Source organism: Zea mays, chromosome 10 (assembly GCF_902167145.1).
Source record: "Zea mays cultivar B73 chromosome 10, Zm-B73-REFERENCE-NAM-5.0, whole genome shotgun sequence".
NCBI classification, from domain to species: domain Eukaryota; kingdom Viridiplantae; phylum Streptophyta; class Magnoliopsida; order Poales; family Poaceae; genus Zea; species Zea mays.
Genome location: NC_050105.1, coordinates 112,937,289 through 113,009,377, shown reverse-complemented (window position 1 = coordinate 113,009,377; position 72,089 = coordinate 112,937,289). Strand labels below are relative to the sequence as shown.

At 45.7% G+C, this 72,089-nt stretch overlaps 2 protein-coding genes across 3 annotated transcripts; both read left to right on the top strand.

Moving 5' to 3' along the window:
* The first annotated feature begins 25,862 nt into the window (after window positions 1–25,862).
* Window positions 25,863–29,511, top strand: LOC109942894 (UDP-glycosyltransferase TURAN). The gene is made up of 10 exons (XM_020545462.1): window positions 25,863–26,012; window positions 26,489–26,637; window positions 26,766–26,855; window positions 26,949–27,015; window positions 27,064–27,127; window positions 27,217–27,319; window positions 27,439–27,605; window positions 27,687–27,797; window positions 29,305–29,368; window positions 29,487–29,511. Exons 1-10 carry the CDS (start codon window positions 25,863–25,865, stop codon window positions 29,509–29,511), a joined length of 990 nt encoding a protein of 329 aa, XP_020401051.1.
* Window positions 29,512–31,325: 1,814 nt separating this feature from the next.
* Window positions 31,326–39,347, top strand: LOC103641589 (cysteine-rich receptor-like protein kinase 25). Of its 2 annotated transcripts, none has more exons than XM_008664930.3 (7): window positions 31,326–32,780; window positions 32,862–32,996; window positions 33,101–33,306; window positions 33,377–33,587; window positions 33,821–34,049; window positions 38,595–38,748; window positions 38,868–39,347. In XM_008664930.3, the coding sequence occupies exons 1-7, from the start codon at window positions 31,391–31,393 to the stop codon at window positions 38,892–38,894; spliced, it is 2,352 nt and encodes a 783-aa protein (XP_008663152.1). In that variant the 5' UTR covers window positions 31,326–31,390; the 3' UTR covers window positions 38,895–39,347. The 2 variants fall into 2 exon arrangements, with proteins under 2 accessions (XP_008663152.1, XP_008663149.1); XM_008664927.3 differs by having other exon boundaries at window positions 31,327–32,780; window positions 32,853–32,996.
* The last annotated feature ends 32,742 nt before the right edge of the window (window positions 39,348–72,089 follow it).

Here is a 72,089-nt window from a genome sequence, read left to right as displayed (position 1 = left end):
TGAGTTGGGGGTGATGGCGTGTGGCGTTGATTTTCTAATGAACGGTGAAGATTAGAAGCGCGATAACGATTCACCAGCGGTTGTTAGATCTTGATCGGGCGGATGAAAATCGATCGCGTGACTTTAAAATCTAGACCGTCGATCCTCAATCCGGTGGCCCAGAAAACCAACTGGTTCAGTGTTTGGCCGATCTAATCCTAGCCCTCGGTTTCTAATCATGTGGCTCGGATCCTAGTTACCCCTTCGCCGTGCACTTCTTTCAAAAGAGCCCCTGCACTTTTGTTAAACCAACCCGCCATCCTCCCAAGTCAAAACAAATTTCAGCCAAGCCCTGGATCTTTATAAACTAGCCCCTGCGCTCTGTAGAATTTGTACCAGCAGTCCTTAGCCCTTGTTTTAAGTAAATAGAATTTTAGAAAGTGATTTATAATATAGAATAATCTTAGAAAATTCATAACTTTCTCATTTTAACTCCAAATTGATTCATTCCAGTGGCATTAATTTTGTTTAAATATTTTTTATTACCTAGTACCTTTGTCTAACCATGAAACTTGATTTAAAATTATTCACATGAATAACCCTATTCTAAGCGTTAAATAACTTCAGAAATTCATAACTTAATAATCGTAACTCTGAATTTAGTGGTTCTTGTTTCTACGATCTCTTTACGCAGCGAAGAATATTATTATGCAGTTTGTTCTTATGTTTGGTGTGATGTTAATTTTGTCCATACCATGTTTGTTTGTATTGCTACGACTAGCAGCGAGGTTACGTGTCACCTGAAGAGCAAGTTGGTACCTGGAATCTCAAGTCCCAGGCAAGTTGTGCCCTTGATCACTTCTTTTTACCCAGTCATGTTCTGATTAATCATAATGATCTGCATAGGTTAATTTTGATAGGACCCAACAGGTTACCCTAGTTTGATTATCTTTATACCTTGACTCCACTAAACTTTTTGGGTAGTACCTGCTATTGCTTTATGTGGTTTTGGGTATGAAGATTACACTATTCATGATTATACTTTTGTTATCAGTTGTTATTTATTGTTCATGTTAAGATCGTTATGTTAATTGGAACATGGAGAACCACCCGGGAAAACAGTGCTATCACAAGGGTTTATGGACGCCCTTGGCTGATTAACTAGGAAAGCTAGTGGATGATTACCTTACCCGAAAGGGGCAAGGGCAGTAGGGGAGTGGTCAGTGTAGGGAGGTCCTAGGTTGATTTTGCTGCGATGGCGGTCAGCCGAGGGATTCCTGCACTAGAGCTTCCTATAAACTGTAGCAGGTTTTCTAAAGCTAGTGGAACTTTGTAAAGGCCTCGTAGTGTTACCCTGCCTCGCCTCCTCGGTAGAGGTGTATGGGATTGGCCTTCTCTTGGCAGATGGGTAACATGACTTGTGGGTAAAGATACGCAACCTCTGCAGAGTGTAAAACTGGTATACTAGCCGTGCTCACGGTCATGAGCAGCTCAGACACTCACATGATTAAATTATGGAACTTAAACTCAATTTGTCATATGCATTGCATCGCAGGTGAGGTTGTTACTTTTGTTCTACTACTTAATTGGGTTGGTATTTACTTATACTTAGTAATTGCTAATAAAATTTTGACCAACTTTAAAAGCAATGCTCAGCTCTAACCATTCTCTTTGGTAAGCCTTACACTTCACATGAGCTCCCACCTTTGGCGAGTTCATGCACATTATTCCCCACAACTTGTTGAGCGATGAACATATGTGAGCTCACCCTTGCTGTCTCACACCCCCCCACAGGTCAAGAACAGGTACCGCAGGATGAGGCGCTTGGAGGATGCTGTGACTAGTTCGTGAGAGGTCTAGGCCGTCGTCTCCCAGTCAACTTTGGGTTGCTGGACCGTTGTCTCCATATAATGTATTTATTTATTTATTTTGTATAAAACTCCGATTATATAGTAAAGATGTGACATTCGATCTTGTGCCATGATTCATCATATGTGTGAGACTTGGACCCAGCGCACCTGGTGATTATGTTCGCGCCCGGGTCTTGGTGCCTCGAAACCCGGGTGTGACAGCGTTAGCCTCGTACCTGAGATAACGGTGCAGTCCGTCCCCGACGCGACCTCGTCACCGTCCATCGATCGAAAGGTATCGTCCGTTTTCCACCCTGTGCCTTTTAGATTCAGCTTAGATCCACCAAGCGACCCCGCTTCGGTGAGCGCTTTCATAAAGGCATATCCTAACCTTCCGGGGTACCATATGTGGTCAACCTGGGACCGACTGATGGTCGTCTTGACCTACGGGCCCCCGGGTTCCGAGGAAGAGGACGAGCCTGACTCTAGTTGGGATTTCTCCGGGCTCGGTAATCCCTGTGCCATGCGAGACTTCATGACCGCATGTGACTACTGCCTCTCCGATTGCTCCGATGATGGCCACAGCCTTGACGACGAGGGTTGTGGCCCAAGTCACAAATGTTTCCACGTCGATCTAAGGGGTCACGACGAAGGCAGCCACCTCGGTATGCCGGAGGATGACGATCCCCCTGGGCCTGCGCCTCGCGTTGACATCCTGCGGGAGCTAGCTGTGGTCCCAGTCCCTGCGGGGGGTCAGGACACACAGCTCGAGCAAATCCGCGAGATGCAGGCCAAGCTCGACGAGGAAGCAGGACAACTTGTGCAGCTCCGGCAAAACATCGAGCAGGAGTGGGCAGGCCGAGCACTCGCCGGAGAAGCACGTCATCAGGCCCGGGACGTCTAGCGTCGTATCGCTGACGATGCCAGGGCAAGGCTGCCCCCGGCCTCCAGTGGGGTCGGCCAGAATCTAGCTGCAGCGGCAATACTGTTCCGAGCGATGCCGGAGCCATCCACCACCGAGGGGCGGCATATCCAGGGAGAACTCAAGAATCTCCTGGAGGACGTCGCGGTCCGACAGGTCGAGAGCTCTGCCTCCCGAAGGCAAGGGTACCCCCCGGAGCATCGCACATCAACTTCCTGATTCATGCGGGAGGCCTCGGTCCACATCGGGCGCACGCAGGACGCAACGCCTGCAGCCCCGGGTCGCCTCGGCAACGAGCACCACCGCCGCGACCGTCGATCCCGCCTCGAAGAGAAGGTGCGCCCCAGGCGTGGGGGACGCTACGATAGCGAGGTGGATCGGAGTCCCTCGCCCGAACCACCAGGTCTGCAAGCCTTCAGCCGGGCCATACGACGGACGCCGTTCCCGACCCGGTTCTGAGCCCCGACTACCATCACCAAGTACTCGGGGGAAACAAGGCCGGAACTGTGGCTTGCGGACTACCGGCTGGCCTACCAGCTGGGTGGAACGGACGATGACAACCTCATCATCCGCAACCTCCCCCTGTTCCTCTTTGACGCCGCCCGAGCCTGGCTGGAGCATCTGCCTCCTGCGCAGATCTCCAACTGGGACGATCTGGTCAAAGCCTTCACCGGAAACTTCCAGGGCACGTACGTGCGCCCTGGGAACTCTTGGGATCTCCGAAGCTGCCGCCAGCAGCCAGGGGAATCCCTGCGAGAGTACATCCGGCGGTTTTCGAAGCAGCGCACCGAGCTGCCCAACATCACCGACTCGGATGTCATCGGGGCGTTCCTCGCTGGCACCACTTGCCGTGACCTAGTGAGCAAACTGGGCCACAAGACTCCCACCAAGGCAAGCGAGTTGATGGACATCGCCACCAAGTTCGCCTCTGGGCAGGAGGCGGTTGAAGCTATCTTCCGGAAGGACAAGCAGCCTCAGGGGCACTGTCACACCCGGTTTTAGAAGGTAAACCGAATGCGAACCATGTACGTGCCAGGATCAGTTATTCACGTACACAGCGATTACATAAATGACTCATCATAGCACAATGCTTCGAATTACAATAAAGAGTAAGTAATAATATTACAGACTAGAGCCATTTACATAATATAAATCAAAGTACACAGAATCGAAACGTAGCCAACGTAAACAACCCACCACAGGCAGCTGACTGGGGGAGGTCGCTAGCCTAATCCTCGAACTCGTTGAAGTCCTGGAACTCCTAGAGATTCGCCTCGACGTCTTCTTCTTTACCTGAGCATAGATTGCACCAAAGGCAACCTGGTGTTTTGTGAAAGCAAGGGTGAGTACACATCAACGTACTCAGCAAATGTCCCGTTTGGCTGTAGTGGACTAGCTTTATTTGGGGTTAAGGTCAAGCAGTTGCTTTTAGTTGGTCAGGTTATTATTACTAATTGAGAGCCAGGTTTTAACATTAGCCCAAGTTATTAACCCAAAGTACCTTTTCCAAACGGAAAGAATACCACTTACCATTACCATAGTCAAACCATCATCCTTGTCACCACCTGTGAACCAACCATCTCTGATCAAGTATCTCTAATCAAAGAGGATCCCAAGGCCGCTCATAACCGTGAGCACGACTGATATATCAGTTTCTAACCCTCTGCAGAGGTCGCACACTTTACCCATGAGCCGTGATTCCCGTTTTGCCCGGGGATCATGACTCCCCATTGATCACTTCCTAGGTGGTCCGGCAGGGTATCACTACGTAGCTTTTACAAAGATTCCCTAGAGGTCATAGCCGCCCGTTAGGTTTCTCCAGTTTGATAAACACAGTACCTCTCCCCGCAGGAGGGTGACTAACAAAAGCAAAACAAAAGAACCTCGGCACTCAGCCTCGGCAGAGCAAGCACTGTGCCTGGACCCCATTGACGGCACGACGGCGAAGCAACTACACCTCTAGTTCCTCTAATTAATTAGCTAAGGGCATCCCATTTCACCCTCATGGTTGCACTGTTATCCCGGGTGGTCTCTCAACGAACAGGTCCTTACGGAGAGGCACTCGAGAAACCGCTCGAGTCCCCTAAATGCCACAAGTATATCATCATATCCAGAGTAAAATCATAGTATCATCATTGTATCTCATCATGTTCATTGATTAAAGTAAAGCGCTAGCATGAAGCTAACCATAGTAACCCAAAAGGTAAATCAAGGACAAGGTAAATAGAAAGCTAGTAAATCCTTAGGTTGTTCATAGTATGCGGGACAGTGTATTATAAAGTAAATGGGACATAATGGGTCAGAGGACACTTGCCTTCACCAAACAGATGCTCAGAGTCTTCAACTTCGTGGAACCCAAAGAGCTAGATCACTTGGTCGCCGAAGTTTGACCGTCGATTCCTCGAAGTTCGGAAACGAATCGTGATCCAATCGCAACGCGAAGCGAAGACAAACAGACACAAGCAAACAAACATATATATGCATAAGAACATTACACCATACAAGATAAAATGTTATAAAAGCGAGCAATATAAAATAGAGAGCGCCTCTACGGTCACGCGAGGAAAAGAACCACGATAGTCGAAGCTACGGTCGAGGGGTTAGCGCGTTTACGTTAAACAAGTACTAATTAGAACATCCAATTCAACATAATTATATTAATTTATATTAATCAAATGTAAATTAATACTGCTACTTAGTTTTGACTAACTTACTATTTTAATAGTTGACAGTTAAGCAAGTAACTTAATGAATATGAGCGATTCTAAGCGAGACGAATTAACGACGCACGACGTGCAAACACGATGTGCGCAACGCGCGGACACAAACGACTTAGCACGCGGACAACGCGCGATACGCGCGAACGGCACGCGGCAATGCGCGCGACACACGCGAACGGCACGCGACAACGCGTACGAACAACACGCGCGACACTCGCGAACGACACGCGACGACGTGCGCGAAACAGCACCGCGGCACGCGCGGACCGACATGCGAAGCTAATAGATAAACAATGTGATTAAACTAAATAATTATTAATAAATAACATTTCAGTTAAGGTTAATCATATTGGTAACTACTTATAAATGCGCAAATCGAATTCATAAATTAGGTTTTTAAATTGAAACGTCGTTCTAGTAGCCACTGGTTAAACAAACGTTTAACTAAATTAAATAAAATGTGAAAAAATTGGGATAAATATTTCTAAATTAAGATAATTTTAATACGAATCTAACGCAACTTGAATGGATCGAATCGGGTTTAAAACGCAAAAGTTATGAATGTTTTAAACCATACTGTAATTCGCGCGGACTAAATTTACAGAATTGCCATCTTCTTCCTCTCTTCATCTTCTTCCTCCCATCCATGGAAGAGAAAGGAAAGGAAGGGGAGGGGGCTGCGCAGGGGAGGTCGGGGTTGGGCCGGCCGGGGTGGGCGCGAGGGGCGCGGCCATCGCAGCCGGGGAGGGGTGCGCGCGGGCGCGGGAGCACGAGACGCGGGCGCCACCGCCGGCCACCGCCGCCGCCGCCGGGGAGGGAGAAAGGGGCGCCGTCGAGGAGGGGAAACGGAGGGGGGAGGGGCGCCGCCGCCGGGGAAGGTGAGGGGAGAGTGGGAGAGGCTCTGCACGGACGGGAAAACGAAGAAACGAAGAAACCCTAGGTGCAACAATGGAGGTTTCTCACCGGGGAAGAAGACCCTCGCCGGAGCCGAGGAGAAATCCGTCGATTGCCGGAGATTCGGGGATCCAATCGACGAACCGAACGCGCTGCGACGAAGCCCTCGACGAGACAAACGCAGCGGTACCCTCGGATTCGGCAAACGATGCACGGATTGGGAGTAATTGCTCGCCGGAGTTGTCGCCGGAGTTGGAACCGCCCCGAACTTCGGCGAGCAATACCGGGAGCTAGGGATTGGATTTGGGGAAACGTTTGGTGTTCTGGAACGGGCTCGACGAGATGAAGCCGGACATGTATATATACCTAGGGTTTGGACGAGATAAAAATTCAGTTAAAATTCGGATTTTACTATTTTTAAAATTCGAAAAAGCCTAGAAATCCATATTTTGTGCTCAAAATATTATAGATACTTTCAAAAATTCCAGAAAAATTCCTATAAATGTTTTGGCACCTAATGAACTCAAAAAACATAATTAGAGTTTCTAAAAACATTTTTAGGTTCCACAAATAAATGGATTTTGGTTTCCGAAAAATAGAAAAATATTCCGAAAAATATGAAAATTTACCGAGCGCTTCTATAAGATATGTTAACATATTTCAAACACATTTTGCACTTAGAAACACTATGCAACAGCATGAATGCAACAACCAAAGTGCCTCTAGGGCTCATTCCACTAGGTTTACGCTAATATAAAACGAAATGATTCTCCATTTTTAGGGAAAAGAGAAAGGAAAGCGAAGAACTGAGAGAGTAACACCTGAATTTGGTGGATATTAGAAAAGAAATTTTATACCCCCAAATCCAGGGTGTTACAAATCTAACCCCCTTAACAGAATCTCGTCCTCGAGATTCAAGAAGAGGCTAGCAGGAAAATGAGATTGGTTCATTAGTCTTTCATAGCTTTTTCTAACTCAACTTTGACTCCGCCGGCTTGACTTGTGGATTGGTTGCTTTGACCATCAGATGCTTGAGACCGATTGATGCAATTCTTGAGGATCTCCTGGACCTGTGGGTTAGGACCCACACACGCTTTCGCTGCGCCAATCTGATCTTGTTGGTTGATGTTGATTGCATTGTCTTCATTGGGGTTAGCGGCTAACCCCCTTAACAAGAGCATTGATACATACTTGATGAAGATGTTGCCGACTCTGATCTTGACTGATTTGGAGGCGTTGGAGGTTGCCAAAAGGACAGGTGCAAGAGGAAAGAATAACGAGAAAAGGTAAGTATAGACAGATTAGAGAGAGCAGGGGAAGAACCCAACTACTTAACTCTATGGCACTCACCTAGTAAACAGATTCCATTGCGGACCCAAGGGTCACAACACACCAACACTCATCACAAAGAAGCAAATCAGTCATAACACAAAGACAAACAACACAAGCATACAACAATAAACATCTCGTTGCTATACGTAATTTTTAATTAAATGGTGGTCTTTCTTTACCAAGGGGAAACTATTCTAAGGTCATTGAAAGGCAAGGGGAATAATAAGACATACATAATAAGGGCATGAGCATTATAAAGGATGGAGCTAAAGCAAGGTTTGTAATCTACAAGGGAGAGAATGCAACCAAGGTCAGGATAGGTAAAACAACAGTCTCAAATCGAGATGGGAAAGATGATATTTCAAAAGGTAGGTATAGGATAAGCATCATGGCAAGATCTAGATATTAGGAAGGTAAGGGTGATATCGAGCAAAAACTAAGACTTGCAACGCGATAGAGGAAAAGGGAACGAGCAAGAGCGGGATGGGTAAGACTTCACTCTTGAAATGAAATGGGCTTTAAAATGCAGGTACATGATAAGCATCAAAGTAAAGATCGAGGGATGACAAGGGTTAAGGTGATAATGGACAAACACAAAATAAAGGATGTATTTTAGACAAGACTTGCAAGGCGTCAAAGAAGGGGGAGCAGTCAATGGCGAAATAGGTAAGACATTATCCTCGAACAAGGATGGAAAAGAGAAGGCTTTTAAAGGGAGGTTCAAAGTAAGCATGAAGGTAAGAGTATGAATATTACAAGGGCTAAAGGTGATACCGAACAAGAATGTAAGAGAGGAAGTAAATGTGCATAAGAACCAAGGATATAAGTACCACAAAGGATGAAGTTCAGACAAGATCTGCAAGTGGAAAAGAAGAGGATACGTCCAAGGGCCCGATAGGTAAACTATCACTCTGAAATTGAGGTGGAAGAGAGGGGGTTTTTAAGAAGTAGGAATAAAGATGAGTATCCAGGCAAGATCGATGGACGACAAGGTGAGGGTGATAGCAAATAAAAACATAGCAAGAGATGGAATTAACACAAAACTTGTAAGGCGACAAGAAGTGAAAAGAAATCAAGGGAGAGATAGGTAACTCACAGCTCCCAAACTGGGATAGGAGATTGAAGATCTTAGAGAACGGACATAGTTTGATCTCCAAGGTAAGATTAAAAGATGAGAAAGGTAAAGGTAATACTCAACTGGAGCACGACCAAGGATGGAGTTAAAACTTGCAAGCGACAAGGAATAGCATACGACCAAGGGAAAATAGGTAAAATACAACTATAAAATTGAGATGGAAGAGAGAAGGTTTTAAAGGCCGGGTATAATATAAACATCAAGGTAAGATGTAGAGGCGATAAGGGTAAATGTGATAATGATGAAAAGCATAATCCATGGACAGAGTCAAGGCAAGACTCACCAAATGGCAAGGTGGAGAAAACAATCAAGGATAAGATAAGTGAGGTTCCGACAGAAGGGTTGAAGTAAAAATTCATTACCCAAGGAAGTTATAAGGAAACAACGAGATCACCAAGGATGTGCAAAATAAAATGACCGCTCATGGATCATTAGGAAACAAGGGTGGTCAAGGGCATCTTAACTGAAATACTTCAAACAGATATTGGGACATAAAGGTAAGCATATATAAAAATAAGAGTATGCAAGATTCCAATGGTACGAGCATACCAAAACCAAGAAAGTACAAATTGCCAAAAAGATAGCGACTTATCAATAGAATAGGAAAGGGTCTCAAAAGACAGTAAGATCATGGACATATAAACTGAAATGTTTAAATAGGTAGTAGAGGTACAAGGGTAAGTGCTTTAGATTAAGGGATAAGGGTATTAAAAATGCAAGGATACGAGCATGTCAATAACAAAATGGAATAGAGATGGTCAAATTGTAGCAATTTAATAATGGATGAGGAAAGAGTCCCAAAAGATTAAAGGCTATGGTCAGGGGGCATCTACAAAGATGTCGCAAGCACAAGATGAGATCAGATCTAATAGATTGAGAGAAGTATAGACCATACTAGAATAAAATAATTTTTGTCAAGGGGGCATATAGGAGAACAACATAGAATTAGTCAAGCTGACTAATATTTTGAAGCAGAATCAAGGATGGGGTGGAGTAATAATCAATAAGTCCTTAAAACGGCCAATGCTACTCTAGGTCAGCGGTCCTACAGTCAGCACGGCTTTGATACCACTTATGTCACACCCGGTTTTAGAAGGTAAACCGAATGCGAACCATGTACGTGCCAGGATCAGTTATTCACGTACACAGCGATTACATAAATGACTCATCATAGCACAATGCTTCGAATTACAATAAAGAGTAAGTAATAATATTACAGACTAGAGCCATTTACATAATATAAATCAAAGTACACAGAATCGAAACGTAGCCAACGTAAACAACCCACCACAGGCAGCTGACTGGGGGAGGTCGCTAGCCTAATCCTCGAACTCGTCGAAGTCCTGGAACTCCTGGAGATTCGCCTCGACGTCTTCTTCTTTACCTGAGCATAGATTGCACCAAAGGCAACCTGGTGTTTTGTGAAAGCAAGGGTGAGTACACATCAACGTACTCAGCAAATGTCCCGTTTGGCTGTAGTGGACTAGCTTTATTTGTGGTTAAGGTCAAGCAGTTGCTTTTAGTTGGTCAGGTTATTATTACTAATTGAGAGCCAGGTTTTAACATTAGCCCAAGTTATTAACCCAAAGTACCCTTTCCAAACGGAAAGAATACCACTTACCATTACCATAGTCAAACCATCATCCTTGTCACCACCTGTGAACCAACCATCTCTGATCAAGTATCTCTAATCAAAGAGGATCCCAAGGCCGCTCATAACCGTGAGCACGGCTGATATATCAGTTTCTAACCCTCTGCAGAGGTCGCACACTTTACCCATGAGCCGTGATTCCCGTTTTGCCCGGGGATCATGACTCCCCATTGATCACTTCCTAGGTGGTCCGGCAGGGTATCACTACGTAGCTTTTACAAAGATTCCCTAGAGGTCATAGCCGCCCGTTAGGTTTCTCCAGTTTGATAAACACAGTACCTCTCCCCGCAGGAGGGTGACTAACAAAAGCAAAACAAAAGAACCTCGGCACTCAGCCTCGGCAGAGCAAGCACTGTGCCTGGACCCCATTGACGGCACGACGGCGAAGCAACTACACCTCTAGTTCCTCTAATTAATTAGCTAAGGGCATCCCATTTCACCCTCATGGTTGCACTGTTATCCCGGGTGGTCTCTCAACGAACAGGTCCTTACGGAGAGGCACTCGAGAAACCGCTCGAGTCCCCTAAATGCCACAAGTATATCATCATATCCAGAGTAAAATCATAGTATCATCATTGTATCTCATCATGTTCATTGATTAAAGTAAAGCGCTAGCATGAAGCTAACCATAGTAACCCAAAAGGTAAATCAAGGACAAGGTAAATAGAAAGCTAGTAAATCCTTAGGTTGTTCATAGTATGCGGGACAGTGTATTATAAAGTAAATGGGACATAATGGGTCAGAGGACACTTGCCTTCACCAAACAGATGCTCAGAGTCTTCAACTTCGTGGAACCCAAAGAGCTAGATCACTTGGTCGCCGAAGTTTGACCGTCGATTCCTCGAAGTTCGGAAACGAATCGTGATCCAATCGCAACGCGAAGCGAAGACAAACAGACACAAGCAAACAAACATATATATGCATAAGAACATTACACCATACAAGATAAAATGTTATAAAAGCGAGCAATATAAAATAGAGAGCGCCTCTACGGTCACGCGAGGAAAAGAACCACGATAGTCGAAGCTACGGTCGAGGGGTTAGCGCGTTTACGTTAAACAAGTACTAATTAGAACATCCAATTCAACATAATTATATTAATTTATATTAATCAAATGTAAATTAATACTGCTACTTAGTTTTGACTAACTTACTATTTTAATAGTTGACAGTTAAGCAAGTAACTTAATGAATATGAGCGATTCTAAGCGAGACGAATTAACGACGCACGACGTGCAAACACGATGTGCGCAACGCGCGGACACAAACGACTTAGCACGCGGACAACGCGCGATACGCGCGAACGGCACGCGGCAATGCGCGCGACACACGCGAACGGCACGCGACAACGCGTACGAACAACACGCGCGACACTCGCGAACGACACGCGACGACGTGCGCGAAACAGCACCGCGGCACGCGCGGACCGACATGCGAAGCTAATAGATAAACAATGTGATTAAACTAAATAATTATTAATAAATAACATTTCAGTTAAGGTTAATCATATTGGTAACTACTTATAAATGCGCAAATCGAATTCATAAATTAGGTTTTTAAATTGAAACGTCGTTCTAGTAGCCACTGGTTAAACAAACGTTTAACTAAATTAAATAAAATGTGAAAAAATTGGGATAAATATTTCTAAATTAAGATAATTTTAATACGAATCTAACGCAACTTGAATGGATCGAATCGGGTTTAAAACGCAAAAGTTATGAATGTTTTAAACCATACTATAATTCGCGCGGACTAAATTTACAGAATTGCCATCTTCTTCCTCTCTTCATCTTCTTCCTCCCATCCATGGAAGAGAGAGGAGAGGAAGGGGAGGGGGCTGCGCAGGGGAGGTCGGGGTTGGGCCGGCCGGGGTGGGCGCGAGGGGCGCGGCCATCGCTGCCGGGGAGGGGTGCGCGCGGGCGCGGGAGCACGAGACGCGGGCGCCACCGCCGGCCACCGCCGCCGCCGCCGGGGAGGGAGAAAGGGGCGCCGTCGAGGAGGGGAAACGGAGGGGGAGGGGCGCCGCCGCCAAGGAAGGTGAGGGGAGAGTGGGAGAGGCTCTGCACGGACGGGAAAACGAAGAAACGAAGAAACCCTAGGTGCAACAATGGAGGTTTCTCACCGGGGAAGAAGACCCTCGCCGGAGCCGAGGAGAAATCCGTCGATTGCCGGAGATTCGGGGATCAAATCGACGAACCGAACGCGCTGCGACGAAGCCCTCGACGAGACGAACGCAGCGGTACCCTCGGATTCGGCAAACGATGCACGGATTGGGAGTAATTGCTCGCCGGAGTTGTCGCCGGAGTTGGAACCGCCCCGAACTTCGGCGAGCAATACCGGGAGCTAGGGATTGGATTTGGGGAAACGTTTGGTGTTCTGGAACGAGCTCGACGAGATGAAGCCGGACATGTATATATACCTAGGGTTTGGACGAGATAAAAATTCAGTTAAAATTCGGATTTTACTATTTTTAAAATTCGAAAAAGCCTAGAAATCCATATTTTGTGCTCAAAATATTATAGATACTTTCAAAAATTCCAGAAAAATTCCTATAAATGTTTTGGCACCTAATGAACTCAAAAAACATAATTAGAGTTTCTAAAAACATTTTTAGGTTCCACAAATAAATGGATTTTGGTTTCCGGAAAATAGAAAAATATTCCGAAAAATATGAAAATTTACCGAGCGCTTCTATAAGATATGTTAACATATTTCAAACACATTTTGCACTTAGAAACACTATGCAACAGCATGAATGCAACAACCAAAGTGCCTCTAGGGCTCATTCCACTAGGTTTACGCTAATATAAAACGAAATGATTCTCCATTTTTAGGGAAAAGAGAAAGGAAAGCGAAGAACTGAGAGAGTAACACCTGAATTTGGTGGATATTAGAAAAGAAATTTTATACCCCCAAATTCAGGGTGTTACAGGCACCAGCAGGAAGACGTTCCTGAGGCGTCCGCCCAGCGTGGCACGAAGAAGAAGGCGAAAAAGAAGTCGCAAGCAAAACGCGACGCTGCCGACGCAGATCTTGTCGCTGCCGCCGAGCACAGGAACCCTCGGAAGCCTCCCGGAGGGGCCAACCTGTTCGACAAGATGCTCAAGGAGTCATGCCCCTACCACCAGGGTCCCGTCAAGCACACCCTTGAGGAATGCGTCATGCTTCGGCGCTACTTCCATAAGGCCGGGCCCTCGGCGGAAGGTGGCAAAGGCCAAGACAACGACAAGAAGGAGGGCGACAAGGCAGAGGAGTTCCCCGAGGTCCACAGCTGTTTCATGATCTACGGTGGGCGAGTGGCGAACGCCTCGGCTCAGCACCGCAAGCAGGAGCGCCGGGAGGTCTGCTCGGTAAAGGTGGCGGCGCCAGTCTACCTAGACTGGTCCGACAAGCCCATCACCTTCGACCAAGGCGACCACACCGACTGCGTGCCGAGCCCAGGAAAGTACCCGCTCGTCATCAACCCCGTCATCGGCAACATCAGGCTCACCAAGGTTCTCATGGACGGAGGCAGCAGTCTCAACATCATCTATGCCGAGACCCTCGGGCTCTTGGAGATCGATCTGTCCACGATCCGGGCCGGTGCGACGCCCTTTCACGGGATCATCCCCGGGAAGCGCGTCCTGCCCCTTGGACAACTCGATCTGCCTGTCTGCTTCGGAACTCCCTCCAATTTCTGAAAGGAAACCCTCACGTTTGAGGTGGTCGGGTTCCGAGGAACCTACCACGCGGTGCTGGGGAGACCGTGCTACGCCAAGTTCATGGTCGTCCCCAACTACACCTGCCTCAAGCTCAAGATGTCGGGCCTCAACGGGGTCATCACCATCGGATCCACGTACCGACACGCGTACGAATGCGACATGGAGTGCGTGGAGTACGCTGAGGCCCTCGCCGAGTCCGAGGCCCTCATCGCCGACCTGGAGTGCCTCTCCAAGGAGGTGCCTGATGCGAAGCGCCATGCCGACAACTTTGAGCCAGCAGAGGCGGTTAAGTCCGTCCCTCTTGACCCCAGCAACGACGTCTGCAAGCAAGTTCGGATCGGCTCCGAGCTCGGCCCCAAATAGGAAGCAGTGCTCGTTGACTTTCTCCGCGCAAACGCCGAAGTTTTTGCGTGGAGTACCTCGGACATGTCAGGCATACCGAGGGATGTCGCCGAGCACTCGCTGGATATCCGAGCCGGTGCCTGACCCGTGAAGCAGCCTCTGCGCCGTTTCGACGAAGAAAAGCGCAGAGCCATAGGCGAGGAGATCCACAAGCTGATGGCCGCAGGGTTCATCAAAGAGGTATTCCATCCTGAATGGTTAGCCAACCCTGTGCTTGTGAAAAAGAAAGGTGGGAAATGGAGGATGTGCGTAGACTACACTGGTCTAAACAAAGCATGTCCGAAGGTTCCCTCTCCTCTGCCTCGCATCGTTTTCTATACATTAACAAACAAAGTCTAACCGTCAAGGAAGGGTCAGCCTTGCCTCGGCAAAGCCCGACCCTCCCTCGGGGGCTAGAAGGGGGGAACCCCCTCTGCATCAAAATTTTCCTCGGAAAAAGTCTTTTGCCAGAACGTCTTTCGCGCTTTTCGACTGCTTCGATAGCGGGGTCCTGAAAACGACGGGAGTACACGTAAGCGACAAGGCCGACCGAGCCGAGGGACTCCTACGCCTCCGGGATACGGATACCTCACTCATCACCTTCCGCGATAAGTAACTCACGCTCGGATGAGTGATTCTGCTGCCGAACAAGTCCTAACGCTCGAAAAACTTTTCTGCCAGAACGATTTTCATGCCTTCTCGACTATATCGATAACAGAATCCTGCGGACGAGTAAGAGTACACGTAAGCGGCAAGGCCGACCGAGCCGAGGGACTCCTACGCCTCCAGGATACGGATACCTCACTCATCACCTTCCGCGAAAAGTAACTCTCGCTCGGATAAGTGATTCTGCTATCGATGAACAAGTCCTGATACTCGAAACAAGAGGAAAGGAAACGCAGCTTTATAACACGACAATAAGATGTTTGGGCCTCGGCGACCGCAACAAGCATACGCATACTACAGACAAACTGTTCCTGCAGGTTCAGACATCGACAGAGGGAGCAGCAACATCCTCGGCGTCGTTTCCGCCTTCGGCGGGATCTGGCCCAGCCTCAGACGGTGACACGGGCGGAAGGATCTCCACCTCGAAGGAGGACGTCAGCACCGCGCTTGGGCCATCGCAGCCAGGGTCTCCTCCAGGGTCCTGGCCCGAGCGAACACCTCGGCTGGCCGCTCCGTAGCCTCGACCAATTGTCCCCCAAGGACATCAGCCCGGCTCACGGCCTCGGCAGCGTGACTCCGAGGTTGGTCCCGCTCGCGGATGACCTGGCCAAGCTCCAGCCGCCGCTGCTGCACCTCCTCCGCCTCTGTCCACGCCGACACCGCTGCCTCTGGCTCCAGCTCATCGCAGAGCGGCCGAAGGTTCTAGAACTGAGCAAGAGAAGCCTTGAGTGGCAAGGCCGACCGAGCCGAGGGACTCCTACGCCTCAGAGATACGGATACCTCACTCGTCACCTTCCGCGCAAGGCAACTCACACTCGGTTAAGCGGTTCAGCCAGCCGACAGGCGAGTCCTAGTGCTCGAAATGAGGAAGAAACACGGCTTCACGCCAAAATACCCAGATGTTCAGGCCCCGACAGCCACAATGAACAAACACCGGTACTCAAGGTGCCATTACAAACGGAACTCCGGTTCCACTCCCGCGGGTATGAACAACCTCCACATCGGAGGGCCTGCGGGACGACAAACTCCGGGTGGCTCACCGGCGACCGCTGCACCAACAGCGCGGCAACAACCTCCATCTCGGACGACAAGACAGCAGCAGCGATGGCCCCAGGGCGAACGCTACCGCTGGAAGGCCCTCGTTCACGTCCCCTCGTGGGGGATGAGAACCAGCCATTAAAGCCAAAGAGCTGGAGGCCCGGAGCGCAGGTGGCACTGACGGTACCGTCGACGGAGAAACCTTCTCCAGCTTCCACCACCTCAGTACCGACGACAGCGGCCACCTGCCCACCAACATCGCACCAGCGAGCGGCGGCCGCCCCAAAGCGCACCGGCAGGTCCTCACTCCTGTTCTCGCCACGAGAACAAGAACGGGACCGTCCCAGAACACGAGTACCGCCCTCACGGCGTACGACGTGTTGTGCGACCCCCCGGTGCAGCCGGCCACAGTTGCCCGGATGGAGGACAGAATGCTGCACCCTAGCCAGGCAGCAGCAGTTCGCCTTCCCTCGCATGGCTGGAGGATGCCTCCTCCGTAGAGCTGGAGGATGTCTTCCTCCCCCGGATGCCGGAGGAAGAAGCGGGTCGCCAGCCCACGCGGAGGCAGGTCCCGACTTGCCTTGCCCTCCTCCCCAGCAAGGATGATGAAGATCCTTGAAGCTGAGGGTGGGGCAGAGGCCGCACCCCGGCTTGCTTCTCCCCACCATTGAACTGGTGGTCACCATCCTGGGTGACCATTGGTGAGGAAATGCAGTCGGGCTGCCTCATGAAAATCCTTGAAGCCGAGCGATGACTGAAGGGTGTCAACCCCCGCGAGGTCGTGCTCCTCCAACAGCAGCAAGACGAAGGCAACGCGGGTGCTCCCCATCCGGGGGCTCGGAAGGAGGAAGGGTGCGATGCATGAGGGGAGTGCGAAGGCATGGCTACCGCCCGGGGGATCGACCCCTTTTTAAAAGGCGACTCTCCCCACTCGCGCTCTCAGGCGTCACGGACAAAGTTTTCACCAATGTGCTCCAGGGTCCTCCCCCTACGACACGGGGGATGGGTCCCACACGTCATGCAAGCTAACCCGAAACGAAAGAAGCCAGACCGCCGCACGCGGAGCGTGTAACCGCCCCGCGGTTACAGGCACTCCTCCATCCTCATCGAAACCAGCGATCGAAAGGGCGGACCGCCATGCAGGTGGCGTGCAACCGCACCGCGGAGACGTACCCCTCCGGCTTTGTCGCATCCAGCATGGAGGCCCAGGCCCACACGTCATGTAACCGGCGCGCCGGTTACTACGTGCAAGAAACTGCACCGCCACTTGCACCAATGTCGCGCCTTCTCGACTATAGAGCCAATGCCGCGACTCGAAGCAACCCTGCGCATGGCCCAACAGTGCCAATCGAGCGCATCGATCACGGGTCAGTCAGCCACGGGAGGAGGCACGACGGTTGATATGGCCAAAAGTGGACCGGCAGTAATGGCGGCAGCAGACGAGCGGAAGCAGTGGTCAAATCGCCTGCAGGCTCACGTCCCCTCCTGAAGCAGCAGGGGAGCCCTCTCCCACGGCGTGAAGACGACGTGCCCATGTTCCGTTCCTCGAACGGCACGCGCACGCGGCCGCCCCGCGAACCGCCCGTCCCGTCGCATTAACTCCTCGGCAGGGCAAGCGACGCCTATGGCAGGCGAAGCGGGCGTCGTTTCACCTCCGCCATAATGATCGCATCAAAAAAGGTGCGCCACACCATTTAAATTCATATCCTTTTCCTCCTCCCCTTTCTCTCTCTTGCTACAGGGACGAAGAAAGGGGATATTTCGAAAGGGATCCTTCTCCGCGAAGGAAGCGGGCCCCGAGCCCTCCTACTGATCAGGGGTTCGAAGGCTGGCCCCTCGAAAGGGTTCGACGGTCGCCCCAGAGCACACGGGCTTTGAGCTCATTACTGATCAGGGGTTCGAAGGCTGGCCCCTCGAAAGGGTTCGACAGCCGCCCCAGAGCACTCGGGCTCCGCGCCCACTACTGATCAGGGGTTAGAAGGCTGGCCTAGGGCTGGAAACGAGCCGAGCCGAGCTCGGCTCGGTGCGGCTCGGTGCCTGAACGAGCTTGGCTCGGCTCGGCTCGTCCATTCCACGAGCTAGCGAAAGAGGCTCGGCTCGGCTCGACCTTGGCTCGCGAGCCGGCTCGGCTCGGCTCGCGAGCCATATTTTGGTACTTTTCGTTGCATTATTTGGTGAATTAACATTATATAAATTTGAAATATAGAATCATAATTTTACATTATGAGTAAATTAAATTATAACTTGTAATATATTCATCATCAAAGACTAAAAAATGAGCTATTATCCATAAAATCATCTAATATTCATTATTATTACATAAATTGACCATTTTTGCAAGGCTCGCGAGCCGGCTCGCGAGCTGGAACGAGCCAGCTCGGCTCGGCTCGCTGCAAAAACGAGCTCGAAGAAGAGGCTCGGCTCGGCTCGTTCGAGGCTCGCGAGCCGCTCCGAGCCGAGCCGAGCCGCTCCGAGCTCGAGCCGGCTCGCGAGCCTCGAGCTAATTTTCCAGCCCTAGGCTGGCCCCTCGGAAGGGTTCGACAACCGCCTCAAAGCACGCAGAGCGAGGGATGACTCTGGGTACGTCCGTTATATGGCCGATGCTCGGGCTATGCTCCCGAGGTACCCTAGGACATTTCCGAGACCAGCAGGAGCGATTTTGTAACGGAATCCCATCAGAGGGAGGCATCGAGCCCTCGGACCCTATCAAACGGGACCGGGTCCGGCAAATCACCTGCAGGTACTTTTGGAGCGCGCCTCTGGGCCACTAGCCGACCCTTATCGAACGGGGCACGGGCGTCCACTCGGATTACCCGTTAGCAACTCACTAGAGACACCATGTTCGACGCCCTCCGAGGGCAACATGGCGCTCCCCCCCCTTCCTCCTTGCGGAAAGGCGACGAAGGGGCGTATGATAAAAGTCGAGATAGTCCTTGATCGTCCTATCGCTCCGTGCAGAGGCTTGAGGGCTGCTCTCGCAAACCCGGCTACAGCCAAACCGTTGACAGCGTCAACAAAATAGCCTAAAAACTCGGAACCTGACTATGCACCCGGGCTACGATCAGGTCGCATGAGGGAACAACCAGGCCGGCCAAGGCATCACGAAAGGCATTAAGACCTTAGAGGAGTCAAACCACTCCTCCGAGGCCTCAGGGGCTACACCCGGCGGGTGCGCTCGCGCGCACCCACCGGAACAAAGTGTAACCGAGAAAGGCCGGTCCCCTTGCAAAAAAGTGCGACAAAGCCTCCAAGCGAGTACCAACACTGCCTTTGAGGCTCGGGGGCTACTGTCGGGTACCGTAATTAGGGGTACCCCCAACACTCCTAAACACGGCTGGTAACCACCATCAGCACAAGCTGCAGAGACTGATGGGCACGATTCAGGTCAAGGCTTTGTCTACTCAAGGGACGCGATCTCGCCTCGCCCGAGCCCAGCCTCGGGCGGAAACAGAAGTCCCAGACGAATTCTCGCCTCGCCCGAGGGCCTCCTCAAGCAACGGGCGCACCCTCGACTCGCCCGAACCCCAGCTCGGGCAGGCTTCGTTGTGAAGCAACTTTGGCCAAATCGCCTCACCAACCGACCGTATCGCAGGCGCATTCAATGCGAGGATCGCCTGACACCTTATCCTGACACACGTGCCTAAGTCGGCAAGGTCGAAGTGACCGCAGTCACTTCGACCTTCCACTGGCCGACCTGACAGGAAAACAGCGTCGCTCACCCCTCTCCGACTGCTGTGCCACCTGCCAGGGTGAGGCTAACAACAACTAAGTTCAGTCTCAGGCGCAACAGGAAGCTCCGCCTCGCTCGACCCCAGGGCTCGGCCCCCGCTTCGGCCTCGGAAGGTGGTCTCCGCCTCGCCCGACCCTAGGGCTCGGCCCCCGCCTCGACCTCGGAAGATGGTCTCCGCCTCGCCCGACCCCAGGGCTCGGCCTCAACCTCGACCTCGGGAGGAATCACATCCTCGCCCGACCCCGGCCTCGGCCTCAGGAGGAGTCTCCGCCTCGCCCGACCTTGGTCTCAGACCGACCGCGCCACATAGGATGCATCATTACCCTACCCCTAGCTAGCTCAGGCTACGGGGGAACAAGACCGGCGTCCCATCCAGGCTCGCCCCCGTAACAAGTAATGATGGCTCCCCGCGTGCGTCCATGACGACGGTGGTTCTCAGCCCCCTACGGAAGCAAGGAGACGTCAGCAAGGTCCCAACAGCCCCGACAGCTGTGCTTCTACAGGGCTCAAGCGCTCCTCCGACGGCCACGATATCGCGTACTCAGGGCTCTAGCACCTCTCCGACAGCCACGTTGGCTTGTACACAGGGCTCAGACACCTCTCTGCCGGACACGTTAGCGCATAGCTACACCCCCATTGTACACCTGGACCTTCTCCTTACATCTATAAAAGGAAGGTCTAGGGCCCTCATGAGGAGGGTCGCGCGGGAGAACGGCCTGACGAACAGGCTCACCCTCTCTCTCTCGCGAACGCTTGTAACCCCTACTGCGAGCGCAACCCCCTGGCGCAGGATAACACGAGCCGCGTTTTCCCCCCTTGTGTTCTATCTCGCGCCAACCCATCTGGGCTGGGACACGCAGCGACAATTTTACTCGTCGGTCCAGGGACCCCCCGGGGTCGAAACGCCGACATATAGTGTTTGAGGCTATGATTGTAATTTCACACTGATGAGTTGTATAACGAGATGTCCATATAAATAGGTGAAAAGTGTCCATGCGCGAGCACGATTTCATGTCGCACTAGTTTGCTCCACCTCCAAAGCTGAATCTGCCTTTGCCTATGGGTTATTTTTCTGTACATACGAAGGTATAATTGTATTCATTGCAATAAGAAGATAATGCGAAGAGTACAACTACGAATATATCTTTTATGTACTCTTGTGTTCTTAATTCCATTGAGATTTTAATCTTATTAATCTTCTCCTCATCATTTTATGTTCAAAGCTGAAGATAAATTAAAGGGGGAGAAGGTCTCTCGTTCTTAATTGTGTTGCCTCATTTTGATGCATTCCACAAATCAGAACTAGTAACCAACACTAATATATTTACAGTTAGTTTTTTTAATATTAATTAAATTTATCACTATTATTATAAGGTTATAACATAATTATTTATTTGTCATATAAATATTTATTTAAAATAATTTAAATGATGTATATCATTTTTCTAGTGACATTATTTAAATTAAAAATCATTTAATCTCTACTAATCCTTAAGGGTGGACGGAGGGCGTCCACCACGGCATCGTGCCCCCGCCCGCGATTTTTTGCCCCCGCGCGCGTCTTCCTCGCGCCCGCGAATCACGTCCCGCGCCCGTCGCCCTCGCCGGCGGCTAATCCCGCCCGCGCCCCCGCCCGCGTTCCTCACCCCGCGCGCGTGATGCCCTCACCCCACAGCTTTGGTTCACCCCGCGCGCGTCGCCCTGCCCCCACCGCCCGGTCTCGTGCCCTCCCCCTCACACAATCGATACGACCGCTATCTCCGTCACCCATCTTCCAACCTCCTTCCCACGCCGCCATTTATGCCCCCTTCGTCGCTATGGTCAGGGACCACACTCTGCTGCCTCGGGCCGCCGGCGCCAATCGGATCTGACCACGCCTGGAGCCGTCACCGCCCCGAGCTCCGCCCAGGTCGTGCGCTCGCCTAGCAGGACGACTGGACGAGCTCCTCCCTAGCGCCGGTGGTCGGCACTAGCAGCCAAGCTCCTTCCGCGGAGGCGTGGACCCCCCGCTAATCTCATCGTGCACGCCCTCCCTCACGTCCACAGCTAGCGTGCCTCCGCGGCACCGCCACCCCCGTGCGTGCCCTCGCCCTCGTCCACCTTGGCCCCGGCAGTAGGCGGATCTGCGCCTCTCCTCGCCCGCGTGCACTCCCACCACATCCTCCTACACCTTATCCGCCATCGGCATCATCGTCTCCATCCTCGGCCCTCCCTGCACACTACAACCGCCTCCTGACGATGCTCGCGTGGGATGGTGACGGCGACGCAACGCTCCGTGGCTTGCGCCCCCACCGCCGCCTCCAGCACCTTCTCCGCCATCGGCATCTCCGTCCTTGGCGCGGCATGGTGAGTCAGCAAATGCCTCCACACCATGTCTCTTGGTCTTCTATCCATCCACCGAGGACCCGTTGCGCATAGGGTGAGGGAGTGCCCCCCGTGACACCGACCCCGCCCCCGTCCAGCCATATGGCGTGCAGCAATCCTTGCGCATAGGGCGAGGGAGAGCCCCTGCCCCGACGCCGCTCATCCCAGTCCCGCTCGAGATCCTCGCCTCCCCTGTCTATTTCCCTAGCCGCGCAGGAGCTGGGAGCGCCGATCCCCGCCTCTAATCTCGCTCCCCCCGTCCTCCGACTCGCCAGGAGACGCGTGACCCACCATTCAATCCACCAACAAATCACGCTCAAGAAAGCAATGATAATCATGCTTAGGAAGCTCTCCGTCGTGCCAAGTTTAAGTTCCCTGACCAACAAAAGATCAACTGCAACATGAAGTGCTATGTGGGAATGAAGATGCCTTGCTGTTGAACCCAATGTCAGGTCACAACATTGATGAAAGGTTTGATTTTGACTTGGTTGGTGCAATGTCTTGATTTTTCAGGGGTTTCACCAAGTTCACCTGTGCTGAGTATCTGAAGTCCAAGAGCGAGGGTAGGATTGCATCTGATGGTGTCAATGCCAAGGTAATGTTGTTACAACAGGTGACGTTTGGTGGGGCGCTTAACCCGTCCAGACTATCTCGTTCCTCCCCCCTAATTTAGTCCTTCCGAACCATGTTTCGCCCCTGATCCACCTGATCCGTTCGGTCTGTTCCTAACTTCCGACGACCCTGCTGACAGCTTGGGGATTTCGTCTTTGTAGGGAGGCTCGTGAAGTCAGTAGTTGTATCTGGTAGTGGTAGTTGAGCATGCCATGGAGGGGCTGAGCTGGAGAACGGTGTGTTGTTTATCGATGCTCGTAAAGTAAATAATTTAGTTTTTTATAAGTAAATATATAGTCCTATTAAGAGTGGACAAAGGCACATCACCCTGTTGTGTTGACAGTGGAGGAAAATTGAGTCGTCCGCCACACTTTGTTCTGCAGTGGTCTCTGTTGATTTACCGTGAGTATACTGATTTACTTTCTTTTTGGCTATGGTAGGCCAAACATGTTGGGTGTTGGCCATTTAGGAGGTGCTTTGAGTAAAAATTACTCTTAAAGGTATATCTATGGCAACTGGTGTAACATAGTTCTAAAATATAGTTCTGACTGGAGCACTTGTCGTCGTGCTAATGTTTTTGAATTCTAAATTTCAGGACAAGAAGCATCAGTTATATGTTATTTCTGCCCTTGCTGGCACCAAAATTGACATGAAAAGCTGGTAGCTTTGCTATGATTACATGAGGCATCATCTTTTTGTTGCATACACAAAATAAATATTGTTCTAATCCGCATTCTTGACACAGGACAATCAACATGAGGCATCATCTCAGAAGACAACTTATAATAAGCATGGAAAAGGCATGGATTCTTGTGTTGAAGGTATTGCTAGAAGTATATCCTACTGCAAAATAGTTCAAGTAGGCATGCTAGAAGTATCCTACTGCAAAATTTTGGTTTATGTCGTAGAGCTGACTCAACCTCGACTACTATAAATAGGGAACATGACCAGAGCAAGTCAAGTCCCATGTTTCAAATAAGATAACACTATAGAAATATTACAGAAAAATCAGGTAAAAATTATATGTGGTATGAGATTAATTATAAATCAATTCCCTGCAGATAGGCATGCTTGTTACATACTTGTGGTTTTGCATCTGGCACCTGTCGTGGATAGTATAGTATATTAAAAACATGGAACAACTAATCATATATTCATATTTGGAATCACCTTTTTTAGAATGTCTTGGTCGGCATAGAATCTACTATAACTTTTAGAATCAATACAGGAAGTGCAAGGAGAATCTACTATGTTTAGTGGTTGATTTCGTGGTCCTCAGATAATGGAATAACCAACATATTAACAGCCTTGAACAAAATTGCATTTGGTCAAGGAATTAACGCCACTTTTGTCTTTGGAATTAACAGCCTTTTTTCACTGCCTTGTACTGCATATCTTCCGGTTCTTAGTAGCTTTCTTGCAACTCTGGACAAATATATTACTGATCATTATCCTCTTGATTCTACTCAGGTGGCACAAAAACCTTCTATGTAAAACCTTAATAGTTTTATACTTTTTATGGAAAGCCTTGACAATTGTAAATGCCAGCCATCTATACACTTAAACTCAAATAATCAAGCATGCCTATGTGCAGGGTGTCATGGAGACTAATATTTTTTAATGACACGAGCTTAGTTGTTTCGAGGCTGTATATATAACCACCATGTTCTTTACACGCACATCTAGGATGTTCCCAGCCGAGATTAGCTAAAGGGATCAGCACTAAGCTTGGGGCTTGGGCACAGTTGTTGTCATGATTTTTCTGCCACATATAAGTATGTAACAAGCATGCCTATCTGCAGGGAATTGATTTATAATTAATCTCATACCACATATAATTTTTATCTGATTTTTCTGTAATATTTCTATAGTGTTATCTTATTTGAAACATGGGACTTGACTTGCTTTGGTCATGTTCCCTATTTATAGTAGTCGAGGTTGAGTCAGCTCTACGACATAAAGCAAAATTGGAAAGGCACCAACGCACAGCTGAGCGAGCGGTATACTCCAATGCTATTGCTATGTTGCCTTCTACTTGTTTGTTTGCCTGGCCTGTGGCAGTCCTCATCATTACCAATTTTCAAGCGAAAGCCCTTGCTGAAAAGAACATGCAGGATATTCTGGTGCAGAGGGAGCATGCTGAGAAACATGTAAGATAGTTGGTCATCAGGAAAGAAAAACATATTCCTCTGTTTCTAAATAACATTTGTTATCCATGAACTTTTTACTTTTGGATACAGAGACTGGCTGAATTTCTTGATCCTGAAGTCAAGAGATGGTCAAATGGAAAAGAAGGAAATGTGCGAGCATTGTTGTCTACATTGCAATATGTACGTGATTTGGCTTATATGACTTCTGTTTGAACCATGTACATCTTGGTTACTGTAGGACTTCCACTGGTTCTTATCAGAAACTTATGCCCATCATTAGATTGCCAATAAATAATACTCCTAATCATGGGTGCTCCAGTGAAAAAATGAATCATATGTAAATTCATTTCAGACAGCGCAAGAAATGGTTAGCTACTATACACCAGGTTTACCACATTGTGTATAATATATATTTTTTTGTTCATGTTAATATCATTCAAGAGTGTCAAGCATAAACATTAATAGTTTGTAAGGAAAAAAAATCAAGCACCATGCGTTAGGTCATGCCTCCCACTAATTTATTACTTATGTTTATGCCATCTTATCTGTTTTGAGAATTTTCTTAGCATGCATATTTTTTTATTTCAGTATGCATGCATAATCCAATTCGTTGGAGGTTCACTCTTGATACTACTCAACCCTAACACCTGAGGAGTACTACTCAGACCATCTACCAACTCTAAAGGCCCTTTCTCTGAATTTGACTTCAACTACTGGAATCAGACACCAGTCCAATCATGCATTTTTTTCTTCTTCTGGGCAGATACTTGGTTCAGACAGTGGCTGACAGGCAGTTCCCCTCACAGACCTTATCACAGCTGCTGGTGTCAAGAAGGCATACAGGAAGGCAACCCTTTGTGTCCATCCAGATAAAGTGCAGCAAAGAGGTGCTACAATCAGACAGAAATACATTTGTGAGAAGGTGTTTGATCTTCTTAAGGTGTGTTCTTTACTCATCTTGCTTTTTAAATTAGTTACTTATCTACAGTTGCTTAAGTTTCAATATCTTTGTGTGTTTGCAGTATATGTTTGTAATCAGATGTCATATAAATATAGTAAACTTGCTAATGTTAGCATCATGTTTTTGTGCCTGTCTTAAGCTGGATATCATGCAGTGTGGTGGATATGGTCTCATATTTCTGAAACATTTTCATTCTGATTAGTCTTTGTGTAGCACATTTGTGAAGCTGTCAATTTAACAGCAATGTATATCCAGAGTTATTAGATTGCAGTCTCTTCGAGTCCCTTTTGTTTGATGCTTACAGAAGCCCCCCTCTTGACATAGCCTCAAAATTTTCAACAACATTCTTTGTGATGCAACAGGAGGCCTAATTTCATTTTTGGTTTATCTTTTCTCCAATAGAATCCACCCTCTGTTCCAACACTGGCTGCTGTAAAACTGGCAAGCTGGCTGAGAGGTGCTAAATTTATTGTTGATTGGCATAAGTTTGGATATACATTGCCGGGGTTGTCGCATGGCAGAAGTCACATTATTGTCAAAATATATTTCTGGTAATCTATTTTACCCTGATTGTTTACCTTCTGTTGAGATTAACGTAGCATATATAACCTGGTGTTCAAGAAATTTATTCCTTCACTTGATATATCTGTTTATATAGTAACATTTTCTTATTCGATAGGTTTGAGAAGTACTTAAGGCAGATGGTTGATGGTGCCTTTTGTGTTACAAAAGCAATGCAACATGAACTTGCTCAAAATTGGGGAATCAGGTAAACTGATCAAAATTTAAACATAGTTTTCTTCATATATATGAACTACTCTTCACATTTTCTAGCATGTACTAATATAGCTTTCAATGCCAGAGCAACGGTTCTTTATGATCAGTCTCTCGATTTTTTCCACCCTGCTTCATTGATGGAGAAACATGGGGTGAGCATCTATTTTGAGTTTTATTTTTCTCCTTCCAGCACTTAATAGTTGTTTAGCAGGCTAGGGAATTCCATCTGTAGTGCTATGGGCAATGCCAAATGCATATCAGTGGGTATGTTTTTCATCAATTAGCTAAAGCATTTTGATGTTTTTGGTTATTTCGCTTCAATTTATTTCTTGTTGCCTTATCATAAATCGCAGAGGAAGTATGGGAAGACATGAACATTACTGTCTTCGCCAGTAAGATTGACGGTGAAGTTTTCTTGAAGTCTAATAGACCGGCACTTGTGAGCAGCACAAGCTGGTCTGCTCTTTTGAACCATGCAGTCATTGATATAGCCTTCTTTGTGTTCATTGCACGTGATTATCGAGTGAATAGTTCAAATATGATAAAGGAAATAAACCTTTAGCACATATTTTTAGGACGCCAGATGAAGATTTCAGCATACTTCTAGAAGCAGTATTGATGTACGACAGACGTGTCGCTGCAGCTTTAGGTGAAGATGTTTCAACGGATGAGGAGCAACTTTGGATTGATATCAAGAATGGGAAGCAATTTGTCTACCCAAGATTACTGTTTATTATTACAGGTATAATCCATTCTGCTATATTAACTTGAATGACCAAAGTTCAAGCATTCTTTAGTTTTTCATGTATTCCAAAATTTCCAGGTAAAGGACCTGATAGGAAGAAATACGAGGATCAGATTAAAAGGTTGAAGTTGAGACGTGTTGCCTTGCGGACGATGTGGCTTGCATCAGAGGACTACCCTCTATTGCTCGGTATGCTAGCTAATTTTACATCCGTGTGCACACTTGTAGCACAAAACCTACCTAATTTGATGGGCACCAGAGCATAGTTTCTCTGGGTGTCCACGCACAAACATGCAATCCACATCCAAACATAGTTTCTCTGGGTGTTTTGTGGACTGAAGCACCAGAAATGATTGATTTTAAGAGAAATTTAGGCAGAAGGGGATCCTAAGTGTTGTCCGTACCAAGAAACAATTTGTATCACTTGCTTCTTTTCTTTTGTTTGAGTATATGAAAGTTTGGTCATGAAATTGTTTCAAAATAATAAGATTGTATAGCATTGCACAGGTAACATTTTCTTTCCAAACATAGTATCTCTTTTGTTCTTGTCAAATCAGATTAGTTCACTCCCTGCCTCTGTGCTCGAGCGGGCGCGGACGCGGAGTCGGAAGAGTTCCCGTTGCCTAACCACAAGAGAGAGGAGTGTGCGTGGACACCAGAGTCAGAAGACGCCTTGTCGCCAGGACGTGCCGTGGATAGGGGTGGGCACTTTTTTACCATAAACCGAAAACCGAACCGAACCGTACCGAACCGAACCGAAATTTCGGTTTTTTCGGTAGTTCGGTTCGGTTTTTATATCTGAGAAGTTCGGTTTTCGGTATCGTAATCGGTTTTCACCGTATACCGAACCGAAATACCAAAAAAACCGAATACCAAACTTTATCAATTGTAAAATTTGATTTTTCGATTATGTGAACTAAATGTGTGAAGCAATTAAATTGTTATTCACTTATTTATATGTGATGTATGATGTATCTCTAAATATTTGTACCTATATAATTTTTACTTTTTAAAATTATGTATAATCTATCATATAAACTTGTTGCATGTGTTGTTTCGAGTATAAGTTTGGTATTCGGTTTTTACCGAAAAACTGAAGTAAAAAACCGATACCGAAGTTCTCGGTTTTCATTTTCTAGAAAACCGATTGGTTTCTAATGTCTAGAAAACCGAAGTTTTTTAAAACCGAAAAACCGAACCGAAATTTCAAAAAAAAACCGAATGCCCAGCCCTAGCCGTGGAGCAAGGCGCATGAGGCTCCACGACCTGCTGTTAGGTCCGGTAAGTCCTCCTTGATTTGTACAATCTGGAGTGGAGTGGTCCTCTAATCGGTACATTTTTTTGGCAATTCCACAAAATTTAGACTCTCTGCCAAACCTTTGGGAATGCTACCCTGATTTTGGGCACCGCTAACCCTCATTTAATCCTTATAGCTGTTTTTATCATCGCTCAGTAACCTTGGGTCAATGCACAACATTGTCGATTCCTCACAGAAACTCAGATTCAGTAGAGCTTTGGATGTATATCATATTCTGTGAGTCCCTGACAGCTTCGTACTTACAAAATCAACAAATTGTTTTCGATCCATGTCTCCATGTCTCTGCCACTTAGCATCTCTTTTATCAATTTAGGCCACATCATATCTTATGGTATAACCTTCTCGTACTGACTTGCATGTTGTTTTACATGCATCAAGGTTACACCAGTAGCCCCTTGGAGGACAGGGCTAAGTGGCCCTATCCAGAAGGCCCTCATATCAGGTAAAAACTGTCTTACATAACTTTACACCTGGGAAGTGAATGCACGCAAAAGTTTGAAAGGGTTGACTTTCTGCATTGGCAATTACACAGAGATCACCGGTCTATTTCCTGTATTCAGGTGCCCAAAAGCTGAACAGAGCTGAGCTTGAAGTCGCTTGTGATGCAAGTAGATTATTCAGACAGTACATACATGTTTAGCTGTATTTATTCTTGTTTCTATTCGGTGCTTCATTCAAGCCTGCAACTTTCCTATGTCTCTATGTGCTTGATAGCAGATTATCCTATATTCTTGCGCAAGATTTTTTTGGACGCACAAGTAGTTCTATAGAGTTTACTACATCATGTGATGTTTTAATCCATGAAATACAGATAGGGGTTACACTGTTTAGTTTGGTTATATATTTTTTATGATCCAAGAGGAGTTGTTTTCAACCCAATCCATGTTCAGATAATAATATAACTGGAACAAAATAATAATATAGATTGGTGTATGGAGCATGGAACATCAGTTCCTCCATCCTGTGTTCACTTGTGATTTCTTTTCAGTTCCATTTTCCGAATACTGCTGTTCTGTCTCATCATATGCTTTTAGTACTCCATGGTTATGTAGTCTGTGCTCCTTGAATCCTTCAACAACAGACAAATAACTATTTGTTGAACTTTCAACAAACTCGATTTGTTTGGGCTCTAATTTATGCACACTTGAACTTCCTTTTACATCTGTAATCACATTACTGAAGAATTCATTTGATACTTGTGAAACTAACTCTAACATTTTTATTTTTGCATCTGAGGTTTGTAGGGCCCAAATTATGTTCTCCAAGTGCCTCTTGGGCCTGCTGCAAAACTGCCTGAAGGTATTTCCCTTGGGCTTCAATTCATAGTTGTCGATGCCTTTGCATCTGTTGCCAGTTTAAATTTCAGATCAGAACCACTACAGGACAACTTGAGATAATTCAATGTTGTGTGAGAAAGAGCAAAACCTTGACCATGATTCCCTTGTATGAGATAATTTCATGTGATTCTAAACTGAATGGTTATACTCTCTCTTCTTTTGATTTTGCCACTTCTATTTTCTCTGTTTTGTTATAGCATCAAGCTGATTTGTGTCTAATTTATAGGAACGATGTTAGCGAAAGTCAATTTAATCTGGTGCTGAACATTGGGTTGCAACAAATCATCGATGGAGACTGAGTCATCGCAGCCAGAAACCACTGTCTCAAGGTGCTGAACATTGAGTTGCAACAAATCATCGATGGAGACCGAGTCACCGCAGCCAGAAACCACTGTCTCAATTTGAGGAGATTTTCCATCTATGTTTGTTAGAAGGCATAATGCCTATTTTTCTCTTGTATTCGAACATTTGGCAATTAAGAAATAAAAGATTACTTCCCCAATATCCCTTCTTCCTAATCTCACCTTTCACGGCTTCTGGGGAACAATCACTTGCTATTACTGACTGACATGTCCACTCCTCATATGTCAGATATTAGTGTTGATATATATGTTGTTCGTTTCCATGTAATTATTGTGCACTAACATTTATCAAATAATTTGTACATCGTTGCAAACGCACGGGCACTCACCTAGTTAGTAATTAGTGATAAAAAATAGTTATAAATAGTTTTCATCGAATATTTTTTTTCTTCATGGATATGGATATTCTCGAATACGGTTTTGTCGAATATGAATCTAAAACTGGATAGAGAAATATTAGAAATCAAATTGGGATACGTCTGTTTACCATTTATATTAAAACCGAATATAAATATAGATATTCGTATTATTATTTTTAGTGAATATGAATAATTTAGATTTTCAGAGATCCATATCCATTCCTGTTCCAATGAGTGCATGGTCGTCGTTACTTGACCCGTCATGCCTGCATGCATCCAGCGCCCTCGAGACATGGACTTGAGGACTTCTACGTCGTCGTCACTCCAAGTCATCAGCCGGCTGCGCGACGGTATACTTTCTTTTCACGGTTAACTGTACGTGGAAAGTTTGTACCTAAAGTGATGAATGCCAAAAGATTCTCGCTACAGAGACGACCATGTGAAAGAATTTAAATCTAGAGTACAACGTGAAGGAATGGCGTTGCCGTCGGCCACCGTGCTGTGGACGGCCAGCATCACCTTCCGGCTTGCACAGAACATGGTGGTGTTGTTCTTCCTGGCGGCGCTACTGGCGGCCCCGGCGCGTTCGTCGTCGCCGTCGTCCAACAACGGCGCCGGTCTTCAGCAGCCCACCCTGACCCTCTGCTCCGGTCACTCCACTGTCGCCAAGAGCGGCGAGTTCGCCAGCTTCCTCGCAGCCGTGTGCGCCGGAGCCTACGGCGGCGGCGTCGCCCACATGTCCCACAGCATGTCCTCGTACGTCGCCGCCGAGAACCGGACCATGTACGGGGTCGCGCAGTGCCGCCCCGACGTGTCGGCCTCCGACTGTACTGCCTGCCTCGCTGCAGCCTCGTCCAAGCTCATCACCGGGACCGCGTGCGCGACGTCGGCGGTCTGGCACGACGCCTGCTTCCTCCGGTACTCGGACCGCGACACCGGCCGGTTCCGCGAGGACGAACACACGGAGACCGTGTTCAACGCGAGCCGCGCGCTGTCGTCGTTGCCGCCCCACGTTGGCGCCAACAAAGCGGTGGTGGTGAGGCGCCTACTTGCCGCCGTCGCGGACAGCACGAGGAGCGGCCACATGTGCAGCGACATCGGTGTCGGCACTGGTGCGGCAGGCGGCGGCCGGATCTACGGACTCACGCGGTGCGCCGCCGAGATCTCGTGCGCAGACTGCCGCCGCTGCCTCGGCGGCGCTCTCGCGGTGGTAGAGCGCGAGTACAACGGCAGCGCGGGGATGCAGGTCCTGCGGCTCAGCTGCATGGCCAGGTACGAGAGCTACCCCTTCTACAACACCAAGTTCTTGACCCGGCGATTGCTGGCGTCGGCGACGAGCGGGAGCCCCCGGCCGACTCATGGAGGAATCGTCTTTAACTCTTCTATATCTTTTGGGCCTTTTGGGCTCGTGCACTCTGGCGGTCCTAACCCACCGCCTTCACCGCCAGTATCACCTCCACCACCAGCATTCACGACCATCTCCGTGCCTGCTAGTGTGGGCACTGCACAACCCACCCCACCGCCTTCACGGCCTGCACAAGCACAGCCATCACCACCTCCACCAGCAGCATCCATGATCGTCTCCGGGCCTGCGACTGCGACTCCGAGGGCTGCACAAGCACAACCCACCCCAGCGCCCCCAGGCGGTCATAACCCACCGCCTGCATCACCTCCACCAGCATCCATCATGAACATCTCCGGGCCTGCGACTGCGACTCCGACTCCGAGGGCTGCACAACCCACCCCAGCGCCTCCTGGCGGTCCTACCCCACAGCCTGTAGCTGCCGCAACGAATGGTAAAACTAAATTGTCATTGTAGTCTACTCTATCTATGCATCCTTGCCTTTTGTTCATGAAACCTGTTTCAGAAAACAAAGGGAAGGGAACATTGAATACACCAAAATGGCAGATCGTCTCTATTGCAACTGGGTTGGTGGCTGCTTTCATCATCCTCGCACTCACCGTATGGTGCCGTCGGAAACAGCAACTGTCTCAGAGAGAACATGTCATAGGTGATTGAAGCCGACACTCTTTTTTTCTCTCGTTTGATTTCCTGTTCTTTTTACATTATGTTCTCTGTCTATTATATAAATTGACATATCACTATTATTTCTAGAACCCCATGTTTTGAATCATCAAGCAGATGGAGTGCCAGGTGAGACTATGCATCACCTAGAAAAGAAACATTTGGGCTCCGAAGAAGACGACGACGGAGGAAGAACAAGCTGCCAACTCTACAGCTACCTGGTTCTTGAGGCTGCTACATGTCGCTTCTCAAGTAGAAACAAGCTAGGGAGCGGTGGATTTGGAACGGTATACAAGGTAATGCTACTAGCTACCTTATTAAGAGAGTTTAGCTTTGGAACATAAATAATGGAAGGGAAAAGTGCAGGGCACGCTTGAGAATGGGAAGGACGTAGCAGTGAAAAGGCTCAGGGACTCCAAGAGGGCGATACAAGAACTAGAGAGGGAGATCTCCATCGTGGCTAGCTTGCGCCATAAGAACATCGTGAGGTTTTTAGGGTACTGCTTCCAAGAGGAAGGGAGGTTCTTCATCTACGAGTATGTGCTTAACAACAGCCTTGATAAATTTTGGTACAAAGGTAAGTTCATTACTCCCACTATTAATTATGTTTAAGCGGGTGCTCGTTTTAATCTCAATCCATATGGATTGAAGGGGATTCGATTAGTTTAAATCTCTAGCAAGTCAACATCTATCCTAATTTCTCTCAATTCCCTCCAATCCATATGAGAGGGGAATAAGCAAACAAGGTCTAACAGGGTAGAGATTACCAAGGAGAAAACAAACACCCAAAAAGTTGGCTTGCAATTGCAGCATCTTCTCAATGCCAGAAGCTAGAGTGGGCTACATGGTTCAACATCATCTTAGGGGTTGCTCGCGGCCTTCTGTTTCTCCATGACATGGGGATCATTCATCGGGACCTCAAGCCACACAATATACTTCTTGACCGTAACTTCAACCCAAAGATCGCTGATTTCGATCTCATGAGGATGTATGATCAACAGAAAACTCACGAGAGCACTGAGAAGGTCGCTGGAACATTGTAAGTTGCTGAGCAATTAGTGTTACAACTACACAATGTGTTTATGCTTTCGAATTTTATACATGGCAACATATAGCATTTTTATCTATGTTGAAATTATAGTGGTACAAATGGTATAGTTTAGAAACACATATATAGTGTATTTGTGGTTATATAATTAACTATAATAGCCCATATTGGTGATTAGTAGTAGTTTTTAGAGATATTTTAGTTTATATTTTACGACTACATATTTGGGTAATTTGGATCCAAATTAAGGTTACTTCTTATTATAATTTGAAGTGGTAGACATGGGTAATCTAAACGAAAATGCAAATTTAGGTGTTTATTTAATATATTTTATAATGGTAGAGTTTAGTAGTTTACATGCAGATTTATGGATTACTTAAGTCTTCTCATAATGGAAGAATTCAGTAATGTTTTTATGAAACATACACCAAATGACTATTACACTCTATGATGATTATACTCAAGCAACTTGATAGCCATATATGATAAATTTCTAGGGTTCCTTTCCCAATCCATCTTTTGAGGATGTAGGATTTAGATGACGGACTAGAAAGGGATGGATAGTTCTTTCTAAAACTAATTGCGTTGGCTAACTAATATGAAGTGAAAAAAATAAAACTATTCGATCTAACTAGGACTACACCCCTCTATGTAACAAAATCACCTTACAAAGCTTCTACGTTAAACAACGAAGATGTTGAACTGGAGAGCTCACCTACAAAAGGCTAGTTAGCAAGGTCACACAAACATATGCAACTATACTCCAAGCACACTAGAAGCTCCTACATATAATGGTAAGAAAATTGCACAAAGTCTAAGACACACTAGCACTAATTACGAGAAAATCTACACAAGCTAAGCAAGAGTGCTACCACTAATTAGTTACAGAAGCTCAACATTCAACTTGCTAGCTGCAAAAGTAAACTTTCTACAAGAGCAACAAAGCAAGCACAATTATATGAATAAGTAAATACAATCTTGTGTTATAAAATTGCAAACCAATGGGAAGACAAGTAGACACAATGATTTTTATCTCAAGGTTCGGTGGTTTGCCAACTGTTGGGGCGAAGGCGAACACGCCACCCTTCGCTCTACGATTTCGTCCTCTCCTTGCACAGACATAGGCTGGATCCACAGAACCCGCCAGAACAGGCCGAGGGCGCCAATCGGACGGAGGCCTGTTCGACCCCCTTCGCTCTTGTGTGACAAGACGAAGGCCCTGCCGAAGTCTACGGACCTCCCGTTCCCTCACCACCGGGGGAGGCCCATGTGTGATTCGGCCCGTAGAGATGGGCCCCACGCGGACAGATGTGATAAGGGTCATGTCTGTAATAAAGTTTACTGTAATGACTGTCTGTAACCTCCCCTCGTGGGAATATTCTGGGGATAAACCGGGTACTCGAGGGTTTAAATGTCTTTGAAAGGGACAGGCGATCCCTCGAGTACCTATAAATACCCCCGTACAGTGCCCAGGCACAGGGAGATTAACGAAGCTTTTGGCATTCCATGTTAAGCTTTGCAAACCCTAACCTTGCTTTCCCATTGGATCAACCTGTCTTGGAGGGCAGGTTCCAACACCAACGACTTAATCCATGTTGAGGCAAGCCCAAGCTTCTCGCTGATTAACTTGCTAGTGGTAAGCACACAAGATCACTCTCTCCACCAAAGGAAAAGCTCATATAAAAGTTTTAGCACATTGATTTAGTCAGTCCACTTGGTGCTCTTCACACCTTGTTTAACTCAAGTTGCTCTTCACGATCTCCCGTGTTTGAGTACAACACCCCTCACAAATCATTCTTTGGAGTCCTAAGAAATTACCACACATGATTTGATAGAGACCACAAGCGACCAAACCATCTAGAAGATGGCAACCTTTAAGAGTAACAAGCACCACTGGCTTGTAGCAATTCACCTAATGTCACTCAAGACAGCTCTCGGTACAATGCACTAAGAACACTCTCTTACAATTGAAGGCACTCAACAATAAGCAAATACGACAAGGGTAGAGCTAAATCTCTTCTTAGGGACACCAAGTCCCAATGGTCTCAGCAACTAGACCATGACTACCCACCCCTCTATTTAAAGAGGGCAAGAAAACTAGCCGCTACTAGGCTTTTCTAGCCCACAACGGAATTTATAGCATAGAAGGCCCAAAATCCTAGCCTTCTTTCTAAACAACCAATGGTCGAGTCCCTGCTCCTCTCTATTGGGCAGTCAAAGACTCTTCTTATGCGCACTCACTTAGCGACCGAACTTAGTGTTCCCTCCTGCCCACTTTGAAAATTTCAAGTGGTACAACTTGAAAAATTCAAAGAAGGGCTCCTTCACGCACTAGCAATATGATTGGACTGCTCCCATGCGCCTAGTCAATGGACATAGCCCCAGATACTTCCCTTGTGTGCCCCAATAGAAAATTCTAGGACTTAGGTCATGGATTTTTGGGCAAAAGGTTTCACCCCAAAAAAGTTTGTTCAGAACTTGGTCCGTGAACATGAAATTTCTACGGTGAAGATCGTGTGCCCAATACAAGAGCTTGTTCGGAAACTATCTTTGGGCCTCAGAAATTCCATCCTAGATGGTAGCAAGCTCACTAAGGCAACTCTCTAGGATAGCATTGTAGGGCCTTTCTCCGTCGTCTTTTCTTCATGTTTTTCGCTAGCAAACTCAACCATTTCAAAGCCATTTTCAAACCTTTGAAAAAACTAACTACAAATATTGCCCAACATGACAATCACCACCTTAGGTCCATGTTAGCATTTTCACAATTAATTTTACAAAGATTTTCTCAAACTCTTTTTCAGCCACCATTGGATTCTAGCAATGCATGCAAAGTCAGATCACTAGAGTGACATTAGATAACCGATATACAAAAAAGTGTACCACTCTCAATATCACATCCATCTATACTAAACTCAAGCATACACTTCTTTACTGAACCTTTGACATGTGAAATGAAATACCCTATAAATATGCCTTTTCTTTGTGCATTTCATCGCATCTCTTCCACTATGATGCCACACAAGCGTCCAACCTTCATCAAGCCACTTGTAATCAACACAACTATTTAATGTCTTGATATCTCGTAGGTGATATGATCCATTTCATATTATCACGTGGTTTTATTGATTCATCGATCAAACTTCATTTGCTCTTCACCATTATGCCTAGAAACATGGTCCTTCATACACAAGCCATGTTTTTGATCTTCTCTACCCAGACATATGACACATATCGTGCCTTCTTTTAAATGAGCTCCTTTGTTACACTAGTTGAGCATCACAATAAATTGAAACGATTTCTCCACCATGGCTCATGTTACTCACGCTAATGTACTTATGGACTAGACACCTATCTAAGTCAACAAATAACACATTAGTCCATTAAATTGTCACTCAATCACCAAGACCAAACTAGAATCTTTCAGTGGACATGGATAATTAGTTGATAACACTTGAATCATGGTTGAAATAACATTGTGCAATCTATAGTTTTATTCTTTGTGGTCCATACACACTCATTGCATTTAGTTCTATGAAAGCCATGGATTGTCTATGCAATTTCATCTAGATGATATTCATTTAATCTCTATCTTCCTTAATATTTTACCATGTCACCAAAATTGTTTATGTGACATCCTTCAAAACGGGAGTGAAACTCCATCAAGAATAGCCTAGCATGGAGGGTCCATTGAGGGTTTCGTGTTAGTAATGCTAGGACATGTGTTATCATATTTTTATTTGCATCTTTATGGTTCTTTAATAAGTATTTAGTTGAAAACTAAGGTTAGTCTATATAAGTTCTGGTCATGTCACTTGACATCATGGATCGATAATTTGGCCTCCAACTTTTGATCTTATCCGTCGTTGTAGTTTTGTATCCGTGTGTTAACTTAAAACTTGTGTGCTTATTATATACCAAACATTTTCGTTGGTCTACATGCCGGTACATAGCATTTGTGATTACCTTTAATGAAACTCTGGTGGAATTATGCAATTTATAAACATATATCTTGTACTTATACTTTACGATAAAAAAATAATTTTCTAGAACAACTTATATTGGCATTTAGACAGAGATTTAAAGGATCTTAGCTTTTTTTAACAATGTAGGTGGATACTTGAAATATAAACCAAAGAGTATTTTGCAACGCCAGTTGCCAGGCATGGTAATGTAAAAGAGAACTTAGGGATATTTTTGTGATTTTTTTTATAATGATAGAGCTAAAATTTAGATGGAAATCAAAGGATTTAATTATTATTATAGATATTTCATAATACCAGGTGCAAATATTTGTTAGAAAACAAAGAAATATACTGATATTAATAATAACAATGATTGCACCCTACCGGATGTTTCTGATTTTTGTGAGAAAGTTAGTATTTATGTCTCTTTTAAACTTGAACCTTGTTAACGTGGAGGCTTCCTAACATACATAAATTAGTAAGATTGAGATTGAGATTCTCCTTCTCTTACTAGGTTCATATAGAAGTTGATGAAGAGTTTTTTTTTTGGACCTCTCTGTTGTTTGTTGTGAAGTGGGTACATGGCTCCAGAGTGCACGTCCGGACGAAAATTCCTACTTTCGATCAAGTCTGACGTGTACAGCTACGGGGTGTTAGTGCTGGAGATCATCACCGGCCACAAGATCTACACTTTCGAAGGCCAAAACTCTGAAGGCCTCGTCGAATACGTGAGTAATACAAAAAAAAACTTCTTCTTATTAGGCCCTTGGCATCCCTTCCCTGAATCGAATTGAATTCAGAGCTGGTTTGTAAGCTAAGGTCATAGACCGTGGGCATGTGTGCGCAGGTGTGGCAGCACTGGTCCACTGGATAGAGAAGAGAGCGAGCGACGTCATGGATGCTGACTTAGGTGTGGAAGGGCATGAGCACGCGCCACGGCAAGCGCTGCGGTGCGTGCACGTCGCGCTTCTCTGCGTGCAGTCTGACCGGTCGAGGCGGCCAACCATGGGGCAGGTCATCGCCATGCTTAGCAGTGGCGACGACGGGACAGATGACCTGCCGGAGCCATCTCTGCCCGGGTACGTCCTCCGTCCAATGGCGGCGTCAGGTGTCCAGCTATGCTTTGGGTGCAGGTAGCGCCGCTTGATGACGTACGACGGTCCATGGCCAGTACAAACATAGGTAATAATCTCTGGTCTCTCCATCAACAAAATGGATGTAATCCTAGCAAGGCTTAAATTTGATCAACTATAAACTTTAGCGGACCCAGTGTTTGATCATAGCCTGAGCAAATTTCATTGAGCTAATCAAATCGTGTATTTTGGAACACGGGCTACAATTGAAACACAAGGACGCAACAACATAATTAAGAGCTTGGGCGGGCACCTAGGGTCGCAGGCCCCAGATCCGCCACTGATTATAAATAAAACATATCAATATTTATAATATCAATTAAATATTATCAGATTGGTCACGAACTATATTTTTATAGTTGAATGATTTAGAGCTATAAATGTAAGTACCCTTTATTCAAAAATTAATTAATTATTAACCACTTCAAGTAGTGGCATGCAACCTGTAGATGGTTTTTTATTGGATGGAGGAAGTTCATAAGAGGTGATCTGGCTTCTGGTATTCGGTTGCTCAAAATTCTGAAATGCAGAATGTGACATAGAAAATCTGAAAATAATCATACAAGTTACAACAGCTTCTAATTCATGTACAATGGTCCATAACCTTTTAGATTTCAATTGACAGACAAAAAAAAAAGAAGTCAACAACGTTGAGAATCTACAATGGGTCAACCAAGGCAGAAATTACACCAGCAAGGTAACAAGAACTAGTCTTAGGCCTTGTTCGGTTATTCCCATTATACATGGATTGGATGTGATTGGAAAAAAAATAGAAGAACTTTGACTTGCTTGGGATTTAAACTCATCCAATCTCACTCAATTCATATGGATTGAGAGCTAACCGAATAAGCCCTTAGAAGGTGTCAGTCGGAGCTCTTCTTCGGTGATGATTATAGTTCCGATGAGGATGAATCGATCACCATGAATATTTATTTAAGAACACGATAAACATTTTAGAATTTTGCGTGTTGTGCCACCACCATAGTTTTTTCTTTGTACTAGCCATTTATTTATATGCATTTCGATGCTAATAAAAAGGAAAATCATTAAAAAAACAAACAGTGACATACTTGGGAAGATAACTTTCCAAGCCAAGCTCAACGCTATCTCTATAAGGAAAGAAAATCAACCGAAATTCAGGATTGCATGTTCTTCTCACATTTCACCTAAGCCTAAAGTTCCTTGCTGATCTTAACAACTCCTAGCTTTACACATAGTTCATAAAAACAAAGTGCTTAGTTAAAATAACAGTGATCTTCTCCTCGGATCGGAGCAGACATGCTTAATATTCATCTTTCCATCGCTGACATTCCCGAATAAAATGAAATGTCATATTTATATATTTTCTTTGGTAATAGAAAACACGATTTTTACTGAGAGCTATAGTTGATTGGCTATCCATCTTCAACTAAAAGGTTGTGTGTTGCTCGCTCTTCATCTCATCACGTAGTTGTGCCAATTATATACCCTGATAGGCTATTGTTGTACCTATAATGTACTCTATTTCATAGGATGAGAACAAGATGACCTTTTTCTTCTAGTACTGCCAAGACAAGGGTAGGAGCCAAGGAAGAACAACATGTCGATGATACTCTTCCTCATATCAATGTTGTCGCCTATGTTGGCATCGTTGTGCCCCCAACAACTTTATCTCCTTCCTATCAAGCTTGTAATAACAGAGGTAGTCAATCATGTAGGCGATATAGCACATGATCCACTTCACCGTGTTGAAGTGCTAGGTGGTACAGTTCTCCATGAATTGGCTGACATAGTCGACGATGAAGGTGAAGTCTAGCTAGGTATGCACCAAGTACCGGAGTTAGCCGATAAGGACCTGATACTCAATGGCATCCACCAATTATGATGTGCTAGAATTTTATATCTTTAGGCATGGCTCCATCAGAATATGGCATAGGTTGTAATTTTCCATACCTGCATGCTCTAGGATCCCACGAGCATAGTCACGTGTTCACTAGAATCATCATCATCACTAGAGGAAGTATATTTTGGAGAGTTTCTAGTGTATACCTTCTTTTTTCTATCCTTGGCCATAAGGCCCTTGTGGTTGACCTTTGGGAAGAGAGAGGACTTGTTGAAGGCGAGGGTGGTGACACATTCATTATTAAAGTTGGAGGAGCTGTCATTCGAATCTCACTCCTTGCCAATGTGAGCTTTGCCTCCCTTCTAAAAGAATTTCTTCTTCTCCACTTTCTTGCCCCCTATCATTATCCTTATATGGACAATGTGCAATAAAATAACCGGTCTTACCACATTTGAAGAATGCCCTCTTGCCATGGGGCTTGTAGTTCTTGTCCTTCTGATTCCTTAGGATTTGTCAAAAGCTCTTGATGATTAGCATCATTTCTTCATCATCAAGGCCAAAAACGTCGATAGTTTCCTCCATGCTTGATTTCTCCTTCTCATTTGTTGCCTTGAAGCCAATGACTTTTGGCTCAGTGGAGGAGATGTTCCCTTGTGCCAAGTATTCAATGTACTTGGAGTCCCTAACCATCATCACATGGCTTAGAATCTTCCCAAGCAGCTCCTCGGGCGACATCTTTGTGTACTTAAGATTCTCACAAATTAAAGATACATGTGTAGCCTTATGAGAAGTAAAGGACCTTAGCATGAGCTTGACAAATTCATGGTCTGTCCACTTCTTACTCCTGAGATTGCGGGCCTGATTCACCAATGCTTTGAGTCAGTTGTATATCTATTGTGTTCCTTCTCCCTTGATGTAACACCCAGTTTGTAACCTATAATAAAAGAGGAGAAATTAATTCCTTTATCTATATGTGTGTTATTTCTACTTACCATCACATGTGAACACCCCACTTACACAATTAAATAAATACCCCAAAGACACCTAAATAAATCTTGCATCATGCTGGATCTTGCTTTGTGTGCATTTGGTGATGATATAATAATAAGTATGTTAATACTCCAATGAGAAATTAAACCCTAAAAGAAATTCTAGGGTTTGGAAAAGAAGAAAGGGAATACTATAAAAAAAATAAAAATATAAAAATATATATAACAAAATATATTATTTCTACATTAAGATTTGAAATGGTACATTTACGCAAAGGTGAAACTCATACTCAAATTCAAATTGGATTCAAAATACTTATAAAAGAAAACAGAAAATAAAACATAAAAGAAAAAGTAAAGGAAGCTTACCTGGACCGGCTTACCACATTTCAGCCCACCAGGAACCCCCCCCCCTCCGCGCAGCCCACGACTCCTTTCCACGCGCGCGCCAGGCCATCGACTCAGCGGATATCCCCTTTCTCGGACATGTGGGCCAGGGCTGTCAGCTCTATCCGCGCCCTCCTCCTTTTTCCTCTCCCACCTTTGACCGGATGTCAACAGAACGCGCGGGCGGAGACCGTTCAACCGTGCCTTCATCCTCGCGGTCGCCAACGGCGCGGAATCCGCGCGGACTCGGCCGAACGGCGCGCAGACGGCGGAAGATCCCCATTCCATCAGAGCTGGCGCATGCAGTGGGGCTACCTCGGGCTCGCCTCTGACCCTATAAAACTTGCCCCCTCTCAGCTCTCTTGCATCGCATAGAACCGATTGACCGTGTGTACCATCGCCGAACCGAGAGGGAGATGAGGGAGCGTAGAGAGAAGCAGGAGATGCCGCCATCGACGTATCTCGGCCAAACCATCGATCTACGCCAAACATTTGGTCTATGGTGTTTGTCGGGAGTCAAGGGTGGTGCTCGGGTGATCCATGGCACGAGTAAGACCATCGTGTGCCCTGAATTCCTCGACGGAGTTCGGTTGGGCCGCCGACGTCAAGGAGTGCCACGACAAGCACCCTCCACAACACCGACACGGGTGAGAATCATGTCCTAGAATCCTCCTAGCTCTCCATTTCACGTTGCGTGGGTTAGTCGTGTGTTGGGAGTCATGGTTTGCCGTGCGGGACATCGCCAGCGATGACTCCGCCGTAGGGGGGGCAGCTGATACTCGCCTAGAGGGGGGGTGAATAGGGCGAAACTGAAATTTACAAATATAAACACAACTACAAGCCGGGTTAGCGTTAGAAATATAAACGAGTCCGCGAGAGAGGGCGCAACACAAATCGCAAGCGAATAATGAAGTGAGACACACGGATTTGTTTTACCGAGGTTCGGTTCTCGCAAACCTACTCCCCGTTGAGGAGGCCACAAAGGCCGGGTCTCTTTCAACCCTTCCCTCTCTCAAACGGTCCCTCGGACCGAGTGAGCTTCTCTTCTCAAATCAAAGCCGGGAACAAAACTTCCCCGCAAGGGCCACCACACAATTGGTGCCTCTTGCCTTGATTACAATGGAGTTTTGATCTCAAGAACAAGTGAGAAAGAAAAGAAGCAATCCAAGCGCAAGAGCTCAAAAGAACACGGCAAATCTCTCTCGCTAATCACTAAAGCCTTGTGTGGAATTGGAGAGGATTTGATCTCTTTGTATGTGTCTAGAATTGAATGCCTAGCTCTTGTAAGTGGTTGAGAAGTGGGAAAACTTGGATGCAATGAATGGTGGGGTGGTTGGGGTATTTATAGCCCCAACCACCAAAAGTGGCCGTTGGGAGGCTGTCTGTTCGATGGCGCACCGGACAGTCCGGTGCACACCGGACAGTCCGGTGCCCCCTGCCACGTCATCACTGCCGTTGGATTCTGACCGTTGGAGCTTCTGACTTGTGGGCCCGCCTGGGTGTCCGGTGCACACCGGACAGGTACTGTTTGCTGTCCGGTGTGCCAGCATGGGCGATTCTGACTCCTGCGCGCGCTGTGCACGCATTAAATGCCACAGCAGGTAGCCGTTGGCGCGAAGTAGCCATTGCTCTGGAGTCGCACCGGACAGTCCGGTGCACACCGGACAGTCTGGTGAATTATAGTGGACGAGCCGTTGGCTTTTCCCGAAGCTGGCGAGTTCCTGAGGCCGACCTCCCTTGGCGCACCGGACACTGTCCGGTGTACACCGGACAGTCCGGTGAATTATAGCCGAGTGCCTCAGGAAATTCCTGAAGGTGGCGAGTTCGCGATGGAGTCCTCTGGTGCACCGGACATGTCCGGTGGTGCACCGGACACTGTCCGGTGGCACACCGGACAGTCCGGTGCGCCAAACCAGAGGTGCCTTCGGTTGTCCCTTTGCTCCTTTGTTGAATCCAAAACTTGGTCTTTTTATTGGCTGAGTGTGAACCTTTTACACCTGTATAATCTATACACTTGGGCAAACTAGTTAGTCCAAAGATTTGTGTTGGGCAATTCAACCACCAAAATTATATAGGAACTAGGTGTAAGCCTAATTCCCTTTCAATCTCCCCCTTTTTGGTGATTGATGCCAACACAAACCAAAGCAAATGTAGAAGTGCATAATTGAACTAGTTTGCATAATGTAAGTGTAAAGGTTGCTTGGAGTTGAGCCAATATAAATACTTACAAGATATGCATGGATTGTTTCTTTCATTTTTAACATTTTGGACCGCTTTTGCACCACATGTTTTGTTTTTGCAAATTCTTTTGTAAATCCATTTCAGAGGTCTTTTGCAAATAGTCAAAGATAAATGAATAAGAGTTTGCAAAGCATTTTCAAGATTTGAAATTTTCTCCCCCTGTTTCAAATGCTTTTCCTTTGACTTAACAAAACTCCCCCTAAATTGAGATCCACCTCTTAGTGTTCAAGAGGGTTTTGATATATCATTTTTGAAATACTACTTTCTCCTCCTTCTTGAACATAGAAGAATACCAATTGAAAATACTCTTTGAAAAACTAAGTTTTTGAAATTGGTGGTGGTGCGGTCCTTTTGCTTTGGGCTCATACTTTCTCCCCCTTTGGCATGAATCGCCAAAAACGGAATCATTAGAGCCCTTGAAGTACTATCTTCCCCTTTGGTCATAGTTAAATGAGTTAAGATTATACCAAAGACGAAGTCCGGTCCTTTTCTTGGAGCGATGGCGAAGGATGAGTTACGGAGTGGAAGCCTTTGTCTTCGCCGAAGACTCCAATTTCCTTTCAATACACCTATGACTTGGTTTGAGATACACTTGAAAAACACATTAGTCATAGCATATGAAAGAGATATGATCAAAGGTATATAAATGAGCTATGTGTGCAAGTTTAGCAAAAGAAATTTCTAGAATCAAGAATATTGAGCTCATGCCTAAGTTTGGTAAAAGATTGTTCATCAAGTGGCTTGGTAAAGATATCGGCTAATTGATCTTTAGTATTAATGTAAGAAATCTCGATATCTCCCTTTTGTTGGTGATCCCTAAGAAAATGATACCGAATGGCTATGTGCTTAGTGCGGCTATGCTCGACGGGATTGTCGGCCATTTTGATTGCACTCTCATTATCACATAGCAAAGGGACTTTGGTTAATTTGTAACCGTAGTCCCGCAGGGTTTGCCTCATCCAAAGCAATTGCGCGCAACAATGACCTGCGGCAATATACTCGGCTTCGGCGGTGGAAAGAGCGACCGAGTTTTGCTTCTTTGAAGCCCAAGACACCAAGGATCTTCCCAAGAACTGGCAAGTCCCCGATGTGCTCTTCCTATTAATCTTACACCCCGCCCAATCAGCATCCGAATAACCAATCAAATCGAATGTGGATCCCCGAGGGTACCAAAGCCCAAACTTAGGAGTATAAGCCAAATATCTCAAGATTCGTTTTACGGCCGTAAGGTGAGATTCCTTAGGGTCGGATTGGAATCTTGCACACATGCAAACGGAAAGCATAATGTCCGGTCGAGATGCACATAAATAAAGCAATGAACCAATCATCGACCGGTATACCTTTTGATCCACGGACTTACCTCCCGTGTCGAGGTCGAGATGCCCATTTGTTGCCATGGGTGTCTTGATGGGCTTGGCATCCTTCATTCCAAACTTGTTTAGGATATCTTGAGTATACTTCGTTTGGCTAATGAAAGTGCCCTCTTGGAGTTGCTTCACTTGAAATCCTAAGAAATACTTCAACTCCCCCATCATAGACATCTCGAATTTCTTTGTCATAATCCTACTAAACTCTTCACATGTAGACTCGTTAGTAGACCCAAATATAATATCATCAACATAAATTTGGCATACAAACAAGTCATTTTCAAGAGTTTTAGTAAAGAGTGTAGGATCGGCTTTTCCGACCTTGAAGCCATTAGCAATAAGGAAATCTCTAAGGCATTCATACCATGCTCTTGGGGCTTGTTTGAGCCCATAAAGCGCCTTAGAGAGCCTATAGACATGGTTAGGATACTCACTGTCTTCAAAGCCGGGAGGTTGCTCAACATAGACCTCTTCCTTGATTGGTCCATTGAGGAAGGCACTTTTCACGTCCATTTGATAAAGCTTAAAGCCATGGTAAGTAGCATAGGCCAATAATATGCGAATTGACTCAAGCCTAGCTACGGGTGCATAGGTTTCACCGAAATCCAAACCTTCGACTTGGGAGTATCCCTTGGCCACAAGTCGAGCTTTGTTCCTTGTCACCACACCATGCTCATCTTGCTTGTTGCGGAAGACCCATTTGGTTCCTACAACATTTTGGTTAGGACGTGGAACTAAATGCCATACCTCATTCCTAGTGAAGTTGTTGAGCTCCTCTTGCATCACCACCACCCAATCCGAATCTTGAAGTGCTTCCTCCACCCTGTGTGGCTCAATAGAGGAAACAAAAGAGTAATGCTCACAAAAATGTGCAACCCGAGATCGAGTAGTTACCCCCTTATGAATGTCGCCGAGGATGGTGTCGACGGGGTGATCTCGTTGGATTGCTTGGTGGATTCTTGGGTGTGGCGGTCTTGGTTCTTCCTCATCCTCCTTTTCTTGATCATTTGTATCTCCCCCTTGATCATTGCCGTCATGTTGAGGTGGCTCATCTTCATGATCTTCTTGTTCAACATCTTGAGCCTCATCCTCATTTTGAGTTGGTGGAGATGCTTGCATAGAAGAGGATGGTTGATCTTGTGCACTTGGAGGCTTTTCGGATTCCTTAGGACACACATCCCCAATGGACATGTTCCTTAGCGCTATGCATGGAGCCTCTTCATTACCTATCTCATCAAGATCAACTTGCTCTACTTGAGAGCCGTTAGTTTCATCAAACACAACGTCACATGAGACTTCAACTAGTCCAGTGGACTTGTTAAAGACCCTATATGCCCTTGTATTTGAGTCATAACCAAGTAAAAAACCTTCTACAGTTTTAGGAGCAAATTTAGATTTTCTACCTCTTTTAACAAGAATAAAGCATTTGCTACCAAAAACTCTAAAGTATGAAATGTTGGGCTTTTTACAGGTTAGGAGTTCATAAGATGTCTTCTTGAGGATTCGGTGAAGATATAACCGGTTGATGGCGTAGCAGGCGGTGTTGACCGCCTCGGCCCAAAACCGTTCCGGTGTCTTGTACTCATCAAGCATGGTTCTTGCCATGTCCAATAGAGTTCGATTCTTCCTCTCCACTACACCATTTTGTTGTGGGGTGTAGGGAGAAGAGAACTCATGCTTGATGCCCTCCTCCTCAAGAAAGCCTTCAATTTGAGAGTTCTTGAACTCCGTCCCGTTGTCGCTTCTAATTTTCTTGATCCTTAAGCCGAACTCATTTTGAGCCCGTCTCAAGAATCCCTTTAAGGTTTCTTGGGTATGAGATTTGTCCTGCAAAAAGAACACCCAAGTGAAGCGAGAATAATCATCCACTATTACAAGACAATACTTACTCCCGCCGATGCTTATGTAAGCAATCGGGCCGAATAGATCCATGTGGAGTAGCTCAAGCGGCCTGTCGGTCGTCATGATGTTCTTGTGTGGATGATGGGCTCCAACTTGCTTCCCTGCTTGGCATGCGCTACAAATCCTGTCTTTCTCAAAATGAACATTTGTTAATCCTAAAATGTGTTCTCCCTTTAGAAGCTTGTGAAGATTCTTCATCCCAACATGGGCTAGTCGGCGGTGCCAGAGCCAACCCATGTTAGTCTTAGCAATTAAGCAAGTGTCGAGTTCAGCTCTATCAAAATCTACCAAGTATAGCTGACCCTCTAACACTCCCTTAAATGCTATTGAATCATCACTTCTTCTAAAGACAGTGACACCTACATCAGTGAATAGACAGTTGTAGCCCATTTGACATAATTGGGATACGGAAAGCAAATTGTAATCTAAAGAATCTACAAGAAAAACATTTGAAATGGAGTGGTCAGCAGATATAGCAATTTTACCCAAACCTTTGACCAAACCTTGATTACCATCCCCGAATGTGATCGCTCGTTGGGGATCTTGGTTTTTCTCATATGAGGAGAACATCCTTTTCTCCCCTGTCATGTGGTTTGTGCACCCGCTGTCGAGTATCCAACTTGAGCCCCCGGATGCATAAACCTACAAAACAATTTTAGTTCTTGATTTTAGGTACCCAAACAATTTTGGGTCCTTTGGCATTAGAAACAAGAACTTTGGGTACCCAAACACAAGTTTTTGACCCCTTGTGTTTGCCCCCAACAAACTTGGCAACGACCTTGCCGGATTTGTTAGTCAAAACATAGGATGCATCAAAAGTCTTAAATGAAATGCTATGTTCATTTGATGCATTAGGAATTTTCTTCTTAGGCAACTTAGCACGGGTTGGTTGCCTAGAACTAGATGTCTCACCCTTATACATAAAAGCATAGTTAGGGCCAGAGTGAGACTTCCTAGAATGAATTTTCCTAATTTTGCTCTCAGGATAGCCGGCAGGGTATAAAATGTAACCCTCGTTATCCTGAGGCATGGGAGCCTTGCCCTTAACAAAGTTAGATAAGTTCTTTGGAGGAGCATTAAGTTTGACATTGTCTCCCCTTTGGAAGCCAATGCCATCCTTGATGCCAGGGCGTCTCCCATTATAAAGCATGCTACGAGCAAATTTAAATTTCTCATTCTCTAGGTTGTGCTCTGCAATTTTAGCATCTAGTTTTGCTATATGATCATTTTGTTGTTTAATTAAAGCCATATGATCATGAATAGCATCAATATCAACATTTCTACATCTAGTACAAATAGTGACATGCTCAATGGTAGATGTAGATGGTTTGCAAGAATTAAGTTCAACAATCTTAGCACGAAGTATATCATTCTTATCTCTAAGATCGGCAATTGTAACTTTGCAAACATCAAAATCTTTAGCCTTAGCAATCAAATTTTCATTCTCTAATCTAAGGCTAGCAAGAGAAGTGTTTAATTCTTCAATCCTAGCAAGCAAATCATCATTATTATCTCTAGGATTGGGAATTGAAACATTACAAATATGAGAATCAACCTTAGCATTTAAACTAGCATTTTCATTTCTAAGGTTGTCAATCATCTCACGGCAAGTGCTTAGCTCACTAGACAATTTTTCACATTTTTCAACTTGTAGAGCGTAAGCATTTTTAACCTTAACATGTTTCTTATTTTCCTTGATTAGGAAGTCCTCTTGGGAGTCCAAGAGATCATCCTTCTCATGGATGGCACTAATTAGCTCATTTAATTTTTCCTTTTGTTCCATGTTAAGATTGGCAAAAAGGGTACGCAAATTATCTTCCTCATCACTAGCATTATCCTCATCACTAGAGGTTTCATATTTAGTGGAGGATCTTGATTTTACCTTCTTTTTGCCGTCCTTTGCCATGAGGCATTTGTGGCCGACATTGGGGAAGAGGAGTCCCTTGGTGACGGCGATGTTGGCGGCGTCCTCGTCGTCGGATGAGTCGCTAGTGCTCTCCTCGGAGTCCCACTCGCGACAAACATGGGCATCGCCGCCCTTCTTCTTGTAGTACCTCTTCTTCTCCTTTCTTCTCCCCTTCTTGTCGTCGCCTCGGTCACTGTCACTAGATATGGGACATTTAGCAATAAAATGACCGGGCTTACCACATTTGTAGCAAACCTTCTTGGAGCGGGACTTGTAGTCCTTCCCCTTCCTTTGCTTGAGGATTTGGCGGAAGCTCTTGATGACGAGCGCCATTTCCTCATTGTCGAGCTTGGAGGCGTCTATTGGTTGTCGACTTGGTGTAGATTCCTCCTTCTTCTCCTCCGTTGCCTTGAATGCAACGGGTTGAGCTTCGGATGTGGTGGCATCATCAAGCTCGTTGATCTTCCTCGAGCCTTCGATCATGCACTCAAAACTAACAAAATTCCCGATAACTTCCTCGGGGGTCATTTTAGTATATCTAGGATTACCACGAATTAATTGAACTTGAGTAGGGTTAAGGAAAATAAGAGATCTTAGAATAACCTTAACCACCTCGTGGTCATCCCACTTTACGCTCCCGAGGTTGCGCACTTGGTTCACCAAGGTCTTGAGCCGATTGTACATGTGTTGTGGCTCCTCCCCTTTGCGAAGCCGGAACCGACCGAGCTCCCCCTCAATCGTTTCCCGCTTGGTGATTTTGGTGAGCTCATCACCTTCGTGCGCGGTCTTGAGTAAATCCCAAATCTCCTTTGCGTTCTTCAACCCTTGAACTTTGTTATACTCCTCTCTACTCAAAGAGGCTAGGAGTATTGTTGTTGCTTGAGAGTTGAAGTGCTCGATTTGGGCCACCTCATCCTCATCATAGCCCTCATCCCCTACGGACGGTACCTGTGCACCAAACTCAACAACATCCCATATACTTTTGTGGAGCGAGGTTAGATGAAATCGCATTAAATCGCTCCACCTTGCATAGTCTTCACCATCAAAAGTTGGTGGTTTGCCTAATGGGACGGAAAGTAAAGGTGTATGTTTGGAAATGCGAGGGTAATGTAGGGGGATCTTACTATACTTCTTGCGCTCTTGGCGCTTAGAAGTGACGGAGGGCGCATCGGAATCGAAGGTCGATGTTGATGAAGTGTCGGTCTCGTAGTAGACCACTTTCCTCATCCTCTTGTGCTTGTCGCCTTTCCGATGCGGCTTGTGGGAAGAAGATTTTTCCTTCTTCTCTTTGTGGTGAGAAGAGGAAGACTTTTTCTCCTTCCGTTTGGAGGAGTCCTTCTTCTTCTCCTTCCTCTTGGTGCGGGACTCTTCCGATGAAGTGCTCCCGTGGCTTGTAGTGGGCTTTTCGCCGGTCTCCATCTCCTTCTTGGCGTGATCTCCCGACATCACTTCGAGCGGTTAGGCTCTAATGAAGCACCGGGCTCTGATACCAATTGATAGTCGCCTAGAGGGGGGGTGAATAGGGCGAAACTGAAATTTACAAATATAAACACAACTACAAGCCGGGTTAGCGTTAGAAATATAAACGAGTCCGCGAGAGAGGGCGCAACACAAATCGCAAGCGAATAATGAAGTGAGACACACGGATTTGTTTTACCGAGGTTCGGTTCTCGCAAACCTACTCCTCGTTGAGGAGGCCACAAAGGCCGGGTCTCTTTCAACCCTTCCCTCTCTCAAACGGTCCCTCGGACCGAGTGAGCTTCTCTTCTCAAATCAAAGCCGGGAACAAAACTTCCCCGCAAGGGCCACCACACAATTGGTGCCTCTTGCCTTGATTACAATGGAGTTTTGATCTCAAGAACAAGTGAGAAAGAAAAGAAGCAATCCAAGCGCAAGAGCTCAAAAGAACACGGCAAATCTCTCTCGCTAATCACTAAAGCCTTGTGTGGAATTGGAGAGGATTTGATCTCTTTGTATGTGTCTAGAATTGAATGCCTAGCTCTTGTAAGTGGTTGAGAAGTGGAAAAACTTGGATGCAATGAATGGTGGGGTGGTTGGGGTATTTATAGCCCCAACCACCAAAAGTGGCCGTTGGGAGGCTGTCTGTTCGATGGCGCACCGGACAGTCCGGTGCACACCGGACAGTCCGGTGCCCCCTGCCACGTCATCACTGCCGTTGGATTCTGACCGTTGGAGCTTCTGACTTGTGGGCCCGCCTGGGTGTCCGGTGCACACCGGACAGGTACTGTTTGCTGTCCGGTGTGCCAGCATGGGCGATTCTGACTCCTGCGCGCGCTGTGCACGCATTAAATGCCACAGCAGGTAGCCGTTGGCGCGAAGTAGCCGTTGCTCTGGAGTCGCATCGGACAGTCCGGTGCACACCGGACAGTCCGGTGAATTATAGTGGACGAGCCGTTGGCTTTTCCCGAAGCTGGCGAGTTCCTGAGGCCGACCTCCCTTGGCGCACCGGACACTGTCCGGTGTACACCGGACAGTCCGGTGAATTATAGCCGAGTGCCTCAGGAAATTCCCGAAGGTGGCGAGTTCGCGATGGAGTCCTCTGGTGCACCGGACATGTCCGGTGGTGCACCGGACACTGTCCGGTGGCACACCGGACAGTCCGGTGTGCCAAACCAGAGGTGCCTTCGGTTGTCCCTTTGCTCCTTTGTTGAATCCAAAACTTGGTCTTTTTATTGGCTGAGTGTGAACCTTTTACACCTGTATAATCTATACACTTGGGCAAACTAGTTAGTCCAAAGATTTGTGTTGGGCAATTCAACCACCAAAATTATATAGGAACTAGGTGTAAGCCTAATTCCCTTTCAGCAGCGCCGCCGCGGTTTGGTCCCTGGGTAGGAGAAGGGTTCGGGGCCGTCGATTTGAAATGGGTGGCCCAGATTAGTTCTAGCGTATCACTTGGGGCGTTTGGATTGGTACCGTTGGATCTGCATCCTACGGCTCGATGCAGATCGCGTCCCATTAAGTCATAGCCATTAGATCGGTATCGTGCGGCTTTGATTACATCCAGGAAATACCCTTTCGTGCAACTGGCCGCTACCGTCTGATCGGGATCGGACCGTCCATATCGCATACCCGTTCGGATTATAGAAAATCTAATCACAGCCGTAGATTGATGATCGGACGACTCTGATCCTAGCATACCCCTTCGTCCGCACCATCTTGTAAAAGAGCCCTTGGGTTTTTGCGGAATAAACCCGCAGTCCTCCGCGAGTAGGTCCTGAGTCTTGGGAGCATTTGCATATTAAACCCTGAGTTATCTATTATTAGCGCGCGCAGTCCAGTGTTGTGAGAAAATAAGAAAAAGGGTTTAGAAAAATGGATTTCTAGTGCCAAAATAATTCCAGAACTTATATAACTTATAGAAAATTCATATTAAGTCTAAATGAGTCCATTCTAATTTCTATAATTCTATAATATTATTTTTATCACATAGTACCTCTGGTTTAACATGAAAATTATATTAAAATTAATCTCTTGGTTAATCTTGTATTGAGTACATAAAACCTTAAAAATTCATAACTCTTCCGTTCTAACCCCGATTTGATCCGTTCAAGTTGCGTTAGTCTCGTAGCAACGCGTAGATCATTATTATGCAGTATATTCTTATGTTTGGTGTGATGTTAATTTTATCTATGTCATCTTTGTTTGTATTGCTACGACTAGCGCGAGGCTACGAGTCATTTGAAGATCATCCTGATACCTGGAATCTCAAGTGCCAGGCAAGTTGTGCCCTTGATCACTTCTTTTACCCACTCATGTTCTAATTAATCATAATGATCTGCATAGGTTAATTTGATGGGACCCAATAGGTTACCCTAGTTTGTCTATCTTTATGCCTTGCTTACCACTAAACTTTCTGGGTAGTACTTGCTAGTGCTATATGTGGATTTGGGCATTGAGATACATATTATTCATACTTTTGTTATCAGTTGCTATTTACTGTTCATGATAAGATCATTATGTTAATTGGAACATGGAGAACCACCCGGGAAAACAGTGCTACCACAAGGGTTTAATGGGACGCCCTTGGCCGATTAATTAGGAAAGCTAGTGGAAGACTACCTTACCCGAAAGGGGCAAGGGCAGTAGGGGAGTGGTCAGTGTAGGGAGGCCCTCGGGAGGATTTTGCTGCGATGGCGGTCCTGCAAGGGATTCCTGCATTGGAGCTTCCTATAAACTGTAGCGGGTTTTCTGAAGCTAGTGGAACTTTGTAAAGGCCTCGTAGTGTTACCCTGCCTCGCCTCCTCGGTAGAGGTGTATGGGAAGTCGCGATCCCTTGGCAGATGGGTAACATGACTTGTGGGTAAAGATGCGCAACCTCTGCAGAGTGTAAAACTGGTATACTAGCCGTGCTCACGGTCATGAGCGGCTCGGACACTCACATGATTAAATTATGGAACTTAAACTCAATTTGTCATATGCATTGCATCGCAGGTGAGGTTGTTACTTTTGTTCTACTATTTAATTGGGTTGGTATTTACTTATACTTAGTAATTGCTAATAAAATTTTGACCAACTTTAAAAGCAATGCTCAGCTCTAACCATCCTCTTTGGTAAGCCTTACACTTCACGTGAGCTCCCACCTTTGGCGAGTTCATGCACATTATTCCCCACAACTTGTTGAGCGATGAACGTATGTGAGCTCACTCTTGCTGTCTCACACCCCCCCACAGGTCAAGAACAGGTACCACAGGATGAGGCGCATGGAGGATGCTGTGGCGAGTTCGTGAGAGGTCTAGGCCGTCGTCTCCCATTCAACTTTGGGTTGCTGGACCGTTGTCTCCTTATGATGTAAATATTTATTTATTTTGTATAAAACTCTTGTTATGTAGTAAAGATGTGACATTCGATCATGTGCCATGATTCATCATATGTGTGAGACCTGGTCCCAGCACACCTGGTGATTATGTTCGCGCCCGGGTCTTGGTGCCCCTAAAATCCGGGTGTGATAGAAGTGGTATCAGAGGAGTGTTGACTGTAGGACGAAACCTAGATAGAACTGGACAACCAATATTTACTTACCTTTGCCACTCTGATTCTTTTCTAAACTTTTCTTAATCTTTTCTCATCTAATTCCGCTTACTCTGATTATTCTTACCTTTTCATTCTAAAGACAAATGTGGATTTCACACTTTGAAATCCCGTGCCTAAAGTGATCTTTAGGAATAGGAGACCTATTCTTAGGAACAAAAACAAAACTATTTTTTTATCTATATGCTTGCATGTTTGTTCTTATGATACTTGTCTGATTTGGATCTTTGATTGAGTGTGATGGGTTGTGGAGTAATGTCCACAATTACATCCGCATATACGTATAGGCATAAATGGAATTCATAAAATAACTAGCCAACTTGGATTATCCCCCACTAAAATATGTTAAGCTTAATAGATCTATGTTATCTTAAGAGACACTCTATTACTTTAGTAGACTCATCTTATCTTGAAAAGACTTTATCTCACCTTAATAGATCTAACTGACCTCAAAAAGATTCCCTCTTTAGATCCATCTTATCTTAAAAAAAAATATATCTTATCCTAATAGGTTCATCTTATCCTAACCACTTTACTTATCTCATCCTAAAGTAACAATCATGATCTAATTAAGAAGGTCCTATCTAGTCTATCTAGTCATAACAATCTAACCTAGATCTGATCCAGTGTGATAGAATAATCTAACCTAATGAAGGCAAACCTTAAGTTGAGCTAATCTAGAGTAAGTTACTTAATGTGGGTACAAAAGATAAGGCCATACTCCAAATTCACTTAAGCCTAAGTTGGTGACCTAGATCAACTCGGCCATACCCAACAACTTGACCTACATAACAGATCTATCTTAGCCTCTTGTCCCAAACCCGGGTAGAGACACCAAAGAGCAAGAAGGAGGAGATCAACCTCAACATGGAAGAACATGAGTCAAATCAGATCTCGGGATGATTCAAGATTTATCACCTTGGATGAAGTCTTCTCCTTGCCATAATTTTTTTTACCACAACCTGTCCAGCTTATATCACATAATAAGTAGCCGGATACCTATGTTATCCTAATCAACCCCTATTGACTATAAAAAAATGAAACTCTAGATTTTTGAACCAATTATAGATTAAAAGCTAAATTACAAACCAATCCTTATGTAGTTTTTTTCACAAATCTCGAGGACGAGATTATTTTTAAGGGGGTAGGATTTGTAACACCCAGTTTGTAACCTATAATAAAAGAGGAAAAATTAATTCCTTTATCTATATGTGTGTTATTTCTACTTACCATCACATGTGAACACCCCACTTACACAATTAAATAAATACCCCAAAGACACCTAAATAAATCTTGCATCATGCTGGATCTTGCTTTGTGTGCATTTGGTGATGATATAATAATAAGTATGTTAATACTCCAATGAGAAATTAAACCCTAAAAGAAATTCTAGGGTTTGGAAAAGAAGAAAGGGAATACTATAAAAAAAATAAAAAAATAAAAATATATATAACAAAATATATTATTTCTACATTAAGTTTTGAAATGGTACATTTACGCAAAGGTGAAACTCATACTCAAATTCAAATTGGATTCAAAATACTTATAAAAGAAAACAGAAAATAAAACATAAAAGAAAAAGTAAAGGAAGCTTACCTGGGCCGGCTTACCACATTTCAGCCCACCAGGAACCCCCCCTTCCGCGCATCCCACGACTCCTTTCCACGCGCGCGCCAGGCCATCGACTCAGCGGATATCCCCTTTCTCGGACATGTGGGCCAGGGCTGTCAGCTCTATCCGCGCCCTCCTCCTTTTTCCTCTCCCACCTTTGACCGGATGTCAACAGAACGCGTGGGCGGAGACCGTTCAACCGTGCCTTCATCCTCGCGGTCGCCAACGGCGCGGAATCCGCGCGGACTCGGCCGAACGGCGCGCAGACGGCGGAAGATCCCCATTCCATCGGAGCTGGCGCATGCAGTGGGGCTACCTCGGGCTCGCCTCTGACCCTATAAAACTTGCCCCCTCTCAGCTCTCTTGCATCGCATAGAACCGATTGACCGTGTGTACCATCGCCGAACCGAGAGGGAGATGAGGGAGCGTAGAGAGAAGCAGGAGATGCCGCCATCGACGTATCTCGGCCAAACCATCGATCTACGCCAAACCTTTGGTCTATGGTGTTTGTCGGGAGTCAAGGGTGGTGCTCGGGTGATCCATGGCGCGAGTAAGACCATCGTGTGCCCTGAATTCCTCGACGGAGTTCGGTTGGGCCGCCGACGTCAAGGAGTGCCACGGCAAGCACCCTCCACAACACCGACACGGGTGAGAATCATGTCCTAGAATCCTCCTAGCTCTCCATTTCACGTTGCGTGGGTTAGTCGTGTGTTGGGAGTCATGGTTTGCCGTGCGGGACATCGCCAGCGATGACTCCGCCGTAGGGGGGGGGCAGCGCCGCCGCGGTTTGGTCCCTGGGTAGGAGAAGGGTTCGGGGCCGTCAATTTGAAATGGGTGGCCCAGATTAGTTCTAGCGTATCACTTGGGGCGTTTGGATTGGTACCGTTGGAACTACATCCTACGGCTCGATGCAGATCGCGTCCCATTAAGTCATAGCCATTAGATCGGTATCATGCGGCTTTGATTACATCCAGGAAATACCCTTTCGTGCAGCTGGCCGCTACCGTCTGATCGGGATCGGACCGTCCATATCGCATACCCGTTCGGATTATAGAAAATCTAATCACAGTCGTAGATTGATGATCGGACGACTCTGATCCTAGCATACCCCTTCGTCCGCACCATCTTGTAAAAGAGCCCTTGGGTTTTTGCGGAATAAACCCGCAGTCCTCCGCGAGTAGGTCCTGAGTCTTGGGAGCATTTGCATATTAAACCCTGAGTTATCTATTATTAGCGCGCGCAGTCCAGTGTTGTGAGAAAATAAGAAAAAGGGTTTAGAAAAATGGATTTCTAGTGCCAAAATAATTCCAGAACTTATATAACTTATAGAAAATTCATATTAAGTCTAAATGAGTCCATTCTAATTTCTATAATTCTATAATATTATTTTTATCACATAGTACCTCTGGTTTAACATGAAAATTGTATTAAAATTAATCTCTTGGTTAATCTTGTATTGAGTACATAAAACCTTAAAAATTCATAACTCTTCCGTTCTAACCCCGATTTGATCCGTTCAAGTTGCGTTAGTCTCGTAGCAACGCGTAGATCATTATTATGCAGTATATTCTTATGTTTGGTGTGATGTTAATTTTATCTATGTCATGTTTGTTTGTATTGCTACGACTAGCGCGAGGCTACGAGTCATTTGAAGATCATCCTGATACCTGGAATCTCAAGTGCCAGGCAAGTTGTGCCCTTGATCACTTCTTTTACCCACTCATGTTCTAATTAATCATAATGATCTGCATAGGTTAATTTGATGGGACCCAATAGGTTACCCTAGTTTGTCTATCTTTATGCCTTGCTTACCACTAAACTTTCTGGGTAGTACTTGCTAGTGCTATATGTGGATTTGGGCATTGAGATACATATTATTCATACTTTTGTTATCAGTTGCTATTTACTGTTCATGATAAGATCATTATGTTAATTGGAACATGGAGAACCACCCGGGAAAACAGTGCTACCACAAGGGTTTAATGGGACGCCCTTGGCCGATTAATTAGGAAAGCTAGTGGAAGACTACCTTACCCGAAAGGGGCAAGGGCAGTAGGGGAGTGGTCAGTGTAGGGAGGCCCTCGGGAGGATTTTGCTGCGATGGCGGTCCTGCAAGGGATTCCTGCATTGGAGCTTCCTATAAACTGTAACGGGTTTTCTGAAGCTAGTGGAACTTTGTAAAGGCCTCGTAGTGTTACCCTGCCTCGCCTCCTCGATAGAGGTGTATGGGAAGTCGCGATCCCTTGGCAGATGGGTAACATGACTTGTGGGTAAAGATGCGCAACCTCTGCAGAGTGTAAAACTGGTATACTAGCCGTGCTCACGGTCATGAGCGGCTCGGACACTCACATGATTAAATTATGGAACTTAAACTCAATTTGTCATATGCATTGCATCGCAGGTGAGGTTGTTACTTTTGTTCTACTATTTAATTGGGTTGGTATTTACTTATACTTAGTAATTGCTAATAAAATTTTGACCAACTTTAAAAGCAATGCTCAGCTCTAACCATCCTCTTTGGTAAGCCTTACACTTCACGTGAGCTCCCACCTTTGGCGAGTTCATGCACATTATTCCCCACAACTTGTTGAGCGATGAACGTATGTGAGCTCACTCTTGCTGTCTCACACCCCCCACAGGTCAAGAACAGGTACCACAGGATGAGGCGCGTGGAGGATGCTGTGGCGAGTTCGTGAGAGGTCTAGGCCGTCGTCTCCCATTCAACTTTGGGTTGCTGGACCGTTGTCTCCTTATGATGTAAATATTTATTTATTTTGTATAAAACTCTTGTTATGTAGTAAAGATGTGACATTCGATCATGTGCCATGATTCATCATATGTGTGAGACCTGGTCCCAGCACACCTGGTGATTATGTTCGCGCCCGGGTCTTGGTGCCCCTAAAATCCGGGTGTGACACTTGAGCATGGAAAATCTTCTGAGCTCCCCTTCTAGGAGCTCTATCTTTGTGACCTTGGTGATCTTGTCACCTTAGTTTGCCATCTTGAGTGTATCCTATATGTCCTTGGTGCTCTCCAAGCTATTCATCTTGTTGTATTTTTCCCTGCATAGAGAAGCAAGTAATATCATGGTAGCTTGGGAGTTGCGGTGGACAATTTTCTCCACCTCCATTGGACTATAGTTTTTGTCGTCGATGTTGGGGATCTCCATTCCTAGTTCAAGTACATCCCAAATACTTGGGTGGAGTGAGTATAAATAACATTTCATCTTATGACCACCAATAATAATCCCCACCATCAAAGTGTGGTGGTTTACCAAGAGGAAGAGAAAGTAATTGGGTAGTTGCATTGAGAGGAATGTGAGAATAATTTAAAGAAGTATGATGTAGATGAGTTGGTCTTGTAGTAGGCCACCTGCTTCATCTTTTTCTTCTTGTCATCCTTATTTTTGTGAGATTTGGAACTCAACTTGGTGGGATCTTCATTATTGTCTTTTGGCTTCTCCACTTCCTTCTCTTTGAAGTTTTCCATCTCCTTCCCCTTAGGGCTTGTTCGGTTATTTTCAATCCATATGGATCGGAGGGGATTGATACGGATTGGAGGGGATTTTGACTTGCTAAGGATTGAAACCCCCTCAATCCCCCTCAATCCATATGGATTGGGGGAGAATACATATGGATTGGGATTCTTCTCCCAACATAGCTTCGGGTTGTTAGACCCTTGAAATGAAGCGCTAGGCTTCGATACTAATATATAGTTTCCAAGTGGGGGTGAATAGGCAACACAAGAGGGCAGATCATATGATGGCATTGCATATGCAATATCCACCACAACACATAGGACATAGGGTGATATCTCATATTGAGAGCCCAAAAGTGTCTAATTCCTTGAGCCTCCTACGCAGCTACCATTAGTTCTCAGTCTCGCGAACCACCCCATAAATTCAGTACTGAATATTCCTTGATATTTTGCACACCAGGTAGGGTTCTCATGCTGATCATAGTAGATCTGATGGCAACTATGGGTTTTTTTGCAAGGAGAGGAGATCTTTTCAAAAAACTTTAGATTTATCGTTGATGCATTCATATATCTTGGGCTTGCCATAGATACCCTCACAATTCCTATGTCCTTCACCCAAGCTCTTGTAGATCTGATTCACACTTTGGCTCGGATTTTGCCTTGACACCAGTTTGGACTCAAACCTTGCTCTGACTTGGATTTCAACCCCAACTCGGATTCAAACTCCTACCACTCAAGATATCGCTTTGTGTTTATGTCTAACTCCATGTATCGGACCAGTCAATCCTCAACCCATGATGGTGAAGAAGATGGACTAGGTGGCAAGGAGATAGAGGAACCAAGAAGACCTGCATCGACGTGGTTGAGATACACATGATCAAATCCAGATGGTCAACTTCCACGACCATCAAGTCTACACCACATCGACATAGAACATCATGACACCAAAACTCCTCCTAGATAAAATCACCATGTTCCTTCCCTAGGACAACACATAGGCTCATGAAGACGTCAAGAAGATAAACAACATGATGACATATGCAATTATATGCTCAGAGGCTCCTCGGGCTCTAGCACCAACTCAAGATGTTGTCGAGTTGTCGGATGATCCAACTTGAATAGAACTAGAGCATCTCATAAATGTTAGTCATTGGTAGGATGGGCCTTTCTATATCTCTCCTCTCCTTAGTCAAGAAGGGACTCAACCACCATCTCAGTCTAACCGGACTCAGACTCCTCCAAGTGGAAGAGATATTGAAAGGGAATTAGGCTTACACCTAGTCCCTAATTAATTTTGGTGGTTGAATTGCCCAACACAAATAATTGGACTAACTAGTTTGCTCTAGTGTATAAGTTATACAGGTGCCAAAGGTTCACACTTAGCCAATAAAAAGACCAAGTATTGGGTTCAACAAAAGAGCAAAGGGGCAACCGAAGGCACCTCTGGTCTGGCGCACCGGACTGTCCGGTGTGCCACCGGACATGTCCGGTGCACCAGAGGACTCCGACTTAAAACTCTTCACCTTCGGGAATTCTCGGAAGCCGGCGCGCTATAATTCACCGGACTGTCCGGTGTACACCGGACAGTGTCCGGTGCTCCAAGGAAGAGCGGCCTCACGAACTCGGCAGCCTCGGGAATTCACTTCGACTGCTCCGCTATAATTCACCGGACATGTCCGGTGTACACCGGACTGTCCTGTGTAATAGCGGGGCAACGGCTACTTCTGGCGCCAACGGCTACCTGCGACGCATTAAATGCGCGCCAGCGCGCGTAGAGGTCAGGCACGCCCATGCTGGCGCACCGGAAACTCAACAGTACATGTCCGGTGCGCCACCGGACATCCAGGCGGGCCCAGAAGACAGAGCTCCAACGGTCGAACCCAACGGCTTTTGGTGACGTGGCTGTCGCACCGGACATGTCCGGTGTACACCGGACTGTCCGGTGCACCATCGAACAGACAGCCTCACCAAACGGCTAGTTTGGTGGTTGGGGCTATAAATACCCCAACCACCCCACATTCAAGTCATCCAAGTTTTCCACTTCCCAACTACTTACAAGAGCTCTAGCATTCAATTCTAGACACACTCAAGAGATCAAATCCTCTCCCAAATTCCACACAAAGCTTTAGTGACTAGTGAGAGAGATTTGCTTGTGTTCTTTCGAGCTTTTGCGCTTGGATTGCTTTCTTCCTTCTTGATTCTTTCTTGCGATCAAACTCACTTGTAATTGAGGCAAGAGACACCAATCTTGTGGTGATCCTTGTAGGAACTTTGTGTTCCAAGTGATTGAGAAGAGAAAGCTCACTCGGTCCGAGGGACCGTTTGAGAGAGGGTAAGGGTTGAAAGAGACCCGGCCTTTGTGGCCTCCTCAACGGGGAGTAGGTTTGCGAGAACCGAACCTCGGTAAAACAAATCCACGTGTCACACTTCTTATTCGCTTGCGATTTGTTTTGCGCCCTCTCTCGCGGACTCTATTATATTTCTAACGCTAACCCGGCTTGTAGTCGTGATTATTTGTGAGAATTTCAGTTTTGCCCTATTCACCCCTCCCTCTAGGCGACTTTCAATTGGTATCAGAGCCCGGTGCTTCATTAGAGCCTAACCGCTCGAAGTGATGTCGGGAGATCACACCAAGAGAGAGATGGAGACCGGCGACAAGCCCACTACGAGCCAAGGGAGCACTTCATCGGAAGAGTCCCGCACCAAGAGGAAGGAGAAGAAGGACTCCTCCAAACGGAAGGAGAAAAGATCTTCTTCCTCTCACCACAAAGAGAAGAAGGAAAAATCCTCTTCCCACAAGCCGCATCGGAGTGGGGACAAGAAAAAGAGGATGAGGAAGGTGGTCTACTACGAGACCGATACTTCATCAACATCCACCTCCGACTCCGACGCGCCGTCCGTAACTTCTAAGCGCCAAGAGCGCAAGAAGTTTAGTAAGATCCCCTTACACTATCCTCGTACATCTAGACCTACTCCATTACTTTCCGTTCCATTAGGCAAACCGCCAACCTTTGATGGCGAAGATTATGCTAGGTGGAGTGATTTAATGAAATTTCATCTAACCTCACTCCACAAAAGTATATGGAATGTTATTGAGTTTGGAGCATAGGTACCATCCGTAGGGGATGAAGACTATGATACGGATGAAGTGGCCCAAATTGAGCACTTCAACTCTCAAGCTACAACCATACTCCTCGCCTCTCTAAGCAAGGAGGAATACAACAAGGTGCAAGGGTTGAAGAATGCAAAGGAGATTTAGGACCTACTCAAGACCGCGCACGAGGGTGATGAACTCACCAAGATCACCAAGCAGGAAACGATCGAGGGAGAGCTCGGTCGCTTCCGTCTTCGCCAAGGGGAGGAGCCACAAGATATGTACAACCGGCTCAAAACCTTGGTGAACCAAGTGCGCAACCTCGGGAGCAAGAAGTGGGACAACCACGAGGTGATTAAGGTTATTTTAAGATCACTTATTTTCCTTAATCCTACTCAAGTACAATTAATTCGTGGTAACCCAAGATATACACTAATGACTCCCGAGGAAGTAATCGGGAATTTTGTGAGCTTTGAATGTATGATTAAAGGCTCAAAGAAGATCAACGAGCTTGATGAACCCTCCACGTCCGAAGCACAACCGGTGGTATTTAAGGCGACGGAGGAGAAGAAGGAGGAGTCTACACCGAGTAGACAACCAATTGACGCCTCCAAGCTCGACAATGAGGAGATGGCTTTAATCATCAAAAGCTTTCGGCAAATCCTCAAGCAACGGAAGGGGAAGGACTACAAATCCCGTTCCAAGAAGGTTTGCTACAAGTGTGGTAAGCCCGGTCACTTTATTGCAAAATGTCCATTATCAAGTGACAGTGACAGGGATAACGACAAGAAGGGCAAGAGGAGAGAAAAGAAGAGGTACCACAAGAAGAGGGGCGGCGATGCTCACGTGTGCCGCGAGTGGAACTCCGACGAGAGCTCCACCGACTCCTCCTCCGACGACGAGGACGTCGCCAACATCGCCGTCACCAAGGGACTCCTCTTCCCCAACGTCGGCCACAAGTGCCTCATGGCAAAGGACGACAAAAGGAAGAAGGTTAAATCTAAATCCTCCACTAAATATGAGTCCTCTAGTGATGATAATGCTAGTGATGAGGAAAATATTTTGCGTACCCTTTTTGCCAACCTTAACATGGAACAAAAGGAAAAGTTAAATGAATTGATTAGTGCCATTCATTAAAAAGATGACCTTTTGGATTCCCAAGAGGATTTTCTAATTAAAGAAAACAAGAAACATGTTAAGGTTAAGAATGCTTATGCTCTAGATGTAGAAAAATGTGAAAAATTATCTAGTGAGCTAAGCACATGTCATGACACTATTGCTAACCTTAGAAATGAAAATGCTAAATTAATTGCTAAGGTTGATTCTCATGTTTGTATTGATTCAATTTCCAACCCTAGAGATGATAATGTTGATTTACTTGCTAGGATTGATGAGTTAAATATTTCTCTTGCTAGCCTTAGAGTAGAAAATGAAAATTTGATTGCTAAGGCTAAAGATCTTGATGTTTGCAATGTTACTATTTCCGATCTTAGAAATAAAAATGATACATTACGTGCTAAGATTGTTGAACTTAATTCTTGCAAACCCTCTACATCTACCGTTGAGCATGTGTCTATTTGTGATAGATGTAGAGATGTTGATATCAATGCTATTCATGATCACATGGTATTAATTAAACAACAAAATGATCATATAGCAAAATTAGATGCTAAAATTGCCGAGCATAACTTAGAAAATGAAAAGTTTAAATTTGCTAGAAGTATGCTCTATAATGGGAGACGCCCTGGCATCAAGGATGACATTGGCTTCCAAAGGGGAGACAATGTCAAACTTAATGCCCCTCCTAGAAATTTGTCTAACTTTGTTAAGGGCAAGGCTCCCATGCCTCAGGATAACGAGGGTTACATTTTGTATCCTGCCGGTTATCCCGAGAGCAAAATTAGGAGAATTCATTCTAGGAAGTCTCACTCTGGCCCTAACCATGCTTTTATGTATAAGGGTGAGACATCTAGTTCTAGGCAACCAACCCGTGCTAAGTTGCCTAAAAAGAAAACTCCTAATGCATCAAATGATCATGACATTTCATTCAAAACTTTTGATGCATCCTATGTTTTGACTAACAAATCCGGCAAGGTAGTTGCCAAGTTTGTTGGGGGCAAACACAAGGGTTCCAAAACTTGTGTTTGGGTACCCAAAGTTCTTGTTTCTAATGCCAAAGGACCCAAAACCGTTTGGGTACCTAAAGTCAAGAACTAAAATTGTTTTGTAGGTTTATGCATCCGGGGGAACAAGTTGGATACTCGACGGCGGGTGCACAAACCACATGACAGGGGAGAAAAAGATGTTCTTCTCATATGAGAAAAACCAAGATCCCCAACGAGCTATCACATTCGGGGATGGAAATCAAGGTTTGGTCAAAGGATTGGGTAAAATTGCTATATCACCTGACCATACTATTTCCAATGTTTTTCTTGTAGAGTCTTTAGATTACAATTTGCTTTCTGTATCTCAATTATGTCAAATGGGCTACAACTGTCTCTTTACTGATGTAGGTGTCACTGTCTTTAGAAGAAGTGATGATTCAATAGCATTTAAGGGTGTGTTAGAGGGTCAGCTATACTTGGTAGATTTTGATAGAGCTGAACTCGACACATGCTTAATTGCTAAGACTAACATGAGTTGGCTCTGGCATCGCCGACTAGCCCACGTTGGGATGAAGAATCTTCATAAGCTTCTAAAGGGAGAGCACATTTTAGGACTAACAAATGTTCATTTTGAGAAAGACAGGTTTTGTAGCGCATGCCAAGCAGGAAAGCAAGTTGGGTCTCATCATCCACACAAGAACATCATGACAAGTGACAGGCCACTGGAGCTCCTTCACATGGATTTATTCGGCCTGATCGCTTACATAAGCATCGGCGGGAGTAAGTACTGTCTAGTTATTGTGGATGATTATTCTCGCTTCACTTGGGTGTTGTTTTTGCAGGAAAAATCCCATACCCAAGAGACCTTAAAGGGATTCTTGAGACGGGCTCAAAATGAGTTCGGCTTAAGGATCAAGAAAATTAGAAGCGACAACGGGACGGAGTTCAAGAACTCACAAATAGAAGGCTTTCTTGAGGAGGAGGGCATCAAGCATGAGTTCTCCTCTCCCTACACGCCACAACAAAATGGTGTAGTGGAAAGAAAGAATCGAACTCTATTGGACATGGCAAGAACCATGCTTGATGAGTACAAGACACCAGATCGGTTTTGGGACGAGGCGGTCAACACCGCTTGCTACGCCATCAACCGGTTATATCTACACCGAATCCTCAAGAAGACATCCTATGAACTCCTAACCAGTAAAAAGCCCAATATTTCATATTTTAGAGTTTTTGGTAGCAAATGCTTTATTCTTGTTAAAAGAGGTAGAAAATCTAAATTTGCTCCTAAAACTGTAGAAGGCTTCTTACTAGGATATGACTCAAACACAAGGGCATATAGAGTCTTTAACAAGTCCTCAGGACTTGTTGAAGTTTCTTGTGACGTTGTGTTTGATGAAACTAATGGCTCTCAAGTAGAGCAAGTTGATCTTGATGAGATAGGTGAAGAACAGGCTCCGTGCATCGCGCTAAGGAACATGTCCATTGGGGATGTGTGTCCTAAGGAATCCGAAGAGCCTCCAAGTGCACAAGATCAACCATCCTCCTCCAGGCAAGCATCTCCACCAACCCAAAATGAGGACGAGGCTCAAGTTGATAAAGAGGAAGAACATAATGGTGAGCCACCTCAAGATGACGACAATGATCAAGGGGGAGATGCAAATGATGAAGACAAGGAGGATGAAGAACCAAGGCCGCCACACCCAAGAGTCCACCAAGCAATCCAACGAGATCACCCCATCGACACCATTCTCGGCGACATTCATAAGGGGGTAACCACTCGATCTCGTGTTGCACATTTTTGTGAGCATTATTCTTTTGTTTCCTCTATTGAGCCACACAGGGTAGAGGAAGCACTCCAAGATTCGGATTGGGTGATGGCGATGCAAGAGGAGCTCAACAACTTCACTAGGAATGAGGTATGGCATTTAGTTCCACGTCCTAATCAAAATGTTGTAGGAACCAAGTGGGTCTTCCGCAACAAGCAAGATGAGCATGGTGTGGTGACAAGGAACAAAGCTCGACTCGTGGCCAAGGGATATTCACAAGTCGAAGGTTTGGATTTTGGTGAAACCTATGCACCCGTAGCTAGGCTTGAGTCCATTCGCATATTATTGGCCTATGCTACTTACCATGGCTTCAAGCTTTATCAAATGGACGTGAAGAGTGCCTTCCTCAACGGACCAATCAAGGAAGAGGTCTATGTTGAGCAACCTCCCGGCTTTGAAGACAGTGAGTATCCTAACCATGTCTATAAGCTCTCTAAGGCGCTTTATGGGCTCAAGCAAGCCCCAAGAGCATGGTATGAATGCCTTAGAGATTTCCTTATTGCAAATGGCTTCACAGTCGGAAAGGCCGATCCTACTTTATTCACTAAAACTCTTGACAATGATTTGTTTGTATGCCAAATTTATGTTGATGATATTATATTTGGGTCTACTAACAAATCTACTTGTGAAGAATTTAGTAGGATCATGACACAGAAATTCGAGATGTCTATGATGTGGGAGTTGAAGTTTTTTCTAGGATTCCAAGTCAAGCAACTCCAAGAGGGCACCTTCATTAGCCAAACGAAGTACACTCAAGACATTCTAACCAAGTTTGGAATGAAGGATGCCAAGCCCATCAAGACACCCATGGGAACCAATGGGCATCTCAACCTCGACACGGGAGGTAAGTCCGTGGATCAAAAGGTATACCGGTCGATGATTGGTTCATTGCTTTATTTATGTGCATCTCGACCGGACATTATGCTTTCCGTTTGCATATGTGCAAGATTCCAATCCGACCCTAAGGAATCCCACCTTACGACCGTAAAACGAATCTTGAGATATTTGGCTTATACACCTAAGTTTGGGCTTTGGTACCCTCGGGGATCCACATTTGATTTGATTGGTTATTCAGATGCCGATTGGGCGGGGTGCAAAATCAATAGAAAGAGCACATCGGGGACTTGCCAGTTCTTGGGAAGATCCTTGGTGTCTTGGGCTTCAAAGAAGCAAAATTCGGTCGCTCTTTCTACCGCCGAAGCCGAGTACATTGCCGCAGGCCATTGTTGCGCGCAATTGCTTTGGATGAGGCAAACCCTGCGGGACTACGGTTACAAACTAACCAAAGTTCCTCTTCTATGTGATAATGAGAGTGCAATCCGCATGGCGGATAATCCCGTTGAGCATAGCCGCACTAAACACATAGCCATTCGGTATCATTTTCTTAGGGATCACCAACAAAAGGGGGATATAGAGATTGCATACATTAACACTAAGGATCAATTAGCCGATATCTTTACCAAGCCTCTTGATGAACAAACTTTTACCAAACTTAGGCATGAGCTCAATATTCTTGATTCTAGGAATTTCTTTTGCTAAACTTGCACACATAGCTCATAAGTATACCTTTGATCATGTCTCTTTTATATGCTATGACTAATGTGTTTTCAAGTGTATTTCAAACCAAGTCATAGGTATATTGAAAGGGAATTGGAGTCTTCGGCAAAGAAAAGGCTTCCACTCCACTCTACTACTCATCCTTCGCCGTCGCTCCGCATCGCTCTTCGTCTTTGGTATAATCTTCACTCATATGTTTTATTTGCCAAAGGGAAGAAAATAGTTGTCAAAGGGCCTAAATTTCATTCCAAGTATCCGTTTTTGGCGATTCATGCCAAAGGGGGAGAAAGTATTGGCCCAAAGCAAAAGGACAGTATTGGCCCAAAGCAAAAGGACCGCACCACCACCCTAATTTTAAAATTAATGGTTTTCAATTGGTAATTTTCAAATTGGCATCTCTTTGTGTTCTAAAGGGGTCTAAAGGGGAGCAAGTAGTATTTTCAAAACTTGAATTTATTTGAGGGGGAGTTTTGTTTAGTCAAAGGAAAAGCATTTGAAACAAAAGGAGAAAATTTCATACTTGAAAATGCTTCGCAAAAATCTTACTCATTTACCTTTGACTATCTTGCAAAAAGTCCTTGAAAAGAATTTACAAAAACATTTGCAAAAACAAAACTTGTGGTGCAAGCGTGGTCCAATATGTTAGAAATAAAGAAACAATCCATGCATATCTTGTAAGTATTTATAATGGCTCAATTCCAAGCAACCTTTGCACTTACATTATGCAAACTAGTTCAATTATGCACCTTTATATTTGCTTTGGTTTGTGTTGGCACCAATCACCAAAAAGGGGGAGATTGAAAGGGAATTAGGCTTACACCTAGTCCCTAATTAATTTTGGTGGTTGAATTGCCCAACACAAATAATTGGACTAACTAGTTTGCTCTAGTGTATAAGTTATACAGGTGCCAAAGGTTCACACTTAGCCAATAAAAAGACCAAGTATTGGGTTCAACAAAAGAGCAAAGGGGCAACCGAAGGCACCTCTGGTCTGGCGCACCGGACTGTCTGGTGTGCCACCGGACATGTCCGGTGCACCAGAGGACTCCGACTTCAAACTCTTCACCTTCGGGAATTCTCGGAAGCCGGCGCGCTATAATTCACCGGACTGTCCGGTGTACACCGGACAGTGTCCGGTGCTCCAAGGAAGAGCGGCCCCGCGAACTCGGCAGCCTCGGAAATTCACTTCGACTGCTCCGCTATAATTCACCGGACATGTCCGGTGTACACCGGACTGTCCGGTGTAACAGCGGGGCAACGGCTACTTCTGGCGCCAACGGCTACCTGCGACGCATTAAATGCGCGCCAACGCGCAGAGGTCAGGCACGCCCATGCTGGCGCACCGGACACTCAACAGTACATGTTTGCGAGACCCGGCCTTTGTGGCCTCCTCAACGGGGTAGGAACATCAATAATAGCTCGGTTTGTGGCCTTCTCACAAAAATCAGCCTCACCATCAGTACATGTTTGCGAGACCCGGCCTTTGTGGCCTTCTCACAAATATCACAAACTTTGTGTTCCAAGGGTTGAAAGAGACCCGGCCTTTGTGGCCTCCTCAACGGGGAGTAGGTTTGCGAGAACCGAACCTCGGTAAAACAAATCCACGTGTCACACTTCTTATTCGCTTGCGATTTGTTTTGCACCCTCTCTCGCGGACTCTATTATATTTCTAACGCTAATCCGGCTTGTAGTCGTGATTATTTGTGAGAATTTCAGTTTCGCCCTATTCACCCCCCCTCTAGGCGACTTTCAGATATCCACACAAATCAGATTGTCACCATCTACAATAGGGTAGGAACATCGATAGGTGTTCGGTTCATGACTACAACAAGGTGGAACATGATGACTCCTGCTACAAGGTCCCCACATTGGGACATCCAAGTTAGGTTCTAGATAATAACTCGGTCTCCATTGTCAAATCATTCACTAGTTAGATGAGTCGAGTCAGTTGGCCCAAGAATTTAAGCCCATTTGGTCAAGTTGTATGATGGTCACAGAGTCTATCAACTCTCCATCATGGTGGTAGGAGGAGATACATCAATGAAGGACTAATGAGACGACGACCAGAGGGGGTGAATGGAGCCAACAACATTTATCCAACTCGAGAACACATGACTTGATCCCGAGTTCAATCCAACCCTGAGGGACACCAAAAAAACTGCTCAACATAGTACAGTTCAATCTAATGTCGATTGACTGCACCAAACTTTTTGCAAAGGACCTCTCTAGAAATCTACATAAAACTATTTTTAGAATAGCAGTTCAAAATGAGCGGTAGTGTCGGGGAGCGATAGTGCCTCACACTAGAGCGACAGTGTCATGATCATGCAACAAAATCTCGTTAGAATCTCCTCAAACTATACCAACAAAAAGTGCAAAGAAGAGAAGGTGATTTGTGGAGTTTGAGTAGGAAAAGATCAAAACTCCTTGAACAGATTCAAAAACTCAGTTTCGAATGGGGTTTTGAGATTTCAAACAAAATTGTTAGAACTAGCCCAAGAATGTGACCTATTTGCATCAGAGACTAACGGTGATCCTAGAAATCGTTCTAACATAGAGAGAAACCTAAACACAACACCCAAACATGAGAAATCAAAGATCAGCCAAAATATCAACTAGAGGGGTTGAGGAGAGAATAAGCAAAACAAGAACTCATCACACTCAGATTTGACACAATGAGTGAAACCATGAGGACTAAGTGTAGTTATAGCCACACTTCCTCAAAAAGTCATAGTCATATACGTCACGATTCAAAAGCGCCTAAGGATCTCCAACATAGAAACTAGAGATATTACAAGAGAGAGTCTAGTCTAAAGCGAGTGGAAGAAATCGCTAAAAGAGATAGCTACACAACCAACCATCCCCTACTATTCATACAGGGTTATTCTACTTTCCTAATCTACCCCTGGATACATAAAGCTTATCCACTTAGCCAAAGGTGAAATGGACCAACTCTTGTGATATTGATCTTATGGCCACACGCTCTTCATGAAGTTTCTTCGCCTTGACGCACCCTTCGCGATGTCGCAATGTGTCACCTCCGATTCTTGCCGGAATCACCCCGCCGCGTTTTGAGGCCCAAACCCAAGCAAATCGGCGACTGTAGCGCTGCGTGGTTTTGAGGATCAACCACTAAAACCCTCATGGGTAGAGTAACCCGTACACATCCCCCACGTTCTAAACACATGTCTCGCCGGTCCTCAATCGTGTTGGTGACATGATTCTCTCCTTCATGCCCTCACGCCTACAATGTCCCTAGGTGTCAGCCACCGTGGCTAGTCACCCAACTTCATCAGTCTCTCGGTCAAGACCCAACTTCTTCGTGTGGGCTATTGTTGCGTGGGCTTCAACGAGGATTAGTAAGAAGCTTGCACACTTCTTGATACCTTGGTAAAAATATCGGCATGTCAATGGTAGTTTGCAACTCTATCTCGTTTAAGCTTCCACGTTTATATTGCTACCATTGGTTGTTTGTTACCTTTTCTAGCTTAGTTATAGGCTAGTTGGTAGGATTGGAACCTAGGTTGCTAAACTCTTTTTGTGGTAGAGATAGCAACACTTAGACAAAACCTTAATTGCACATATTAATCTTTGGTC

Bases quoted from the DNA above. Each gene is read 5' to 3' on its own strand.
- LOC103641589 (XM_008664927.3), top strand. From the start codon at position 31,391: ATGCCAAAAGATTCTCGCTACAGAGACGACCATGTGAAAGAATTTAAA. The intron at 33,307-33,376 runs GTAATGCTACTA...GGAAAAGTGCAG, and splicing joins GATTTGGAACGGTATACAAG to GGCACGCTTGAGAATGGGAA. The intron at 33,588-33,820 runs GTAAGTTCATTA...TTGCAATTGCAG, and splicing joins TGATAAATTTTGGTACAAAG to CATCTTCTCAATGCCAGAAG.
- LOC109942894 (XM_020545462.1), top strand. From the start codon at position 25,863: ATGCATTTTTTTCTTCTTCTGGGCAGATACTTGGTTCAGACAGTGGCT. The intron at 27,798-29,304 runs GTATGCTAGCTA...ACATGCATCAAG, and splicing joins GGACTACCCTCTATTGCTCG to GTTACACCAGTAGCCCCTTG. The intron at 29,369-29,486 runs GTAAAAACTGTC...TCCTGTATTCAG, and splicing joins CCAGAAGGCCCTCATATCAG to GTGCCCAAAAGCTGAACAGA.